This window comes from Rosa rugosa, chromosome 5 (assembly GCF_958449725.1).
Source record: "Rosa rugosa chromosome 5, drRosRugo1.1, whole genome shotgun sequence".
Lineage (NCBI taxonomy): Eukaryota > Viridiplantae > Streptophyta > Magnoliopsida > Rosales > Rosaceae > Rosa > Rosa rugosa.
In genome coordinates this window covers 27,502,328-27,574,416 of record NC_084824.1, presented here as the reverse complement: position 1 = coordinate 27,574,416, position 72,089 = coordinate 27,502,328, and the positions used below count along the sequence as shown (strand labels likewise).

Below are 72,089 nucleotides of genomic sequence, written 5' to 3'. Positions count from 1 at the left end.
AGGGCTATTTTTGTATATTACGTTACCCAACAGATTAAAAATTGTTTTAAATTTTGGATATCAAAAATCAACATATTTACGAAAATGTCACTAGAGTAAAAAGTCATCGAGCATTCTCTCTTTTCTCCTCTCAGGCGAGGACTCTGACGACATCCGGCCAGGTCTCAAAAGCTACTCTCACCACCATAAAAAACTACTCTCACCAACACCAAAAGCTACTACTATCACCAACACCAGAAAGTTACTCTCACCAACAACAACAGCAACTTTCACCAACACCAGAAAGCTACTCTCACCAACGTCATCATTTTTCATAATGGTGGACAAGGTCTCTGCCTGATCCACGGCGTCGCTCGCCATTTCTGAGAATGGGAAAATCATCTTTGGGGGCGGTTGCAATGCTACAATTTCCCAGCATCATTGCGTAATTGGGCGTCTGATTTCGGCTAAGAAGAAAATTGATGCAAAGGCTCTGATGGGAACGATGTCATCCATTTGGGATTTGAAGAATCGCCTCTCGGTAGGAGAGGGATCGCATTGTTAATGGGGGTCCGTGGTTTTATAGAAAGTCCCTGCTTTCTTTGGCCCCTTACAATGGCCTCTTCAACATGAAGTCAGCCTCAATCACTTCTATTTTGGTGTAGGTGGAAGTTTTTGGTCTTCCGCCAGCATTGGTTGTAGAGGCAGCTTTAATGGTTGGCTCCACTTTAGGGTTTGTGCTACAGCTTGACAAGCCCGAGATCTAGCAAGGTACTTGTAAGTATCTGGTTGCGTCATGAAATCGAGGCGCCAATGAGACAAGCATATCCCCCTTTTATGTTTGAATTCTTTCCGGGAGTCTCAGTTGTGCTCCGTTGTAAATAGGAGAAGTTTGTAGGTTTTTGCTGGGTTTGTGGCCTTTTGAAGCGCCCATCTTCAGGCTGCGCTAGTCCTCCCTTCCAGTAGAAGAAGGGCGGATTATTTTCTGCTTCTTCTGGTATGCGTCCCAACCTTAACCCAAAATCTAGGATGTAGGGAAGCAGTTGATAGCTGCAGTGGCAGATGTTGCTGATCCCTAACCCCTTTTCTAGTGGTTTGGTTGCTCTCTCGGTGTTTCTGCCTTTGCACTGGCAGCTCAGGTAGCATACTTTCGTGTTCTGACTCTTGCTGCTGCTGACAGTGATGATTGTCAAACCATGACTGTGTGCGATCCTACTCTGATCATGGGTGTTAACCCGACTCCGGCACCTTTGGGCACCTATATATATATGCCAAGAAATCGAAATAGTTGGTTCCCTTCTCACCTGTTCAACTCGATTTTGAACCTTCCTTGGCTTTAGCTTCAAAGACCGGGGCCATAGTAGTTTCTTTTGCAAAGAAATGGAAATTAGGTCGGCCAATTGGCAGCAAGAATAAGGAATAGAATGATAAGCTGCAGCCAAAAAAGATGAAACTTCTGAAGGAGTCCAAGTTTCCCAAAAAGCAAAGGAAGAAGCTGTTGATAAAGAGTAGGTTATTGATCAAGTTAGAGTTTGTAGCTGCATTTGATATTCCTGGGGAAGCCCTCTCTGCGTATGGTGGTTCAAGGTTTAAGAATAAATTAAGTGGAGTTTGAATTGCTCGGCGCCAACCTTAGTAGTGTCAGACTACTGTCAGGTTACTGATTTCAGAGCTTTCTATCTAGGGTAGATTTAGGGTTACCTAAACAATGATACAATTCTATCGTGCCATCCCAAGAGTAGTCATTATGTATTGTTATCCACATTTGGCACCCAATTCCCTTAAAAGGAAAAAAAAGAATTCCAGTTACATGACTCATTTTGACTACGACTTAATTGTATTAGAGATTTAACCCTTGTGGATAAAAAAGCTTAAAAACAAAGGGAGTGAAATCCACACTCTCCATTTTATAATATACACTCATTCTTTCCATTTTTGGTTGTAATTTTTAGAAGATACAAAATTTAAGTTTTTAAAGACAAATATTTAAATGGGATTTTGACCATTTACCCTAATACTAGGGACTTTTTTTTTCTCCCTTTATACCACTTACTTATTTTTTTTCCCACTTACCCATAATGACTCTTAAAAATTGTTCCCTAATACCCAATTAAGTTTTTTTTTTTAATTTTTTTTTAGACTATTTTGCTCTCACCCCTTTGTCACATAGAGAAAGAAAATGGAAGAGAGAGAAGCCATATGAGACTTTCCGGATTCCGGTCGCCGGTCACAGATCGCCGGCCACCGAACTTCTTTAAAAATCTTGCTAGAGGTCCCCAAAGAAATCATCAGAGATCTCATAGGTCACCGGAGAGGTTTATTGCCCCCTAATAAACATTTATTACCCCCCCAATAAACATTTATTGGGGGCAATAAAAGTTTATGAAACCTCGCCAGAGGTCCTCAAAGAGGTCATTGGAGATCTCATAGGTCGCCGGAGAGGTTTATTGCCCCCAATAAAGGTTTATTGGGGGATAAACCTTTATTGTCCCTCAATAAATGTTTATTGTGAGGCAATAAAAGTTTATTAGGGGAAGGGGAACTAATCTCTCTAAAATTAGACAAATAAAATTTTGATTGAGGAAGAAGATGAGGAGATTACATCAATTCAAAACCTTTTATTAAGGGGCAATAAGCGTTTATTGGGGGGCAATAACCAACTTTTTATTTAAAATTCTGTATTCTGGCAGCATGTATCCACATCTAAACAACATTATATATGTTGGTTATATATGTTGGTATGCATATACCTCCCAAGCACAAGTATCGGAAGCACAAGTACCGGAAGCACAAGACTCGTATAGCCAATGTAGAAGTAAAGAAAGCTCCCAGCTAAGGGTCTCGATACCCCTCAGGGGCGATATCGGGAACCCCAAACGTCCCACACCGAAAGAAACGAGACCAAGCTCCCACAAATCTGCTATATTAAGAACATATTCAACGACCTAAAGAGGTAACTGTTTACTATCGCTTTCCATTATCATGATCTTATAACGATACTGACTTAGGCATCAGAGCGTTGAAGGCCGGCACACCCGGTCTTCCCTCTGACCTTCCTTTGTTTTACAGATAAGCGAGACCGATAGCGATAGTAGCAAACCAAGACATCTCGTGGTTTAGCTGGATCGGTCCCCTCTTGAGACAGCTGAAACAATACACACACACACACACACACACACATGCGCGCGCGCACACACACACATACTTACATAGGCATTTGCCTAAGCATAATTAGCTAATATGGGTCATGCCCATGATGCCACCAGTGGCACTAACACCGCCATGGGTGATGCCTTCGGGAACACCACCAGGCGGACTATCACTGGAGCTTAGGCTCAGACCAAGATCACCGTTGACGTGCTCCAAAACCACCTCGCTGAAGCATCAGAAACTGAGACCTGATGTACATCAGTCCCACATCGAAAGCAAGTAAAAAATCAGTCTCCTCTCCATCTATAAAAGGTCCATCTCTCTCCTCATTAAACACACAATAATTATCTTACCTAACTTTACTCTGTTAATACAAATGCATAAACTGACTGAGGTATTGGAGTTGAAAAGGTCGCCAATTGCAGTCTCCCCCTCTGACGGCCTGTGTATCTTACTTGACAGGTGCCGCTAACACCACATTCATCTCAGTTAGCTGTCTGAGCTAGGACCAGCGTTAAACTGGATTCGGCTGCAGCTAAATCACGAGCATTAACATTGACGCCATCTGTGGAAATTTTTGAGAAAAAAGTCTTTCCCTTATAATCTACCATGACTAACGGTAGCGGGGAGGGCGCCGATGATCAAGTGGATCAATCCGCCAACCCCCAACCCACCAATTCTGCGGTCACCGTTAACTGTGTATTGCTCACCACCCCAGCTAACATCGGTGGTGAACCCCAAACTACCCCTCCGATTCCCCACACCCAGTCAGCGGTGGAAAACCAAACTGGCACAAGCCGCCAGATGCCAACATAGGACCTGGCAGCTAAGTTAGAGCTGGCACTCACAGACCTGCACAAAGCAAACAGGGAGCGGAAACAGAAGCAAAAGTGTAATAACCCAGAAATTCGTAATTATTTTTCAAGGATTTTCTAAAAGTAATTCAGTGGTTGTTGGTACGAGTACGTGTTTTTTTTGGACAAATAATTATTCAGGAAGCGTCATTTTAGGGGGGCACGAAGGTTAACTTTTTATACATTGGGTTTCTTTGAAAACTTCCTTCAGAAGAGTCATAGAGTGCGTCGATACAAGTTCGTGGACATGTGGAACGCGAAAATCGGAGTTCGTATGAGAAAGTTATGGTCAGCGGAAAAACCTACTATTTTCTAAAATTTACTATAAATAAAGGATTTCCGGAAATGGAAATCACAATGGAAAGTGATTTCCATTTCCGTCACTTTTCCAGAAATTTCCAGAACCTATTCTTTCTCTGTAATCTGGCCGACCCGACCTGACCCTGCGGTCTGACCCGACTGCATCTTTCTACTCCGGCCACCTCCGGCGATAAGGCTGACCCTATTCGACTCAGATAGAAGTCGCCATCGTCCCTGTGCCCTTCTTTTGCTCCAGAAACCACCCCAGACGGCGGATCGAAGCCGAGAAAGCTTGGAGCTTCGGGATCCGACCCAAATTTTCAACTCCGGCGATGGCAGGGCTTCAAATTGGGCTTATTCTTCTCGTAGGAGCTTCCTCCTTCGACTATTGGTGGTGATTTTGGACGATTAACACCTGATCAGAGTCAACTCAAGGTGAACAATATTTTCCTAGCTTGTGACTGCTATTGGCGGTGATCTAGACCGAGTTGGATTGAACCCCAGGTATTAAAGTTGCTCTACTTAGTATTCTTGACATTTTGGACCGTTGGATTGTTGTGGTTTTGAGTTTGGCAGGCGGCGGTGTTTGGCGGCAATTTCCGGCCATGTCAGGGATAGATTCTGGTTTTATTTGTTATCTACTCGTCGATACGAGCATTTTGATATATAATACGTAATTTTTGGAGATCGTATGATTTTGTTAAAGTTTTTACCGTTTTCGATTCTCTCAATTTTCGATCTGTGAGGATCCGACTGTGCAATCGACTTGTACCTTTGACATAATGATCGTAGTAGTATTCCAGAGACTATGGGTGGTCTCGGATGAAGTTCCGCCTCGATTGGCGTTACTTTCAGGGTTTTAGTTCAAATAGGGGTTTCAAACTTTAATCACTTTGTGATTCGTGGATTGAATCGAGACCGTATGTGTTTAGGTATTTGTCAGACTTGTGTTGAGCATATTGCGGTATTTGTGCTTGTCTTGGTTAGCATGTGAAGATGCAGCAGGATTCAGAGGTGAGTAAATCTCACAATATTCGTTATGAATAAGTTACCATATTGTCTTGGAGTTATTGTTTAACTGTGACTATAGTTGGTATTAGTGGCATTTCTGAGTGGATGACTACATATATATATATTTACGTGAAATATATATGTATTGGTGCAATTGTTGTGATATGGGCAACATATGACGTATTGAGTTCATTATCGTTTGGAAATAGTGAAATTGAGTATTGAGTTGTGATCATAGAATTTCATTTGTTGAGATACCATGGGTCTAGTATGACTATCTTAACTTGTGATTTAAGATATGGTAGCTTGTGTAGGAATATCTGTGTAATGATCGGTGAGATCAATGTGATGAATCCTTGTGATGATTGTTGTGTAAAGCTTGTGTAGGAATATCTGTGTAATGATCGGTGAAATCAGTGTGATGAATCATTGTGATGATTGTTGTGTAAAGCTTATGTAGGAATATCTGTGTAATGATAGGTGAAATCAATGTGATGAATTCCTTCTGATGATTTTTTGTGTAAAGCTTGTGTAGGAATATCTGTGTAATGATTTGGTGAAATCAGTGTGATGATCTTTGTGATGATTTCTATGTGATCGAAGAATGTGAAAATATCTGAGTGATGACCCGTGAAATCTGTGTGATGATCAATGTGATGATTTCTATGATTTGAATTGTTTGTTTTAATGTAACCTCTGAACTAAAACTATACGCAGGGGTTACTATGAATTGATTTACCTTTGTTTGAATTAGGATTGCCTTGCTTTCTTCTTGTTTTACCATTGAGGGTTTGAATGATTTGAGGGACCATAGTGGTGACGAGTGTTCCCTGTGGGGAGGATAAGAAAGTGATTTCATTGTTTTCACCTTTGATGTCACGTTGATGACAAAAGCTTCCGGTAAGGAGGAAAGGAGTGTGATTTTGTAATTCGCCGTAGTGCAATAAAATGGTTCCAAACATTACTTGAGGAGATTTTGTTTGACAGGAAATTGTGTAATTGGAAGCTAGGTTGAGAATCTGAGCATGTGGTTTTAGTCACGAGTTGACTTACATAAGCATGATATGGAAGGTTATGAAATTGAGGGTTGTAGTTGTGAGCTGTGCTTATTGTTGTTTAGGTTGAGGTGACTTAAGAATGTGTTTCTGCTTTGTGGTCTTTGAGTTTACTCATACAAGCTTTCGTAAGCTTACCCGGTTTGTTGTGCAGCAAACCGGTACATTATTCGATGGTGTATGGGTTAATCCTGCAGGTCAGGGAAATCGTGGCTGAAGTTGAGAAGTTGGATTGACAGTTTTACGGTAGGAGGCCAATTTTGTGACTTTACCGTTGTTAAGACTTCCGCTTTGTAGTAAGCTCTGAGGAGCGTTTACTTATTATTTTGTTGTGGCAATTTAATTCGTAAACTTGTGTAATATATGACTCTGCGGAGTGAGTATATTTTGACATAGTGGGTTCAGGGCATCAATATGTACTTGGTTTAAAAGGGAAAAGTTTTTTAGGTATTTTGTATTGATGGTTGAATCATCACACATGTATAATTATGAGATTATATATTGATTTTTAATGTTATATAAAAAATGGGGCGTGACAGGTTCATTAATCATTGTAATTGGGGCTTTGAAAAGTTTTATGTTGTTTTGTGTTTATTAAAGTGCAATAATCTGTGAATGATAGAAAGTGGAGTGTTTTTTTGATGGTCTATTAGGGGGAAATAGACAGATTACTGCCCCCCCCCCCCAATAATGTCTTGACTATGGTTCATTAATAATTGTAATTGGGGCTTTGAAAAGTTTTCTGTTGTTTTGTGTTTATTAAAGTGCAATAATCTATCAATGATAGAAAGTAGTGATTTTTTTGGTGGTCTATTAGGGGGAAATAGACAAATTATTGCCCTCCAATAATGTCTTTATTGGGGGTCAGTAATGTTAGGATGTTTGATTATAAAATGATAATTTTGGTTTTGTTTTGCGCGGAGAACAAAAGATCAGCAGCAATTGTGGACCTTTTATGCTTCATTTCATGGAGAGCATAATAAAGGGGGAGGAACCATGCAAGGAAGCTGGGGACAGCATGAGGAAAAGAATGCTAGAGAGAATCATGACCCTTGATGGAGCTTGGAGAAAGTGAAGATTGAAGTCATGAACATGATATCTAATGTACTGTAAAGTAGGATCTTCATTTTGAAAGTAGGAATTTAACCTAGGGATTCCAAAAATAGGGATTGTAAATTCTCGTATTAGACTTATTTTCAAATTATGGTGAAATGACATGATTTAGATTATATGAAATACTTCTGTTGCCTTCAAACACTATGCCAAAAAGGCCTTCAGACGACAGAACTGTTCTGTCGTCTGAACGAACCAAAATGTGTCGTCTAGTACGGTGTCGTGTCTTGGGGGTATCAGATGACAGAAGTGTTCTGTCGTCTGATTTTTCAGACGACTAAAAGTCATGTGTTGTCTGATGAGTTTTGCATTTTGGGAACATTGTGATTTGTCATACAACAACAATTAAATGTTGTGCCAATTGACTTTAAACGACAATTATCTGTGGTCGTAAAGCGCATCAGAGGACAATTAAGTGCCGTTCTAGGGTAGGTTTATATGACATTTAAGTGTTGTGTGAAAGCTTTTGAAATTATACGTATGTGATGTTGGGAAATGGTTTAGACAATAGATATCATATTTTTTCTGTTATGTCAGTCTCATTACAACGACAATTTACTGTTGTTTGAGGTTATTTAAGACGACAAATATTTGTGATCTGAATATAAAAAAGACCACTAATAGTACATGTTTTATATTGTCTGTGATCAAGGCAAACCACACTTATTTGTTGTTATTATATGCTTCAGCCAACAATTCCATCTAACTTATGTTATTGTTTTGCCATTTAGACTACAATTTTTTGTCGTCCCAAAGCCGAAAAGACAATAGATTTCTAATTGGTTTTTGTGTTGCTTTTGTGCAGCTGCAACCACACATTAGTGTGCTTTTGTTGTAGCTTGCAATTTGAGATAACACATAGTAGTAGTCCTTTGTTACAATTGGTATGCATGCATTTTGGAAATTAAAATTGCCCATTCATGAAACCATAAAATCCACATCCAAAATCATTCATTGCAATTCCCATTAATCCACCATTGTCTCATGTACACAAACCTAATCATCAGCATCAGTTCTAAATGGCCCATATCTACTAATCTGGGCAGCCAGCAAAATATATGCATGCAATACTGCAAGCTAATAAACCAGAAGCAATACACAATCTGAGCAACCAACTAAACAACATAGCAAAATAGCTAGCAGTACTGCAATCAAAATCTGGCCTATATATCAACTATGCATGTCCAAAAGCTGATGCTACATATCTCCAACTACTAGTTAACCTACACACTAGTTATCTTTGAACTTAAGAACATACTTTGCCCACTCTGCCCAGACAACATCAGCATTCTCCATTGTGTAATAGTGATTTATATTTCTTTCCCACTGCAATGACAACGATCAGAATGAGGTATCAGGAGCAATCAAAAGTTTGACCTTAGGGTTCAGGAGATGCCAAGCCAGTTTATATATATATATATATATATATATATATATATATATATATATATATATATATATATATATATAAACTGAGAATATACCTGCTTAAGTTGTAAAAAACCTCTGCTTTCCCTAGCTTCCTTGATCGATTAATGAATCCTCCTTTACAGCAAAAAAGAATCCATCACTGCAATAGAATAAATGGAGAGTGAGAGAAATAGAGTGAAAACATACAAGAAAAACATTGTTTAATCCATTCCCATACTCGTTTTATCCCTTGTTTTCTTTTAACTTTACATGTTTTGGCTAATAAATCTTAAAGCTTTGAGCCAACAGGAGCCAAGCTGATTTCAGCTCCAGAATCCATAGCCAAAAAAAGCAAACTTGAACAAAAGCAATCCCACTATGAGACAAACTTGACCCAAAGCTAAAAAAAAAAAAAAAAAAAAACTTGTAGCTATAATATTTCTGTTTAAGGAATGACTAAACAATAATCTAAATTTTGCAATCTAATCATGAAATCTAGCAGCAAACCCAAAGAAAAGAACAGGGAAGGGAGAGAAGATCGAAGTGAAGGGTACACTGATGGTCTAAAACTTTACAAAACTAAGTCATGCTTATTCATCAATGTCTCTGTACAGTTTAGTAATTAATTCTAATTACCAAGGCTTGCTTTATTCCCTCAAAACATAATTTACTGCTCCATGAATTACCAACACCATCACCATTACAGTAAATTAAGTTATGTATAACAGAGATCTAAGATATGCCAAAGTTATGATTAGTTCATGCTTTAGGTCTTTTGTTGACATGAAAGGCATGTTCTAGATTTAAGAGAGTAATAATATCATTAGGAGAACATATATGAAATTGAGAAAGAATTTGGCATCAGTGAACACTCCCAAATCCACCAGGCTGAGATTACCTGCAATCTACATGTTCTACTTCCCATAGAGCTCCGTATTGCCTCGCCACAATCTCAATCAAAAACAAAATCCCTCAATGCACATTCACAAGCAGATAAACACAAAAATTCTACCAAACTTTTATAAGCAAAACAATGCCTTGCCTCAACTCGAAACACCATACAAAAGGATACGATGTGCACAGAAAAAAGGGAAATGGGTCAAAAGAAACAAAAAAAAAAAAAAGATTGCAACTTTATACTTATTTCTACATTCTAATAAGACATAAGTATTGAATTTTTCATACAGCCATGATGAAATCAATCGTTAGACCGAAACAAAACCTAAAATTCTATTAAATAAGACATAAGAAATGGTCTGCCAGTAGTGTTCACAGGAAGAGTTCAATACATGCCTGAATACGTTCTGTGGTTCTGCTATTTTCCAATCTCTTGGCATAGTCACACAACCTCCACACTCCGTCATTAGTTGAATCCTAGAGGTGTCAGAAGGCCAGAACAATTAGAATGAAACTCTATCTTTCCTCAAAGATAATGCATCATGAAGTATATAAATCATTTGTCAAAAGTACATGTATCATGTGGTCAGTAGTACTATAATACCTGCTTGCCTTCTATTATGTTAATCTTAGTTTCCTGAGACAAAAAGAAAAAAAAATTCAGATTTCGAATTCATATATGTGAATCTACTTGTAGGAGAACAAGAAAGATATATAAATAAATAAGATAAAACAAAATAAAATCAGTTACCAGAGTCAGCACTGCATGTTGAACTTTTCTAAAATCTGTGCTGATGGAATCTGTTTTTCCTTGTAGTTCAATAACCTGCAAATGTCTTGAAAAAGTTAAACTTAACAAAACCAGAACAATAAGAAGAAGAAGAAGAAGAAGAAGAAGAAGAAGAAGAAGAAGAAAAATTTAAGTAGCTCATTAGTATCTGACAGGGCCCACCTCCTGTTGTGTCCTAACAGTAGTTTCAATACTCTCAGCTAAATTACAGTCCACACCATCCAAGTTTGAAGATAATTGTCGCCTGGTGATCTGAAAACAAGCAAAATATCAACAGAGTAGAAACTTGTTTATGCACTTATATTTGAGGTAAATGTGTCTATCAATTTGAAGGAATTTACCAAATTTCCTCAAGGACAACAGACACTGAAATTGCATTATTTTATTGACAAACAAAATTAAACTGCATCAATTAGAATCAATGACCAAAGTTAACAGAATATCAAGCACCATATATACGGTGCTCTTTAATGGTAGTTGATTAAGCCATCATCTAATCCAACATGATCTAATAAAGAAGTTTCAGTTGTCCCCATTTCCAAAGTACACATAAGATGAGAAAAGGAAAACTTACTGAAATCGATGAAAAGACACCGTCAATCTGTTTAGAAAAAGACTTGCCAGCATCAGCTAAGCTACGTCTTGTTGCAAACATCATATCAGGAAGTTTCCACCCCTGAAAACACACATGTAGAGTAAGAAATTTTGACAGTACAGAAGAGAAGGAAAAAATATTATAAATATTTAGTCATCCAATCCTTTATTGTCCTGAATCATAATGAATTAATGAGTTTATCAAGCCAAGGTGGTTATTATTTGCTGAAACCAATCATAAGTACAGAATTGACAAGCTATAAATACATAATTTTAGGCAAGAAGCCCTAGGTACAGAGATAATGACCAAGCCAACACTTTAAATTGCATTTCTTAATCATTGACATGCTCCTCAAATTAGAAATAATTCATGTACTCTAAACCTATATATATATATATATATATATATATATATATATATATATATAATAAACTTCCAATGTATGAATAAGATGGAATGCTTTGTAACGTGGCCAGGAAACATAAAACATCACATGAGACTTCTTGTTCTATTTTTTTGATATGAACAAAAAAGAAAAGAGAAAGAAACTAATGTAAAAGTTTCAAAGACCCTAATAAGGGCAGAAGGGTAACTTGGACTATGGAAATTACAATATCAATATTACAATGTGAACGTATATTTGTCTCTTTATTTCCCCAACAATAAACCACAGAAATCATGCATGTCTGTACTGTTTATCATATCGCACAAAACAAACCTCTTACCTTCCACCAAAAGTAGCCATATCCTGCCACTACTGCAACAATAATTATACCATATCTGCTAGCACCTGCACTAACAAAAAATAAAGAGTCAAAGAGTACCCATAAACTACTAGACATTTAAACCATGAAACACAAATCATATAATCAATAGCCCAGAAATCTTAGAAAGGCAAGAGAAGAAAACTAAAACCTGTTTGACTCCCAGTCACAATTGTAATTGGTCCATTTGACAAATATGACTGCAGCTCCTGCCGTATTTTGTTCATCTGTACAATTTGAAATGTCCAGTCTCATTACACCATCCTCAAGAATGTTAATGTCCATGAACTTTCAAATGAATTCACATTGATTCTGACTAAGAACAATTGATTTAGAATTCCTCCATGTGCGTAGAAAGAAAACCTTATTCTAATACTCAACTACATCTCAAACAAATTTTCAAAATAAGTATTACATAAACCGCAAAAGTAACCTGAGCCATCAAAGCATCCAAGAGTAAGAGAGTAAGAACGGTACCAGGAACAACATGGCACAGATTATCCAAGGCATACGATAGATTAGAGCTGTGAAACACTTCCCTGCTGCCGATTTTGAACGGTCCAAATGTATAGGATTCCAAAGCCATCTGGTTCATTTTGCACCAAAAAAACCCAAATCAAAATAGATTAAATTTAGAAACAACAACAATGAGAACAAGGAAAAGTTGGAATAGGAACTACCTTGGTGGAGGCCTGGAGAAGATAAGGCCTGGAGAATCCCTCCTTGACTTGACGATAACGTCGTTTGGACCGCGACGCAAAGCTTGGAAGCACGTCAATGGCGGCTTTGAGTTCTTTGCTGAGATTGAAAACGGCTGACAAGTGATGGGAGACGATCTTTTCCTTACTGCAACAGTCACCCAGCAGATTGAAAACACTAGAAAGGAGAGAGATCCAAAATTAAAAGGAGGGGAGAAAATCAGTTAATCAGTAACATTACCTTTGTTAAAAACTTAAAATTACCATCAAGATCAAAATATCAAATGAAAATCGTCAAATCAAACCCATTTCAACTTTACCCATTCAAAAACTAATTTCCCATCATAATTTCCCAACAAGATCAAATGGAAATCAAAGTAGCGAACCCAATTTTACAGATTAGAAATTTAGAATTCAGAAACTCAGAAGAGAAGAAGAGGAGGAGCAGAGCTCGGAGAGGGAGAGAGAGATAGTGAGATACCTGGAGCCTGGAGGCGAAACTCAGAGACTGCAGAGGCGGACTGGCGGAGACTGGTTGTTGGTTGTAGCCTTGCAGGTTGCTGTGTTCTGTGTTCCATCTTCCGTGTTCGGGTCGGGACTCGGGAGTGCTCCAATTCTCCAACCGAGTTCGGCGATGGGGCTTGAATCCTACCCAGTCAGGGCTGAATCCGCCCCTGCTCTGTGATTTAGTTCTTGGGAAGTGAAAGACTTGTGCTGATGGACAGGTCCCTATCCCTAAATAGAAGAAAAACCTAATCGAAATCAAACCCTAAAATCAAAACTAAGAAGAAGAGGGAGAGATTAAGAAGAAGAATCGAGAGAGCAAGAAGACGAAGGAGAGGGTGAGAATCGAGATATGAGAGAGCTGAGTGAGGATGAGAGAGGCTGGTTTTTAAGGTTTTCAGTTTCGCGAGGTCTAGGTCGAGCTGAGAGAGCAGATCGAGTGAGAAGGACAGAAAATGACTTAATTGCGAGGCACAAGTCAAAATAACCTAGAATATTTTAAAACAAGCTCTACACTCGAACGACATTTAAATGTTGTCTGAATGTCACAACATTTTCTAGTCAACTAGAGCTTGGCTATTAGAGAGGGAAAAGTACTTGATCAAATTTTGGATATCCCTCCAAATTTGAGATAGGAAATCATCATCTTTTACAACAACAAAAATGTGTTGTCTGAATGCTGGTCATTTTTCCAAATTGAACTCGTATGGTTTTAGCCTATATTCAGACAACATAAAAAAAAATTATGTCGTCTGAAAAACTCAGACGACACAAAACAATACTTGTGTCGTCTGAAGTGTGTCGTCTGAAGGCCTTTTTGGCATAGTGAAATCATTACAAGTCCTTTCAACAAATTGCTGATAGATTCAATCCACAAAATAATTAGGTTTACTGGGGGTTCATAAAAAGTTTATTGCCCCCCAATAATCTTTATAAAGATGGTTAGAAGTAACTCAGTTGGGTTTTAAATTAGTTTGCAAAAGTATAGTTTGGTTTCAAGTCACAAGATGAACTAATGTCCCCAAATAATCAGGTTTATTGGGGGACAATAGACAGATTATTGCCCCCCAATAAACCACCTGTAAGCAGTCATTGCAAACTCAAACCTGTTCAAAATTTAATCCATTTCTCTAAAAGCAACAAAAATCAAATTAAAAGTTAATATCAATCATCCTAAAAAGAAAAATGGTTCAATTAGCTTGAATATAAACAATTATTGCCTCCCAATAAACCTATTACTGCCCCCCAATAGAAACTGTAAAACCTAACAATCCTTTACATAAACATGTACTACTACTGAACAAGAGGTTCTGTGCAGCTCAACTTGTTATGACTGCCAATTTTGCCTCAACGGCCACAACAAATTAGCTTCTTTTCAACCTCTCCATTAGACTTGAATCGCTTCACCCTAGGCCTCCCAAGTGGCCTCTTTGCAAGGGGAGGTAATATAAAGTCAATAGCAGACTCAAAAGAAGACATCAACATTGGTTATCAGCCGAATAGGAAAACTGTAGCTCTTCTTATACATATCAACACGAAAGTACTTCACAACCAGGAACTGAATACTGAAGCTCAATAACATCACTTGGTAAAAACTGGAACGTACGAAAAATGTCTTCACACAAGTCAGAATAGCGCATACATTGATTCAAAGGAATCATATAACCTTTTCCAGAATAAATGTACCTAGCAACCAAAGGATCAACCATATTCCTGCAAAATAACAAAACAAAACTATTATTGCCCCCCAATAATATAATCAGAACTACCAAAACACATCAGAAGCAGTACCAAATTACTATGAACACAAAGGAAAAGATCACTGGACAACAATTATAGAGACTTCATAACACTTGACAGATTACTAACCCCCAATAAACATATTATTGCCCCCCAATAATGTAGTCAGAACTACCAAAACACTTCAGAAACTGTAACAAATTGCTCTGAACATAAAGGAAAAGATCACTAACCAACAATTATAGAGACTAGATAACAATTAAAACACATTATTGCCCCCCAATAGACAGATTATTGCCCTCAATAATATAGTCAAAACTACAAAAACACTTCACAACCAGCTCAAAGTTAACACGAAGCTGAGATTCACCAAAATTAGTTCAAAGTTAACACAATAATTCAAAAGTAACACAATGTACACAAAAAGACTTAGAAATTCAAATCAAAACTACAAAAACACTTCACAACCAGTTCAAAGTTAACACGGAGCTCAGATTCTCCAAAATAAGTTCGAAATTAACATAGCAATTCATACACAAAAAGACCTAGAAATTCAAATCAAACAGATTAAACCAAGCTAAAATCAAACAATTAGAGATCGATGAAGAAAAGAATCGAACCGCGATGGAGGAACACAAACAAGAGCTCGATCTGGCTCCATGTGATAATCGCAGCAAAACTTCTCTCACTAGAAATAGCAGAGCTCCGATCCTCTCTCTAGAAATCGCACAGCTCCTCTCTTTCTCTAAAATGGTAGAGCTTCTCTTTCAAAAACCGGGGAGCTTCTCTCTCTAGAAATCGCGTCGACCCTCTCTCTCTCTAAAATCAGGGAGCTTCTCTATCTAAATCTCATTCTATTACGATTTTGAAAGCTTGACAGTTATAAAAGGGCAAAACGGTCAGAAATTTTGAAGAAAATAGGCCTGGTTTGATAGAGTTGGGCAATTGGGTTTTAAAAATGTAACTAGTTATTTAAGTGGTCAAACTCTTAGAGTGTTTGGGTAAGTGGGGTTAACCAACCCTAAATTTGGGTAAATGATCATTTCCCCTTATTGCATTGCTTATATCTTCTTCTAATGCAGTGGATAAACACAGGCCAAATTCCTTGCTTTGAAGATGGAGGTCATCATCGACCAAACCGGCATGCTGAGATTTCCAGGGTCATATTTCGAGAACTGGAAAGAATTTCCTGCAGGAAAGATACTTCACCCCAGGTCGGTTTTATTTTTGTTTTTTGTTTTTTTGTTTTGTTTTGTTTTGTTTGACATGAGTTGGGAACTGTCATTGGTTTTTATGGTTTTCTCCTCAATGAAAATTACTTAGAGGATCCAGCTTTCATAGTTTTGATTACTAAATCTGTTTCTTTTCAAAAAGAAAATAGTAATAAGAAGGACTAAATACTGTTTAGTCATTGAGCTTTTGACCATAAAACACTTCAGTCCCTGACCTTCTAATTTCACACGTTTAGTCCCTGTACTTCAAAATTTCAGACCAATAGGTCCTTGCCGTCTAAAAGTCGTGGCGAAATATCTATTATGCCCTCAGTTTTTTTTTTTAATTAATTAATTATTTTATTTTTTTTGGAAAAGGAATTTTTTTTTCCTTTCTTTCTTTCTGTTTATTTTTTTCTGTTTTTTTTTCCTTTCTTTCTTTCTTTAAAAAAAAAAAAGAATAAATAAAATAAAGAAAAAAGAATAAATAAATAAATAAAAAAGAGAAAGGAATAAATTTATTAAAAAAAAAAACAGAGGGCATAATAGACATTTCGCTGCGACTTTTAGACGGCAATGACCTATTGGTCTGAAATTTTAAAGTACAAGGACTAAATGTGTGAAATTAGAAGGTCAGGGACTGAAGTGTTTTATGGTCAAAAGCTAAAGGACTAAACAGTATTTAGTCCTAATAAGAACTAACACCCCAAACGACTTGAAGCACAGCTGCCCCTGTATATAGTCCAACTCAAGAACAAATGATGGAGTATTTCTTTATTTAAAGTGCTCACCAATGCCGAAAACCCCCACTCTATTCCACTTGAATTCACTTCCACCCTCTTGCTGTTAAAAATCCTACTTTGCTTTCCAACTAAAATTTCCTGGATATTTCAGCACACAACAAAACTTGGTTCGTATATCTTTGTTTGTGAATGTGTTTTTGAAACTATATGAACAGTTCTGTTTTTTCTTCAACTTTAAAGTTCTTCATTTAATTTTTATCTTTGTTTTTTTTTTTCCTGAGTTCAAAAATTTATGTTTGTTGTTCAGGAAATAATTGTTATTCGGAAAATTCATCCCTGTCTGCCATCTTTCAAGGCAGAGTTTACTGCATCTGTCCCCTTAACACGAATCAGGGACATTGCTCATCGGAATGATATCCCTCATGACCTTAAGGTATACTTTGCATTGCATTTATTGCATTATTTTAATGCAATAACATACTATGATAAATCCCACAGTCAGTATCATTTTGTGCCATGTAATTTGATAGAAAGAAAAAAAGGATGGGATAGTATCATTTTTCTTATTTCTAATCTAACTAATGATGTTTTAACTATTGAACAAATGTATAAATTCCAGCAAGAAATTAAGAATACAATACAAAACAAACTTCACCGCAATGCTGGTCCTGAAGATCTAGTTGCTACAGAAGCTATGCTTGCAAGAATAACCATGAACCCTGGACAATATAATGAAGCATTTGTGGAGCAGTTCAAGATATTCCATCATGAACTCAAAAGACTTTCAATGCTGGAAGGTTTGGACAATAAAGGCATTCTAAAGTTATACTTGCTATGTTTTTTTTTTCCCTTGTAGAAGTTAAGTTTTAAATGACATCTTAGTGTGTTACATTGACATAAATTTTTCTACAAGATATATGATGAGAAAATGATATTTCACTGCTGTTTATATTTAGTTTCTTGCCTTTTCTTTTAGGTAAATTCATTGTTAATTCTTTCTAAAGTGACATCAAATATATAATATTTTGGATTTGGAATTCCTACTCGGTTAATTGAAAATGTTAATGTATAGGAAAGTTGTTTAGACTTTAGAGCCTTGCCCTGAGTTTACAGGAAATGACCCTCTTAACAGATCAGTAATATCCATTTGGATAAACGGTAGTGGCAAGCATAATTGTTGTAGGATAGGAGTGAATAATGATCTCCAGAGTACATAATTGCTAGGAGTAAGTTTAATGGGAACCAAAGAGGCAATTTGTTGAGGTGTGACATTGGGATTGAAAAGATGGGCAGTGACCTCTGGGGAAAGTTGAAAAATTGGTGATGGGTTGTTTGGTGGGTGTGGTGGTGTATTTGGTGGTGGTTGGGGTGGCGGGTGCGGTGGTGTGTGAGGATTGCTAGGAGTAAGTTTAATGGGAACCAAAAGAGGCAATTTGTTGAGGTGTGACATTGGGATTGAAAAGATGGGCAGTGACCTCTGGGGAAAGTTGAAAAATTGGTGATGGGTTGTTTGGTGGGTGTGGTGGTGTATTTGGTGGTGGTTGGGGTGGCGGGTGCGGTGGTGTGTGAGGTGGTGGATTGGGTTGTGAATATGATGGTGTATCAGCCATAATATTCAAGAAGAATGAAACGAGAAGTGTGCTGGAGTGAAAATTAATAGAAGAGGGTATTTGAAAGCAGGGCAGAGATATAATTTGCAAGGAAAAGGAAGATGATTTTGAAATAGATTGAAAGATGAAATTTAAGCTTGAAACATAAGGAATTTGATAGGTGAATAGACTGAAATAACTAGATATAGCTGGATATCAAAGAGCCGTTAGGCAAGTGGCTCTGATACCATGAAAGAAATCTATAACTTCCATAGTGAAGTATAGAAAGATAGAAGTTTTAATGTATAACTCTGTATATTCATTCATTATATCAGAATATGAGACTTTACAATGGTTTTTATAGTCGAATTCTAAAGCCCTAGTATGAATTGAGATGCTATACAAATCTGTAGTGCTTGATCTGTTAGTACATATCATGATTGAGTGTGTGGAGTGATTTACAACAGCACAGAGGACATTTGTCTTGGTGTAGAGGCTCCTTTTTGTCTTGGCTTGGTGTGTTCTGCTTTCTACTCAGAATTATGCTTTGTCTTGATAATGTTGTGAGCACACTTGATGGCAGGTGTTGCTTGTTGGCTTATGATAGGATTGTTGTTGTGTTCCACTCTAATATTAGGATTGGAATTACACTTCACTCCTATATCATTAACAGCCTCTACCATATAGAACCCAATCCTAGCTAGGAGACCAAAGATGGTGATTCACAGAGAAGAGGGTGAGGAAACACCTGAAAATAATCAAGGAAAGACCAACAACAATGCCCAGCATAGATATGTGACATTGTGACCATGAGCTGTAGAGTTTGTGGATCTGAGGAACACAACAAAAGAACATGCCCCATTAAACTTGAAAGGAAGGATAGAGAGCCTGGGGTGAGAATTTGAACATTTATTGTTATTTTTAACTTATTGAGACCTAGATAAAGATAGTGGCAAGAATTAATTATTGTCAATATATCCTTGCAGGGATAAAGCAATGGAAAGAATGGCAATGTAAATGACCCAACCAGAACACTAGAAGTGTCAATTCAAGTGTCGAGAACTGGGGCACCAACAAGGTGAATGTACAAGTGCAAACAAAAGCTACACCAAAGGCAAATCAGAAGGTTAATGCACAGTTTCTGGTTGCATATTATTAGGGAATGGTTATGCCTCTGAATAAATAAATAAAATAACAAGGGTGGTGTTTTGTCATTAGAATGAACTTTGGAATTGACAATTCATTATCAGTTGACATAGATAGGTTTGCGAATGGGATTTCATCTTTACTCTAAGAATGGGCGTACTCAAATGAATGTTCATTTCCTTCTGTTAAGATGTTGTGGTATGGGGCACCCAATTACAACTGAAGTAGAAACTATAAAAACGAGTGGAGCACAAGATGATAGGCAAATTGTAGATGGATTTTTAATATAGCAGAAGGACACAACAATTTCTCTTCTGCAATAAGGAGAGCACAATTGACAATACCCTCTCTCTTATAACAGGAGGAAATATACTCTAACAAAGGAAAGACAATGGTGTTTAAAGAGAAATCTCTAATTTCTCTCTAAACTCCTCTCTCTCTCTCTATGTTTTTACTCACAACATGTAATCCCCACTCTATAACATAGGTCCTCTATTTATACTAGATAGAGGTGGTTACAACTAGCTTCTTAAAGCCTAAGAATCTTAGCTATAGGTGAGCTGTAATTGCAGCATTACAACTATCATATGCTGAAAAACAGCCACCATTTTTAACTTCTCAAGAACTTAAGCAAGAAGTAAGCCACCATTTTTGACTTCTCGTCACCATTTTTGACTTCTCAAAAACTTAAGCAAGAAGTAAGAAGCAAAAGTGGCTTTACCACCACACCTTCTTAATAAGTGTGAAGTTTGGGGCTCATCGGTAACCTCCTAAAGGTCCTAAACTATACAACTATGTGATTTTGATGTATTTTTTGATTCTCCTTGCTGCTTTATTTAATTTGTACCAAACTATTAATTGACCAATGTAACTACTCCTGGGGAGGGCTTATGACTTGTGAGGGAAGACAGTAGTAGAAAGGGGAAATGCAGTTGATATGTCAACTAGCATTCTAGCAATTATTACGTCACTTAATTAACAACCTAGTCACCTCTCAAACTTTAGTGGTTAGTATTCCAAATCCCAAATCTGTTTCATATATATACCCTTGACTAGGGATGGCAAAAATACCCATCGGGTAGGGTACCCATAGGGTATTCGACCCTAACGGGGAGAAATTCGGGGGAAATCGGGTAACGGGGATGGGGATCCCCAGTATTCGAATTCTGAAATCGGGTACGGGGTGGGTATAGTATTTTGATCCCCATCCCCATACCCACCCAATAAGAATGATTTGAAATACATATATATATATTATATATATTTTTGATATTATTTATAAATAAATATTTATGTAAACTTCATCTTTTTGTCAATATTTAAATTCTATTAATAAATATGTTCAAAAAATGGAATATTTTTTTAATAAAAGATCTTTATCAACATGTTAATTTTCCTTGATTGAAACAAGAAATTTATTTTATTTTGATGTTTGATTTTAACTTCATATTTTACAATCCATAATTATCTATATAATTTTTTCTATAATAAATTAGTAATATTGTTAACGGGGATTTGGGCGGGTACGGGGACCTAATCCCCAATGGGGACGGGGACGGGGAATCCCCAGTATCTTATTATGGGAATTGGGGAGGGTACGGGGATGGAGAATGAAGTCGGATATGGGGATGGTAATTTAATCCCCTTACCCTACCCTCCCCATTGCCATCCCTACCCTTGACTAGCTTCCATTTGTTGCACAACCTCTTCATATCTTCCACACTCTAACATAAACCATAGTTCTCTTTCTCAATCTGTGAACCTCCGTCTCTTACCAACACAGATAGAAAACTAGTGAAGCATCCAAATCTTGCAAATAGCCTCTAAATTTAGTACAAGTTGGAAAAAGGCCACATAACCAACCTAGTCTTGCCTTCTTCATCTTTAGTTTCCTTCAACCCTCGTACATTTTCTTTCTCTTGGTGAATATATCAGCTACCGTAGAAGCTATGTCTGTAACCAAAGATGTTGGTTCCAGTTCTCAAGTGCAGGAAGTGGAGTTTAAGAATGATAAGAACAGCAACAAGGATGAAGGTGGTGAACCAAGCCTGCATCAACGTGACGAAAATGATAAGCTTAAAGATGAGTTTGATCCAGATGAAGAGGATGAGCTTGCCACATTCAAATGTACGTGACAAAGAATTGGTTCTTGGCCCTAAGTTTTCTCAGGAGCAGCTTGAGAAGGATAAAGTAAGTGGCCTTTTTACTTGATAAATTTTCAGTTTTCAATTTCATTTATTGATGTTGTTCACATGATCAATTTTTCCAAGGATGATGAGAGTTTGAGGAAATGGAAGCAGCAACTTCTTGGGAGTGTTGATCTCTCTGCACTAGATGTTGGAGGTAGATATACTTAATGTTTGACTTGTAATTAACTTCAAAATGTATTGAAATTTAACAGTGCTAGTTAGTGACCGCCATTGATGTTTGAAACTAATGAGCATGCAGAGAGTAAAGAAGCAGAAGTGAGGATTTTAAGTATGACATTGATGTTCCAGGAGCGGCCTGAACTTGTGCTGCCAATTCCATTCACCAACCAACCAAAGAGCAATCTTTTCACACTCAAAGGAGGAAGCAAGTTCCAAACCAAATTCACATTCACCGTCTCAAAAAACATTGTCTCAGGCCTCAGGTCCACCGCCTCAATCTGGAAGACTGGTGTCAAAGGTAAAATATTCAAACTGACATTCACTCATATAAGTATATTCTACTCAAACTAACATTCCTTCCCTGATATTTGGACAGTGCACAGCTCAAAAAGAATGCTTGGAACCTTTAATCCTCGACCAGATCCTTATTCGTATGAAACCGAAGAAGAAACTACCCCTTCAGGCATGTTTGCGAGGGGCAGGTATTTTGTGAAAACAAAAGTAAGGATATTTATTAGACCTACCTAATTAAAGAGTTTTTGTTAGTTACTTATACCCAAAAAACAAAAGGCTAGCTTGGCTTTTTTTCATTAACATTGGTTTTCTTCTTGTTTCAGTTTCTGGATGATGATGGAAAATGCCATTTGGATGCTAGTTACTACTTTGAAATCCAGAAGAACTAGGCAACACCCTCTTGAAATCTTTTTCATTTCCGCATTGTCAGAATTAATTGGCTTGGTGATGGTTTCAAATGACCATTTTAATTTAGTGAGTGATGGGAATAATATTTCTCTAGCATGTTGTATCTTAATTGTAACCATGTTTCTCTGGGAAAATTGCAATCCAAATTTCAATTCAATATGTGCAAGCACTGTGCTGATCATATGCAGTCTCATATTTTATTGTAATTTTCTGGTTTCTTCTCTCTTTAATCCTTGTTATAATTGCATAGAAACATCCTCCTCATGATTACGCTGCAGTCTTTGTGCTGTGTAACTCGGTGAAAGTGAGGTGATAATTGTTTTTTTTTATAATTTTCCTAATATTTGCATTAAGTAAATAACGTAAAGTAAACAACAACAAATAATTAGCATAAAAGAAAGTGCAGGCAAGGTAAAGAACAAGAACGTAAAAGTGCAGGAAATTAATAACAAGCGGAAAGATAAAAGCAATAAGATAAATTACAGAATTGTAAACAATGATACTTTAATGCTTTCCAGTCTATCCGAGTCCGTCATATTTACCGTGAAGCAAATGGTGTTGCAAATAGGCTTGCACATCTTGCTAGTAGTGGTTCTGTTGATGATGTTTGGTTAGGGGAGACACCTGCTATTATTCAGGATGTTCTCTATGAGGATTATTGTCATTGTTCATCTGTAGCTCGGGGTTTAGGTGATATGTCCCCCCCGATGCAAAATTTTACTATTAATATAATAAATGGAACCGGGCGTGGGGCTGAGCCTCCCAGCTAGGCTGGGTTCCAAACCCCTTTAAAAAAAAAAAAAAAAAAAGTGCAAGAAAGATAGATGAATACCAGTAAAGAAAAGCAATAAGATAAAACATGTAAAGACTGATAGTTGCGTTGAAATGTATTGAGAACAAAACTGTAGTAATCGCGCTGAGAGTTTGGTTGGGGATCGGACCACTAACAAAGATACCTATGGTCATCTTTAGAGTGAATGATACATTACTGAATAAAGGAAAAGATACAATCTTGGTTGTAAGTATCGATCGAGACCATATTAATTGCATGAATTCAAAGTTGAGAATCAATGCGCAGTTACATGCATTTGAATGCAATAATTGCTAACTTCAGACTTAAAACTCATAACTGCACATTTAATTTCCGCTGCTTTTAAATATCCTGAATCATTTTAACGCCCACATATAATGACCTTTGTGAAGTTGACTAACACCATTCAATTGCGGCCATTCATTACGTCGCAGGCATTCAATAGCTATCATTTGAGAATCAATGTGCTGTTACATGCATTTGAATGTCATAACTGCTAACTTGGGACTTAAAACTCATAACCGTGAATTTAATTTCTGTGGCTTTTAAATATCTTGAATCGTTTTAACGCCTGCATCTAATGGCCTTTATGAACGTCAACTAACACCATTTAATAGTGACTATTCATTACGCCGCGAGCATTCAATAACGGTCATCCATTATGTGTTGTGGCTATTCAACCACGATCATTTATTATGCCGCGGCCATTCAACCGCCGTCCCAAACGCGTTTCATTCATTGAATTCACATAAATAGCTATGGTATGCGCCACGTAAGTAAAAATACTTTGTGGGCCCGACTCACCTGTCTGACACTTGGGCCTTGCCAAACTTAGGTTCAAATAGAGCCCCTCCAGTCCCTTGAGCTTTGGTATAGATGTCGAGTGGTTAAAGAACTAAACGTCAATGTTACGGGCTTATTTAGCAAGGTACACTCTGTTTGCTTCTTGCCTAATGTTGTTGACGTCTCTCAATGTCTGGCATGTTTTCAAGCTCATTACTCCGTGGTCATTTAACTATGGTTCAATATACCTCTTCATACAACCATGGTCCTTTCTTATTCTACAACCATTTATCTGCGGTTATTCGCTAGCCGAGGTTATTCAACCGCGGTCCTAGGAAAAAATATCTTTTGAGCCCGAACCACCTGCTTGCCACGTTGGCCTTGAGAAATTTTGGTGCAAACAAATCCCTCCCCCCCTCTAATTTCTTGAGCCTCGGCTTAAGTTGAGTGGTTAAGGAACTAGTGAACAAGATCGGTCTCATTGTAGAGTGAATCGTTGATGAAGAGAACAAATTTATTCTCGGCCTGACATCAAAATATTTTGGGCCGTGATCATAGAAAAATCGCAACCTTGCAATAATAACCTCTCATGGCTGCCAAGCAATTAAATGGCTCCCAACAACACAACTTTCTATTATTTTCATTTTTGCTAAAACTAAAGCAAAAAAAAAAAAAAAACATAAAAGTCTTGTGGCCATTATGGAGGTGGCCAACGATGTTTTATTGCAAACTTGGAATTTTCTGAATTTGAGGCCTTTAGTTCAAGCTCTATAGTATGTCCTTGATCTTCGGCCACTATATAGGCCGAATTTTCACGCTTCCCAATTTTATTTAAATGGTTCAGCTGTTCTCTTGAATTTAGTTGATTTTGATTTTTCTACGTCGGCTTTATTTTCAATAATCATGTCAACGTGCATGACATCTTGAATTAGATAATCATTACTCTTGACCACATTATGCTCGGTTAGCCGACATTCCTAGGGTACAAGATTAAGATCACTAAGCCGTGGATTGTTGAAGTCGGATTTCTTTTCGAGAATCATATCAACCTGCATAGTTTTGTTAACTGAAAACTCAACCATGCGATGTTCGTTCTCCTCAACATTTTTTAAATTTTGGCCTACTATATTTTCTTCCACTTTTGATGATAGAGCAATAAGTGGCCTAGTTTCTGCTTGATCATCAATGCGCACGTCTTGTTAGAGATGATTTGGGTAGTGTTGCATATCATTCATTTGAGTGTTTTCAAAAAGCTCATCAAGATACTTGTGATGCCTTTGCCAGTCTTCCATCATCCTTAGACGTGACTCTATTTGTACTCTAGAAGTTGAATTGCGAGACTATGTCTACTAGCTCTTTTTGAATTATCTTGCCTATATCCATACATCGGTCATAAAACTTTGTCGAGTCAATCCCAATGTTTACTTGTTTCTCAACCATTAGATTATGGCAAACTTGTCAATCATATAACATTTCTAGCAAGTCTTGTTGAAAATTCCATGTTGGCTATCCAAGTTACCATCATTGTTGTACGGCCCATTAATTGTTTGGCCGTAATTGTTATACAACTTGTTGGTTTCATGCTCATAACCATATTGGCCAATAGAACAACTTTAGTTACCAAATTGACTGACACAGTTATTTTGGAGATCAAAGCCATGTTGAGATAGTACTGTGGGATTTTGTTGATCCCAAGATATATGGCTATTTAAATCAACGAAACTTTGATACGTGCCATAGCTATATCTGCCATCGTAACCATACAATTGATCTTGGCCATATTGGCCATTGTAATCATTTATTGAAACAGAGGCAAGTAAATTAGGCTCATAATAACTCATTAGTGAAAATACATAATATGTAATGTCTCACTAAATGGTCTAACATTCATCAAGTGTGGTCCCACTGGGTGTGCCAAAAGATGTTTGCTCAAAAAATCGTCTCGGCCACGTGTCACTGGGGCCGAGGACTTCTTTGGCTTACACATATCCTTCTTGTGTGGTGATGTGTGAGTGGGCGTGTCAACTTGCGACTGGGAGGCCAAGCGAGGTATTGTTCTGTTCATAGATCTTGCGCTGATCTGACTTCTGATCAATGAATTATGGATTGAGGAAGGATCGATCTCTATTGCGGGATTCTCTCTGCCTTGAATGCAAGGATTTTAGCACGGATCGGCCTTACCTAGCTGCAGTCTTCATGCTGTGTTACTTAATGATTGATGTGAAAGTGAGGTGATAATAGTTTTTTATGATTTTCCTAATATTTGCACAAAGTAAATAACGTAAAGTAAGCAACAACAAATAATTAGCATAAAAAAAAGTGCAGGCAAAGTAAATAACAAGAACGTAAAAGTGCAGGAAATAACAAGCAGAAAGATAAAACCAATAAAATAAATAACAAAATTGTAAACAACAATAATTTAAATAACAGAATCATTTTAACGCCCGCATATAATGGCCTTTGTGAACTTGGCTAATACCATTCAATCGTGGGCATTCAATAGCGGTCATCCGAGAATCAATACTGTTACATGCATTTAAATGCAGTAACAGCTAACTTGGGACTTAAAACTCATAACCGTGCACTTAATTTCCGTGGCTTTTAAATATCCTGAATCATTTTAACGCCTGCATCTAATGGCCTTTTATGAACTTGACTAATACCATTTAATCACGGCTATTCATTACGCTGCGGGCATTCAATAACAATCATCCATTATGTGTCGCGACTATTCAACTGTGATCATTCATTATGCTGCGGCCATTCAACTGCCATCCCAACACGCTTCATTCACTGAATTCACGTAAATAGCTATGATACGGGCCACATACGTAAACATACTTTGTGGGCCCGACTCACCTGTCTGCCACGTGGGCCTTACCAACTATAGGTTTAAACAAAATTTTGGTAACAGCATGAGTGCATGTGCATGGTTGGTGTTTTCTTTTTTGTTTATTTTTCAGTAGAGCATCAAAACTATAAGGCGGTCGCAAAGCTCTACATTCATGTATTAATCATCTCAAATCCCCATGCACTTGCGTTGTACACAATGGACTTCATATGTCCGGGGATCGTGAACATGCCGGTCTAGTACCCCGGAAATTTGTTATTATTTTCCGAGGATTTTCCGGAATTAATTTAGTGGTTGTTGGTACGATTATGTGGTTCATGGATGGAGCGGAAGTGTTTCGGATGAATTTTTTTCGAACAGTATGGTTTTAGGGAGGGGGGGGGGGGGGGCGCAAATGTTGACTTTTTATACGTTGCGTTTCTCTAAAAACTTCCTTCACAAATGTTGTAGAACGCGTCGATACGAGTTCATGGACATATGGCACCTGAAAATCGAAGTTTTTATGAGAAATTTTTGTGCGTTTGAAAATTTCGGAAATTTCTATAAATAGGAGAAAATTTCAGATTTTTTCATAAATCCCAGAATTTCCCCGTTTTCCATTTTCCTCCCCCATATTCTCTCCCTCCTCCGCGCAACCCAGACCCGCGCGCAAAACCGGTGACCCAACCTAACTCAATCTCTCTCCTCCGGCCACCTCCAGGGACTGGACAAGCCAAGGACCGACTCAGACCAGCCTTGCGTGTCGCCCTGTGGTGGTGGTTTGCACGGTGGTTCACTGGAAAGTGGAGATCGAAGCGCCTAAAGCCAAGCTGTTCGGGATCTGATTGGTTCTCTAAAAACTTCCTTCACAAATGTTGTAGAACGCGTCGATACGAGTTCATGGACATATGGCACCTGAAAATCGAAGTTTGTATGAGAAATTTTTGTGCGTTTGAAAATTTCGGAAATTTCTATAAATAGGAGAAAATTTCGGATTTTTCATAAATCCCAGAATTTCCCCGTTTTCCATTTTCCTCCCCCATATTCTCTCCATTCTCTCTCCTCCGCGCAACCCAGACCCGCACGCAAAACCGGTGACCCAACCTAACTCAATCTCTCTCCTCCGGCCACCTCCAGGGACTGGACAAGCCAAGGACCGACTCAGACCAGCCTCGCGTGTCGCCCTGTTGTGGTGGTTTGCACGGTGGTTCACTGGAAAGTGGAGATCGAAGCGCCTAAAGCCAAGCTGTTCGGGATCCGATTGGTTCTTCTAAATTCCGGCTACTCCTCAGCCGATCCTTCTCGGTTTTGGAATCTTCTCCTCCTCTTGATCATCCCCATACCCGCCTTGAAGGACGATTTTGTGTGTGGAGTGAAAGATCAAGTTTTGAAGATCTGCGGTGCACAACGAATCTGGAGCTCGATCAGACCGCAAAGATTGATCGATTTTGCAAGCTTGATCTAGGACGATCTAGACCGATCCAGACTTAGCTCCAGGTATGAAAGTTGCTCAACTCTTCATGATGATCATGTTTGATGGCCTTGATTTTTTGGTTGTCGAGTTTGATCCTGCAGTGGCACCACCGCCTGTGGCGTCGCTTTGGCGGTGTTCCTGCCATGTCAGGGGTAGTTTCTAGTTTTATATGTCATCTACTCATCGATACGAACGTTTCGATATATAATACGTAATTTTTGGAGGTCGTATGAACATGTTAGGGTTTTTGTGATTTCGAACCGTTTGGGTTTCGATCCGTGTGGATTCGATTGTCCGATGGACTTGTGGTTTTGATATAGCGATTGTAGAAGTGTTCTGGAGACTTTGGGGTGGTCTCGGATGAAGTTGCACCTCGATTGGCGTTACTTATGGGGCTTTTAGTTCAAAATGGGGGTTTCAGATTTTAATCGCTTGTGATTTCTGTATTAAGTTGAGACCGTATGTGATTAAGTACGTGACGAAATATTCTTGGTCGGATATTTTGTGGTTATGCTACTCTGTTCTATATAGAAGATGGAGCAGGATTCAGAGGTAAGTAATCTCACAATGTTCATTTACGAATGGGTTTACCTTATCGTGTTGAGAGTTATTTAGTTAACTACAAACTATAGTTGGTATTAGTAGCATTCCTGAGTGAATGTCAACATATATATATATATACCAGACGTTAAATGCTGACGTGGCAGTGACAAACTCAGCTAGTGGACCCAGATGAAGGGGTAAATTCGACATTTCACTTAATTTCCACATTAAAAAAAAATACACTCTTATTCTTCTCTTCCTCTAATCCTCCTTTCATCCAAATTTCCTTTTCAACTCAAATAACTAGTATAGTTACGGCAATCTGATAAAAGCAATAACCAGGGAGAACTCGATCTGAACTTAATCAACCACAATACATTCAACTTCCACAGTTTGATTCAAAGTTCGAGATATACCTTCGAAAATTGACTTCGATTAACCGAATTCAGCTCCCTTGACTCACTGCCGAAACTGGGTTGATGATGAACTGATGATGTTTGATGCTGCAATCCTGCAAGCTTCTCAATGTTTGATCCACAAGCGCTGTCAAGGCAGAACCAAGCCCAGAAGCGCCAGAAAAACTTGTCGGCGTCAAAGACAGCCACGAGGCCGAAGCAACCCCAATACCAAAATCAGTCAAAATTGATCAAATTGAAAAACTAAGTAGACTAAATCGGAGTGCATGACGAGGGGATCAATTTTCATACCACATGCAAGTCAAACAGTGGCCGGAGTCACCGGAAAATGCAGAAACATTAGAGATCGACAATCCCAAGCCATATAGAGAACCAGAGCCAGACGATGTCGTCTATGGAGATCGACAATCCCAAGCCGATGTCTTCTATGGGGATCGATAATCCCAAGCCAAACACCTCCAATCAGTTTGGCCATTCTCTGATCCATTCCTTGGGGGAGAGACCAAAACGGAAAAGCGAAACCGAAAAATCCCAGAAGACGAAGATGAAGATGCCAGAAGAGTACGATCTAGCCAGGTCGAATGACTACGCGGAGTACAAGAGGGAGACAAAGAAGAAGGCGATGGAGACTGAGGTGAGGAAAGAGCTCGATCGAAGAAGACAGGAGGAGGAGAGGAAAGAGAGGGAGTAGAGAAAGAGAGAAAGAGAGAGAAACCATCAGAGCTGAGAGAGAGGAGGAGAAAAGAAGAAAATGTATTTGAAATGACATTTTTAGCCCTTTAAGTGGGCCCCTTCGTCAAATTAAACGTTCAAATTGGACGGCACAGTAAAATTTGGACACGGCTAATTGAAATTGAAAGCACAGGGGTGTTGCTGATCAAATTGAAAAGGGAGGGACTGACATGATGTTGAGTGCAAACCACAGGGTAGTAAACTGAAATTTTTCCTATATATATTTACGTGAAATATATATGTGTTGGTGGCTTTGTTGTGATAAAACAATATTCATGGGTGCGTTCATTTTATTGTTTTGGGGTGTGGCTTTTCGGGAAACAATATATTGTGGAAAGGGTTGATTTCTATTGTTTTGAAAAGTGTTGTGTAATGTGGAACATTTTAAGGTCACAGCTGACTTATTTAAATGTGGGTCTTGTACCGGGAGTAATTGATAGGGATCAATTACGGGGAATCTTTTATTTTAGATTCATGTAACATTTTGGGTCCATTGTGACTTGCTTAATGTTTTGGTCTTTGTACCGAGAGGTGACAGATGGTGATCGGGATTGTGTAACATTTTGGGTCCAGTGCGACTTGCTTAATGTTTTGGTATTTATACCGTGGATCCAAATACTTGAGAGTTGAGGATCGTGGATCACGAAATGTGATCGAGGGTGGGAAATCGGGACTTCACACCTTTGGCCGGGTGAGTGGATACGATCAGTTAGAGCTCTAGTCTGTCCGTCGTGGTATCTCATAGGGGTAACAACGAGGTTACTTGTGACTCATGAGTACGAGTTTTTAAAAGAGAGTCTTGAGTATATTCTTTCTTTTACTGTCCATGATGGACGGGAGTTGTTTCTTTGATTGGAACGTGTGGGTTTTTCCTGTGATTTGCGTGAGTTGTTTCCTTCATTGGAACGTGTCGGTTTTTCCCGTGATTTGCATTAGTTGTTTGCTTAATTTGAACGTGTGGGTTTCCTTGTGATCGGTGTGAGTTGTTTCGGTTGTTGTATTTGATTTTACTCATACAAGCTTTCATAAGCTTACTGGGTTTGTTATGTGGCAACCCGGTGCACTATTCAAGGGTGTAGGGGTTAATGCTGCAGGTCAGGGTAATCGTGGCTGAAACTGAGATAGCGTGCTAGCAGCTTTACGGTAGGAAGCCAATTTTGTGACTTTACCGTGATTAAGACTTCCGCTTGTGGTAAAGCTCTGAGGAGCATTTACTTATTATATTGTTGTGGCAATTTAATTCGTAACTCGTGCAATATATATAACTCTGCGGAGCAGGTATATATTGACTTTGTGGGTTCAGGGCATCAGTATGTACTTGGTTTAAAAGGAAAAAGTTTTCCAGTTATTTTATATTGATTGCTGAATCATCACACATGTATAATTATGAGATTATATATATTGATTTTTAAGTGTGTTTAAAAATCAGGGTGTGACAGCCAGGCCGAGCCATCCGTAGAGGGCTTAGACCGGGCCGGGCCTTACAATATTTTTACACAATGACGGGCCAGGCCGAGCTTTATTATAAATTTCAAGATCTAAGCCCGTTCATATAAACCGGGCCTTGTGGGCTTTTTCGGGCCAGGCTGGGGGGCCTCGTCTATCCGGGTCTATATTCTCTAGTTTCAAATAATAAATAATTAATCTACTTATAACTTTTTACCTAAATAAGTTAATTAGGGTTCTTGAAGTATAGCTTGAAGTATTTTATTTCGGACAAGAACATGCACATGCATATATATGTGTGTGTGTGTGTGTACGTGTACGTGTATGTGTGTGTATGCACATATTGGCTAATATATTAGACAATACATGCATATACACACATGCATCAAATCCGTGAAATCAGTAACTTTATTTACCTGTTGGTTTGTCCTTTTTGTCTTTGTCTGTGCTCAAAGTTCCATCCTTTGAGTCTTTTAAAGAAAGACATTTGACGAGGAGTACTAGTAGTCTCATTCCTCCTTACTAGATTCATTGCTAGATAGGTTGTACAAAGCTCGCTATTTCCCGCGGTGTGACTTTTTGGATGCTGTAGTGACCAAAGGGGCCTCGTATGCATGGCGTAGTATCATGCATGGCAAAAATCTGTTACGTAGAGGGGTGAGATATAGGGTTGGCAATGGAGCACATATTTCTGCATGGCGGGACCCGTGGGTTCCACTACCTATACATTTCAAACCTTTTTCCTCTCCAACTTTGGGCTATGAAGAATTGAGAGTATGTGACTTAATGGTGGAGAACGATCATGAGTGGAATGTTCCACTTTTGGAAGCTTTATTTACACCACTGGAAGTTGGCATAATTGCAAGTATCCCTCTAAGCCTTAGAGGAGCAGATGACAGCTTGATATGGCACTATGATAAGAGAGGAAACTATGGAGTGAAAAGTGGATACCATGTGGCCCACCTTAATGATGGTAGATCTGATCGGGCTGCTAGTTCAAATGGGTCTTATGGAATTAATGCCACTTACTGGAAGATAATTTGGGGGGCCAACATCCCACCTAAAGTACGGGTGTTTATTTGGAGACTACTCAGAGGCATTTTACCTAAAAGAAGAGCTCTCTCCCATAAGGTTAGTCTTCTTGATAGTAATTGTCTTTTTTGTAATCATGCATTAGAAGATGGTTTACACCTGTTCAGAGATTGCGATGTCACCACCTGCTTTTGGGTGTGTACCAAATTGGGCCTTTTGGCCAAGACGGTGGCTGCTTCATGTGTGGAGGACTGGGTGTTGAACGTCATCAATAAATTGGATGGTAACCAACGTTGTGCTTTTTTCATGGCACTCTGGGTCATATGGTCTGAAAGAAATAATGTCTTGTGGAACGGGAATTTTTTCTGTACATCTAATGCTGCCCAATGGGCTAGTAGATTTCTTGAGGAATATCAGCAACTTCATGTGCATGGAAATGCGAAAGGTAGAAGGGAAAAGACCAAATGGCAGAACCCTCCTAGTGGGCGTCTGAAAGTGAATGTGGATGGGAGTTACCGGGCTGATTATGGTGATGGTGGAGTGGGAGTTGTGATACGTGATGAAAATGGGATGTGTTTGTCAGCTCTGGCTAGATATTTCCCACATGCTTCATCTGCTTTACATATGGAGGCTGAAGCATGTAGGGCTGGGCTTTTATTGGCGATCCATCAGAACATGACCGTTATTGATATTGAGAGTAATTGTTCCCTTGTTGTCACTGCTCTACAGTGTGAGGTGGAAGATAGATCTGACATTGGGCGTATTATCAATGATTGTAAGTCATATTTGACATCTTTTCACTCAAGTCAGGTTAGTCACATCTTCCATGAAGCAAACGGTGTAGCCAACAGATTAGCGCACCTTGCTAGTTTTAATTATATTTCTGATGTATGGTTAGATGAGACTCCTGTTATTATTCTGGATGTTCTCTATGAGGATGTTTGTAATCTTTCTAATGTAGCACGGGGTTCAGGTATTATGTCCCCCCCCCCTCCGTTGCAAAGTATTAATTCAATAAATGGAATCGGGTGTGGGGCTGAGCCTCCCAGCTAGGCTGAGTTCCAAACCCCTTTAAAAAAAATAGACAATAACAATTAACATACAAAATATCAACTTTTCTCCCTAGTACAATGGTACAATGGTTTTCAATTTACAAATCATTAACTAATTAAAAATTTATGCATGTATGGTCTTGCATATAAAGTGAATATATACCTTCTCATTGTGACTCTCATCGGAATAACAATCATTCGAAAGTCTGAATGAGACTTCAATTTGACCTGCAAGTATGGTTTTAATTCTTTTTCTTTTTCCTTCCTACAAGTAACGAAAAATAAATTAAAAGAAAAACTATGTAAGTTTTGCAACATTTCAGAGAAGGGGTTAAACTGTCACGCCCCTGATTTTTAACACAAATAAAAATCGATATATAATCTCATAATTATACACGCGTGATCGTTCAACCATCAATACCAAGTACCTGGAAACTTTTTCCCTTTAAACTACATACATATTGATGCCTTGAACCCACTATGTCAATATTGACCCGCCCACAGAGTCATATATTATATAAGCTTACGAATTAAATTATCAATAACAAAATAAAACACATTAAAATAAGGAGGTCCGAAAACAACTCTCTCTTCTGGAGCTCCAAAAAACCCGGGCATCCCTTGGTCTAGGATTTTGAGAAATCTGCTCGTCCGGTGGTGTTCGGAATCGGTATGGGCCTGCCTTGCCGCTGATGAGTCACTGCCGGACGGGTCTTGATAGCTACGTCGCTCGGTTTGTTCCAGAGAATGGCTTCTGCTCAAGGGGCAGATGGATGTCTGGTTGGTGAGCATCAGATGTAGGCTCTATGTATGGTGGTTGGGTTGTGCGCGGATGGCCTGGGTGGCGGCGTGGGTTCTGCAAATCTAGTGACAACGACGTGGGTCGAATGGACTGAGCGGCAGGAAGGTTCCCCGGGGCTTTGCGGCGGCGAGCTGTTTTGGCCGATCCGGCGTCGACATGATGGATGTAGGATTGCTCGGCGACGTAGGCAGGTGTGGCACGCGGGGTTTCCAGCCGGCGAGGACGTGGGTCGGCGCAGCTGGTTGCGGCGGAGGTGCTACACAATCACTGTGCGTGGGGACTAGGTTTTGGGCTTGCTGCAGCAACCTGCTGGACCTAGAGTTTGGGCTTTCTTTGGGAGCAGCTGGGCTTCGAATTTGGGCTAGGGTTTTGGCCTTGGCCCAACACTATGTTATTTAGTTTTTGTCTAAATTACAATAATGTTCTGCTTTCAGGGACAGTCTAGGTACTTTTGTGCATTTAGTTTTTGCATTTGGTCTGGTCTTGTCGGCTTAATTCTCAGTGGATCTAGGTGCACACCAATTGAGGTCTCTAGGCAGCTAGGTTTATTGGTTAAAGAGTTAGGTGGGGAGGGCCGGATCTTTCTAGCGCCTCCGGCGTAGTACCAAAGGGGGATTCCCGCTATGTCTACGTATTGATTGTACAATGAGTGGGTCTAGTTTCTATGCACCATTGTGGGTACTACCACTATCTTCTTGTCTGTCTATAGATGGCAGCGGAAGGGTATGTAATGGCCTATTCTGGCTTTTGATGAATATATATTCGCCCTACGGGCTCCTTTCAAAAAAATAACAAAATAAAACGTAAATGCTCCTCAGAGTTTACTACACAACAGAAGTCCTTATCAACGGTAAAGTCACAAAAATGGCTTCCTACCGTAAAGCTGCAAAGCCGCTACCTCAGCTTTAGCCACGATTATCCTACCCTGCAGGATTAACCCCTACACCGTTTGAATGGTGCACCGGGTTGCCACACAACAAACCCAGTAAGCTTTTGCAAGCCCGTATGAGTAACTCAAAACAATCAACATAACTCACACCGAAAATAAGGAAAACAACTCACACTTTGATTCCGTAAAAACACGCAACATAGAAAATAACTCACTCCTTGGTTTCTATCAAATATAACATAGAAAGCAACTCACACCTTGATTTCTATCAAATCGTTAATAAGGAAAACAACTTGCACCTTGTCCCCTTAAAAACCGTTAATAAGGAAGCAACTCACACCTTGTTCCCTAAAAACACGTAATCTCATGAGTTAGATATAACCAATTCCCATTACCCCATGAATCACAATTGTGGCAGACAGACTAGAGGTCTAACTGAATTCGTAACCACTTGTCCGGCCAAAGACGTGATCGCCTGATATTCTGCCCAAGGTCATAGACCTTCATTCCTCGAACTTTTCAGTCCCTTGGAATAAAACATTAAAGGAGTCGCACTAGACCCAAAATGTTACGCAAATCTCAACGCTTTTCAAAACAATCGAAATCAACATTTCCATAATCATTGTTTTCCGAAAAGCCATAACACAAAACAATAAATGAGCATAATCATGCATATTGTTTTCATACACAAATCTCAACGCTTTTCAAAACAAATCGAATTAACAATTCCATAATCATTTGTTTTCCGAAAAGCCACAACCCAAAACAATAAAAAACATCATTCATGCATATTGTTTCCATAAATCCACAAACCCACCAAAACATATATATTTCACGTAAATATATATATATATATATATATATATATATATATATATATATATATATATATATACGTAGTCATCTGCTCAGTAATGCCTACTAATACCAACTATAGTTTGCAGTTAATAAATAACCCTAAAAACAATAAGGGTATTCCGTTCGAAAATGAACCTTGTGAGATTACTCATCTCGAAACTCCCGCTGCTTCTTCAATATAGAACAAAGCAGTCAATCCACAAAATAACAGTCCAAAAATACTTCGTCAAGTACCTAAGGAAGTACAGCCTTGATTCAGTCAACGAATCACAATTAAATAAAGTTCGAATCTCCAAATCGAACTAAAATCTCAAAGTAACGCCAATTGAGGCGAAACCACTTCCGAGACCTCCCAAAGTTTTTGGAATACTTCCACGATCGATATGTCCAAACCACAAGTCCATCGGACGCTCGGATCCTCACGGATCGAATAATCAACCGGTATGAAACCGTAAAAATCATAACAAATCCATACGAACTCCAAAAATTGCATATTATATATCGAAACGCTCGTATCAACGAGTAGAAGACATATCATATCAGAAACAGTTCCTAATATGGCCGGAACGCCTCCAGAACGCCGCCACAGACGGTGGCGCACCGCCGGCGGCCAAAACTCAATATTTCACAAAACTCCGAACATCAAAGATGTTCATCTCAGCATGCTTAACCATTTTCATAACTAGCACGAAGTCAAAATCGAAGCGTAAAGGGTTGAAAACTACCTCGTAAGCGGTGGATTACTGTTCAATCCGAGTTGAACCAAGTTTCACGTGAATCGATCCAAACAACCACCACAGATCGATCCAGGAGGCTGCTACGAACTCACAACAGGAAGCATGAAGCCACGACGTCGCCGGAACTGTGTTTTCCGACCGGGTCCGAATACACCAATTTTCGCCGTCTTCCAGTGCCGTACACAGTGGGAATCTGATACGCCCAAAATAGGCGCGCAATTTAACCCTGCAAGATGTAGTCGTTTAGCAATATAGAGTAAGCAGGGATCGTTCAAGCCGGGGATTGAGGGTAACTTTATAATTCACACAAAAAAAAACTAAACTAAACTAAACTAACACATAAAAAAAAGAATAACAAAAATCTGAACTAAACTAAAGAAAACGTCAAACACTAGAAAAGAAGAAAGAAAGATGGAGGGTCAGAAAGGGATAGAAAGGGGCTCTGCAATCCTAAGCAAGAACAATATTTTGGGGTTTTTGGTTTTTAACGAAAATAAAATAGAAAACAAAAGGAAAACGAATTTGATTTTAGGGTTTGAGAAAATAAGATGGAGAACATGTTAGAGACTTGGAAATCCACCACCAATTACTTTCGAACAATGTTAAGTTAACCTAGTTTCAATTACTAAGGTGTGAACAGAAACCAACCAAGAAACAAGTCGGAGCAGATCATGTCCCTTATTAATGTTTCCCTAATTATTTAGTCTACGTGAACGCACAATAGCTAAGACTATCAAATATGCAATCAAGGTATAGAACGCTATCCTATCAACAACACATATAGTGTCAACATATTTGAAGCATTAAGATCTCATGGAAACGATTGATTATAGAGTTGCAGTCTAGTGTGGAACGCCTACCTAGCATGCTCTTCTAGTTGTTTAAAACATCAGCTTTTGTCCAAAGCCTTGCATACTTGTGGATTAGAAAACAAGACAATTAGGTGAATTATTTTCTAAACCTAGCTCCAATTACATGCATAAATCCTATGTTCGCGACCATAAAACAAACACATGCAAAAGTTTTCAATCAAGCAGAAATAAACAACCAATTCACACCAAAGATCAAGAAACTAGATTTAAACAAACATATGTTCTACATAATTGGGGCTTCAAACCTTGCCCCTAACAAAAAGAATGTTAGTTACACATTGTTTTGAAAACCAAAATAAAACAAATAGAGAAAAAGAAGAAAAAGATGATGGCGGATGAATAAGAAAGAGAGATAGAAGAGAAGGTGAAAGGTGTGGTCGTTCTTTGCAGCGTGTGCAGAAGCTCAATATATATAGGAGCTAGAAGTGCAGCCCTAGTTGCCTTCTTTAACATTGCTTTGAAAACCTTCCCTAGTTGCTTGAGGATTCCTTTAATTGGTGCTCAATTAAATGATTTTCAAACCTTGGTAATCTTGTCATAATCTTGTAGAATTATTCTAGGACTCTCCTTAATATTTGTAGCAGCAATAACCTTCCAAAAATGCCCCCAAAATCCGTCCAAAGAAGATTTCTGCCAAACTGTCCTGTTTTGACTAGGATTCAATTTCTGTCTCTGAAGCTTACTTCTTGGGCAAGGAACGACTTCATCTTGACACAATTCTGGATGGTTATTGGCTCTCACATGTTCTATGACATCATATCTTCTAGAATGATCAACAATATTATGGAAAAACTCCAAGAAAGTCGCCAGAAAAGATCTCCCAAAAAGCTTCGTGAAAAGCTGACAGTTTCTGCCTTATCGGGAAGCCTACTTTTACTTTGATTTCCGACTGCCTCGTTGACGATTCTGACCATCTCTTTGGCTCTTGTTAAAGTATAACATCATTTCTTGAAGGATCGCTGGACCTTTCTGCAAAGGTGAAGCTGGAAGAATGCAAGAATTGCTCCTCAAAACCGTTCCCAGAAAGCTGATTCTGAAACTGCATTTTTCTGCTGTGCAGCAACTGTTTTGCACAACGATTTCCGTGGACTTCCCTTGTAATTTCAAACTTAGTCCTCTGCATCAGTACTTCTGCTTTGTTGCTCCTTTTCAGCTCCTATTTCTCTTAAATCACTCCACGAACTACCTACAAAGAAAACCAACTTAAAACTGACTTTTTAAAGGAAATAGCTAGCTAAGAAAAGTGTAAAGGATCACACATTATATTTGTAGCATTTATGCTCCTATCAGAATCGCCACTAGAGGATGCCAGAGGGACGACCGGAGCAAGGAGGCAATCTGATCTGGAAGGTCTCGCCGCCGGAGTTCGCCTGAAATGCCGGGTCGGGTCAGCCGGATTTCTTTGATACCAAAGCTATCAGCCGAGAGAGAAGAGAGAGAGAAGGAAAGTTTCCGGAAAAGGAAAATGGAATTATGAAGATATTTTCGGATTTTCTCTATTTATACTAAAACGGAAACTTTTTCCGAAAGCCTTAACTTTCTCATACGAACTCTGATTGACGCGTACCGCATGTCCACGAACTCGTATCGACGCTCTCTACAACTTTCGTGAAGGAAGTGTTCAGAGAGTCCCAACGAACAAAAAGTCAACCTTTGCACCCCCTCCTAAAGTCATACTTTCCGAATAAAATTTCATCCAAAACACTTCCGCTCCATCCACGAGCCACGAACCCGTCCACTAACCATAAATTAGATTCCGGAAATTCCTCAGAAAATAAATACGAATTTCCGTGGCATCACATAAACCTAAGAATTACCTTTTATATTTAATATAAGACTCTCATGTGTTAAAATAGTCTTGAAAATAAGATATTTAAGGTTCAAACTCATACCATAACTAAGAATGAAAGTTGTTGATGAACGTAGAATAATTAAAGCATAAAACTAATGAAAATCAACTTGTTTAATCCAATCTATTGGTAATTAGAGCTTGAGTTAAATGGAATGTTTTGAAAATTCAATTAAAAAGAGGGTGAGGCTATTTCCACCCTATCAATTCCTTTTTACACCCTACATCCAATATTTTGATCTAAACTTCCAAATTTTCTCCCAGTTATATTTAACAGACAAAATAGAAATTGCAGCTAAAATGTAAAAAGATTTCAGTAAACAAAAAATTGAATCCAATCTCCACAAGACAAGCAGCGCCGTCTTCATCAGTTTCCAGTTGGCCTGCTTTCTTTCTCTCTTCTCTCATTTCTTTTTCTCCATCTTTGTGCTCTAAGTTTCAACTTCCACATATAATATAAGAAACCAAGAAACTACAACAGGAATTGAATGCCAAAACGGTAATTAATGGGTCTCCAGATTTGATCAGTCATAATATCATACCAATATTTCATTGAACTCCCAGAGCACCATGTATCTTTGATCGGTGTATTGCTATATTAATTAGCATATAGTGTATACTAGAAAAGATACCCACGCGATGCTGCGGGGAAAAAAGTTGTAGTGTTCAATGGTTTGATTAACAAAGAATAACCCATGACTAAATGAAATGAGAGATATGCGAAATGAAGTAGTTCAGAATTGTTTATAAGTTGAGTTGCATTATTGTATCAACCTTGTTCTAGGAGCTGCATTGTGTATTCAACATATATACAAACCATTATCCCATCAAAGAATGGTTGATGTGATTGCATTACAAAAGATTGCCATGTTGGGAACAAAAAATTTCTTCATGCCTTCATATTAGTCTTCCACTTATATTTTTCAGAAGTGTACAAACCATTGTTTAAATGGTTGATGTGATTCAACACACTGCCATGTAGGATGCAAAAAGATATCTTCATGGCTTGATCAGTCTTCTATTTACATTGTTGCAAAGATGATCCTTGGATTGTTAATCTTGCTTGGCATGGGATTGTTGTATTTTGAGGTGCCTTTGCTATCTTCATGTGCCTTTGCTATTTTCATGTGAACTGGTAGGAATAACATTGTTTAGTATACATAAAAAATATATATGTTGTTGTAAATGATAATGACTATTCATGCAATAGGTATTGCTTAATGTATGCGATTGACAGACTCGTAATGTGTGCGATTGACATACTTGTAATGTGCGATTAACAGACTCGTAATGTATGCGTTTGACATCCTTGTAATGTGTAATTGATTAGTATAGCTATTATATGTTGCCTTTTGTATACATGATGTAACCCTATATAAACCTCATGGTGAGATGAATACAATACAATACAATATTTCCAATTCTCTATAACACGTTATCAGCACGAGCCCTAACCACAAGGCAAAAAAAAAAAACCAAACCAGAAAATTCTTCAAAACCTGCCACTGCCACCTTCGAGCCTCACTGTCGCAGCTCCTAGCCCACGCTAGCCTCACCTGCGCACCTGCCCCTGCAGCACCAACGCACACCGACTGCATCCTTCTCCTTTCCTGTGCACGTCCGTCTGCTTGTAGGCTCCAAAACATCTAGTTCGAAACCTCAGATCAAAATCATTTCTTCATCAGAGTTGTTCGTCTTTGGCTCTTCCATCTAACCTCCTAATTTCAGCCTTATCGGAGTTATTTTGAGACCGGTACAACAATCAAAGTGAAAACTGTTCAGAAGAGAATCTGCTCCGAATTTCAACACGTAAATTTTGTAATTAGGGTTGCTGCTTTCTTGTATTTTAGATTCCTTTTATTTTTTGCACAATTTTGGAATATATGAACAGGATTTTGAGTATTTAATAAAGCGGAATTATGGGGATTCACGCTTAACGAACTAAGAGTGTTCGTATGAACTAAGAGCGTTCATAATGCTCGGACTAAGAGCGTCCGTAAGCATCAAATTGTGACCATATTAAAACATTATTGTTTGGTCTAATCCAAAAGAGATTCTTGAAAATTGTTTTCTTGGTAGCATAGCTCGGAAATCTTATTATTTTAGTTTTCGTGGAAGTTTAGCTCCGAAACTAATATATCTTCTCTTCTTATTTTCAGGATGTCGAATGAACCTAGACACGACTTTCCCATGCTTGACTCAACATGCTCGGATTACCACAGTTGGGTAACCGATGTTGAGAACCACCTCACTTCAAAGGGAATATTACCCATAATCCAGGCACCTAACCCGGATCGTGTGTTCGTGCGAACACCTACAAAGCATGCTCAAGTAGTTATCTTGATGAGACGCCATATGGACAAGGCACTCGGATTGGAGTATATGTCGATCAAGGATGCAAGAGAGCTATGGGTAGCGCTAGAAGAGCGTTTTGGCAATGTCCAAGATTCCCTCCTCCCTGACTTGAAGGTTCAATGGAACAATCTGCGCTTTGCTGATTTCAAGTCTGTTGCTGAATATAATTCAGAAGCTCTTCGCCTACAGTCCATGTTGAGGTTTTGTGTACAACCTGTCACAGAGCATGAGCTAATTGAGAAAACTCTCTCCACCTTCCCCGTTTCAGCCATTGTGGTATCAAAGCAATACCGCACTGAAGTCAATGCTGGACGGATCATGAGGTTTCATCAGCTTATCAATCTCATATCTGTAGCTGAGAAACATGATAACATACTCGTGAGGAATTATAATTCAAGGCCCATTGGAACTAAGAGCGTTCATAAGGCGAATTATAATGCACCCAAAAGAGGGTGCAAGGAGCGGAACCCTAAGAATAAGGGATATGAGAGACGTATGGGTCCATATAACCGCCCTAACCAGGAAGGAAACCGCAAGTTTGGTGTGGATACACGTGGTGGCAATGCCACATGTGGGAGAGGGGGTCGTGGCAACCCTGGCTGTGGTGGTGGCACCAACCCTCCTAGGGAACGCCCACAACGTGCACCTCAACTGAAGGGAGGCAACCACAATGACATGTGTCATCGATGTGGATCAAGTGAGTATTGGTTCAAGCAATGCAAGGCAAGAGAGCAACTAGCTTCAAGATACAGGGCATACAGGGACCTGAGGGAGCAAGAAGTGTACCTTGCAGAAGAAGAAGAAGATGGTAGAGATGTCAATCTCACCATAGAGGACTTCAAAGCTGAAAATGAAGTGCACAAGGATGTTGCAGACTTTGATTAGATTAGTCCTTTTATTTTCCAAGAATTTTGTAATGGCAATATGCCTTAGTCAATAAGTGACAATTGTATTAACTCTTTCTCATGTGGTGCACCCAATAAAATATGATGTCTAGGAAAGTCATTGAGATCATTGCTACTTAAGAGAGCCTCGCTCCACCAACATCTCTCTACTTTCCTGGTCATATTTGATTGGAGTTACCAAACGGATAGAGTGACTACAATGTGTCTCAGTTTGATTTTCTTTATTCTGGATTAGATTTTTTGGAAGCTTTGATGTAATCATTGGCTACTTTTATTAATAAAGTATCGTATTATTATTCAATGTCATGGACATGTTTTAATTCCGAACTTTATTATTTTTCAGTATGTTTCCTGGAGAGTTGGAATGCCTTGTTGATAGTAGCACCACACATACTATATTGCGACATAGGCAACTATTTTTATGGAAGACGCCTAGTCGATCTTCTGTGACTACGATGGCCAGACCATCACAATTGATTCATGGTCGAGGACCAGCTCAATTTATGTTGCCAAATGGCACAAGTATTAATGTCACCGAAGCTCTATATGCTCCTAGGGCTGGAAGAACCCTATTGAGCTTTAAAGATATAAGAGCCAATGGTTTTCATGTGGAAACACATTGTGAGAATGGACAAGAGTTCCTTTGTATCACCTTTAATGACTACGGACATAAACGAGTATTAGAGAAACTTATCTGTCGCTCTAGTGGGTTGTATGCTACCACTATTCGAGTCGTTGAATCTAACCATGTCATGAGAGATGACTTATGGGATTCTGACACATATAGGCTTTGGCACAATCGTCTGGGACACCCAGGTCGTGATATGATGATCCGTATACTAAAGACTTCACACAGACATCCATTTTTCAAAACGAAAAGAAGTCCAAGGTAGGGCCCGAGCCGCCTACCCCTTGCGGCCCAAAAGTGGTATTGACACCACTAATGCCTCCTTGGTTCCTTTTTCTACTTCTAAAGTCAATTATGACTTCGTGGTACAACCAAATTCTTCCTTGGTTGCTTCCAAAGCTCATCATTCGTTTTACAAAGCCTGCTCTTTAGCAAAGTTAGGATCTAAACCATCCTATATTGCAAAAGACACTAAAGAAAACATACCATTCTTACAAAGAATCCAAGGTGATATTTGTGGACCTATCCAACCAACTTGCGGATCATTTAGATATTTTATGGTGTTGGTTGATTCATCGACACGTTGATCACATGTCATGCTTTTGTTCACACGAAATGCTGCATTTGCTAAACTCCTAGCACAAATCATTAAGTTAAGGGCTCACCACCCTGATCATCCCATTAAGTCAATTTGTCTTGACAATGTTGGAGAGTTTACATCAAAAACTTTTGATGACTATTGCATGTCCATTGGGATTGAGGTTGAACACCCTGTTCCTCACGTTCACACCCAAAATGGTCTAGTAGAAGCTGCCATTAAAAGACTTCAAATGGTTGCTAGAGCATTGGTTATGCGCACCAATCTCCCTGTTTCTGCTTGGGGCTATGCAATATTGCATGCAGCTGTGCTTATTCGTCTGAGGCCTACTGCCACTCAACCCTTTTTTGCGTCCCAGCTGGTTACTGGATATGAGCATGACGTCTCACACTTACGCATATTTGGGTGTGCAGTTTATGTGCCAATTGCGCTGCCACAGCGCACCAAAATGGGTCCTCAAAGACGATTAGGCATTTATGTTGGATATGACTCTCCAACTATTATCCGCTATTTATAACCCTTAACAGGCGATCAATGTACCGCTAGATTTGCGGATTGTCACTTTGATGAGACAGTCTTCCCGTCGTTAGGGGGAGATAAGAACAATAATGTTCAACAAAAACGACAGGAATTGTCGTAGTCTGTCCCTACTTTGTCTCATCTTGATCCCCCAACCGCACAGTCCGAAATTGAGGTGCGGAGAATTCTCGATCTTCAGAACGTAGCAGACTCTATGCCTGATGCGTTTTCTGATATCGCTAAAGTGACAAGATCACATATACCTGCTGCAAACGTGCCTGCAAGGATTGATGTCCCTAAAAATCATCGACATGGCGCCACCCCTAGGGGTATTGGGCATGGCGCCGCCGCCACTAATGGTGATGGCAATGTGGCTCAAGCCGGGCTCCCAGCAAGGAAACGTGGGAGGCCCAAAGGTTCAATGGATTCTCGCCCAAGAAAGAAAGCGAGTTTGGCACAAAGAGATCCATTAATCATGAACATAAATAACCCGTCTCATGAAGATATTCTGGATTATGGTAGTGTCCAAGAGACATCATTGGGGGACGCTCCAATGTTAGAACCAATTCCAGGGAATAGGGAGATCTCCATGAATTACACTAGTGTACATGAGACATTGAATCAAGATTCTATTATCCTTGATGATGTGTTCGCATATTCTATTGCTCAAGGAATTATAGAACACGATGATATCGAACCTCGCTCCGTTGAAGAATGTCAACAAAGAGCAGACTGGCCTAAATGGAAAGATGCGATCCAGGTTGAATTAGATTCACTAACAAAGAGACAGGTATTTGGGCCTATAACGCTGACACCCCCAAGTATAAAGCCTGTTGGCCATAAATGGGTCTTTGTTAGAAAGCGTAATGAGAAAAATGAGGTTGTTAGATACAAAGCCCGCCTTGTGGCGCAAGGTTTCTCACAACGCCCTGGAATCGACTACGAGGAGACATATTCTCCCGTAATGGACGTTATAACGTTCCGCTACCTTGTCAGTTTGGTAGTTTCCGAAAAACTTGACATGCAGCTTATGGATGTGGTTACAACATATCTCTATGGGGATCTAGATTCAGAGAGAGACAGAGAGAGAGAAATATATATATGAAAGTTCCAGATGGACTTCAATTACCCAAGTCAAGTGGCGCTAAACCACGGAGTGCGTTTTCAATAAGATTGAGACGCTCACTATATGGATTGAAACAATACTGACGGATGTGGTCTAACCGTCTAAGTGCCTACTTGATTGGGAAGGGATATGAGAACAATGAAATATGCCCATGCGTGTTTATAAAAATGACAAGTTCCGGATTTGCAATTGTAGCAGTTTATGTCGATGACATGAACCTAATTGAAACTCTAGATGAGTTAAAGGAAACTGCTAAGTACTTGAAATCCGAATTTGAGATGAAAGATATTGGGAAAACACGGTTTTGTCTCGGACTAAAACTCGAGCACCGTAGCGATGGGATTATGATCCATCAGTCAGCATATACTCAAAAATTACTAAGGTGCTTTAATGAAGATAAAGCAAAGCCTGTCAGTACTCCCATGATCGGTCGTAGTCTTGAGCCTGTAAAGATCCGTTTCGTCCAAAGGATGAGGACGGAGACTTATTAAAGGCTGAAGTGCCCTATCTAAGTGCAATAGGGGCATTATTGTACTTAGCTCAATGCACAAGACCGGACATCTCATTCGCAGTAAACTTATTAGCTCGACACAATTCTGCTCCAACACGCCGCCATTGGATTGCTCAATCTTTCGATAATTGATATGGGCTTGTTCTATCCCTACAGAGAGAAAAGAAATAACGGAAGTGTGGGATCAGACTCCACAAGGCAAAACGCCACCTTCCGTGCTCCTCCTCCCCTCCATCAAAATAACAACGATGTCTTGATGGGTTTTGCTGATGCAGGGTATCTCTCTGACCCTCACAAAGGTCGCTCCTAAACGGGTTATGTCTTTACCATGGGAAGCACTGCAATATCTTGGAGGTCTACAAAGCAGACCCTTGTTGCTACTTCCTCAAATCAAGCAGAGATTATCGCTCTACATGAAGCCGTGCGAGAAAGCATATGGCTTATAAAGTCTGTAGTTAGACACATTCGAGGAACTTGTGGTTTGAAGTCTACCACAGATGAACCTACATGCATTTATGAAGATAATGCAGCTTGTAGTGAGCAAATGAAGTTAGGTTTCATCAAGGGCGACAACACCAAGCATATATCGTCTAAGTTCTTTTACAATCAGCAACAACAAACACTTCTAAATATTGAAGCGAATCAAATCCGTTCAGAGGATAATGTAGCGGACTTGTTTACCAAGTCGTTACCTAAATCCACTTTCGAGAAACATGTGAAGAGCATCAGATTAAGAAAGTTATCCGAACTCCCATAATTGTAGAAATCAGGGGGAGACCTTGACATCAGGGGAAGGTATGATGTCTACATGTTCGATCTCGAAGAGTGAAGGACGTGTTGTGCTCTTTTTCCCCTTCGACTAGGGTTATTTTTGTCCCACAAGGTTTTTGTTACCTGACAAGGTTTTTAGTGAGGCAAGGATCAAAGCATCATCACCGAGTTTGAGCGGTACAAGGGAGAGTGTTGAAGGATGTCGACTACTCCACATTCACGCGCGTTGTGCTCTTTTTCTCCTTCGACCAAGGTTGTTTTTTCTCACAGGGTTTTTATTACTTGGCAAGGTTTTTGACGAGGCAACTTAGAAGCGCATAGCAGAGGCAACACTATTGACATGGAATATCCAAGGGAAAGTGTTGTAAATGATAATGACTATTCATGCAATAGGTATTGCTTAATGTATGCTATTGACAGACTCGTAATGTGTGCGATTGACATACTTGTAATGTGCGATTAACAGACTCGTAATGTATGCGATTGACATACTTGTAATGTGCGATTAACAGACTCGTAATGTATGCGATTGACATACTTGTAATGTGCGATTGATTAGTATAGCTATTATGTATTGTCTTTTGTATACATGATGTAACCCTATATAAACCTCATGGTGAGATGAATACAATACAATACAATTTTTCCAATTCTCGTGCGATTGATTAGTATAGCTATTATGTATTGTCTTTTGTATACATGATGTAACCCTATATAAACCTCATGGTGAGATGAATACAATACAATACAATTTTTCCAATTCTCTACAACATATACGTACTTATTTTTAGTATGTTGCTTACCTCTTTTGTTTCTTGCTAGCTCAGCACTGATTTGAAAAGCTCCTCTTCATCATTAGAACAATAAATAAGAGTAAAGATGTTACATCAAAGGCATCGATTAGGTTTTATTCACATGCAATGTAAATTATGTGAAGTAGTATAGTGCCGTACCAAAGTTTGTAAACTCAAGCTCAATCCTATCACAATTTAAGAGGATATTGACAACTTTATCTCTGTTCATATACAACTGCAGACACCTTTCAATCAAATTCTGGACCTACAATGTTCATTATTGTACCAAAACCCCTACAATGTTCATTATTGTACCAAAACAGAAAGAATGATAATGAAAATCATATCTTTATTCTTGGCTTTCTTAAGAAGAATGATAATGATGTTTCTTCCATTTTGAAGGCTAACCTTTGTTTTGTTCTATTTCCTGTACAGTTAAGATTCCAAATTAAAACATTCGTGAAATTAAATGTTAATTAAGATTCTTAGGAAACAGGATTGATACCTTTCTCTAGTTGTCGATTATTGTGGTTGCTTTTTTGAGTTTTGAGCTCCTCGATGGACTTGAACAGAGGAGTTAGGTTTATGTTCTTATCCGAGATCTAGACTTCCAATTCCTTCATGTATTTTTGTCAATCAAGGATTAATTCGATAGTATAGAACTATATTCAGGTTGACTGAATGTAACCAACACATTTAATTATTTCAGTATTGCATGTAGTGGTTACCTGAAAGATAGTTATATGTAGCTCCACCACATAGGATGTATAATCAAAAGGCAAAAACTCTGCATCTGCTAGCCAAAGAGCTATCAAAACCCATAAACTTGCCGCTATTATCAACTTAAACACAATCAGTTGAGAAACTTGAATTTTGTCATTGAGAGTGTAACTTTATAGTGTTTGGAAATTTTATTTAGTGAATTATAAGAATTTCATTGGAGACTGAAGCAGAAAAGAATAAAGCATACCTGCAACATGTCTATGAAAGAAAGGACCATCAAATTTTTCCGTCTATACAACGTATACATGGAATGGTATACTGGGTATCCTATAGTTTGAAAATGATTTGTAAGTAACTTAAATCATAATGCTAAGTAGCTAGGTTATGTATGCCATTCTTCTAGTTTTTCAGTGGCAATCATAGTTGAGAATTGAGAGCTTTAGCCACATCAAATATAAAAATTGTTGTATATTTTTCAATGAAATGCAAGCAAGTGATCAATAATAATTAGTTCAATGTCTTCTCACCAAATTTTGATCTTTTAAACTACATGTACCTAACATCCACTGAATTGCTACATGATTTTGATATCAGGTAACTGTAATTTTTGTATCATTCCTCGTATGAACACTTTGATAGTCTCCAAACAGACAAAGCCCATACCTATCTCCAAAATGACTTCTATTCCTGATCAGTTTCACATCACCACTATCAAAACACCTAACACAATATTTTTGATCATGAATCAAGATTTTAATCATCTCCAAAACAGACAAAGCCCCATATATACCTATATGAATGTTAATGTCAGATTGATTCACATGCAAACTCTATCATACAATTGACATAATATTCAATCTAAAACCGTACCTTGGAATTTCGATTAGAGCGTATTTAATTGCTGAAGGCTCTCCCTCTTCATCTTCTTTTCCTTTCTCTCCTTTGCAACTTCTTTCCTCCTGTCAGCAGAACCCGGATCAAAACCTCTTCGATATCTCCATCTCCTCTCGTTTCCTCTTTCCCTTCTTCCCCCTTCTACAATATTTATGAGAGTTCAGATTCCAGTGTGCTTCAGTAGCTACCTGCCTACCACACGAAGCGGACAGGTGAGTGTTTACACGTCCAAGGTATATATATATATACACACACACACACACACACACACACACACACACACACACACACACACGTGACTACGTGAGGGACAATTCTATAAAAAAGTAGGCAGGAGAGGGGTAAAATGGTCAGCGCACTATTCATTTTGTTTGTCTTCATCGTGTTTGAATTTTAGTATAGTTAGAATATGTATATGTTCTCTTAAGCTTGATCCCCTCATGCATTCACCTTGGCTTAATAGCCATATAGAGAAGGGAGAGAGAGAAACATGAAAGGATAACAGTTGGGGAATGTTACAGGGACAGATTACACGATGGTGAAACCGTGTCCTTTGCAGTTTTTTTTCTTTCTATTTATTCTTTTTTATTTAAGGGGTGAAATTGGTAGTTTAGGCTAAATATATTGAATGTAGGGTGAGAAAAGAAATCAGTAGGGTGGTAATAGATGCACCCTTGAAAATCTAGTAGTTGAAATGTGTTTGAAACCAATCTAATCCAAAATGATTTTTGTAACATTTTCATTCCATGTGCGTATTTTCGTTCTATTTGGGTTGAGTTCATTTACTTTGACAAATTAGTACCTTAACACCACCGACCAATTAACAGTCTTAATTTGGACGAATTCCTCTTAGAGCTTGAATTAAATAGAATGTTCTGAAAATCCAATTAAAAAGATTGTAAATCTACGTAGTTGAAACTAGTCCAATCCAAAATGATTTTTTTTAACATTCTCGTGCATATATATATATATACACAGTCCGTCTCAGGAACGGACGTCTGTTCCTAAACTTAGGTACGGATTTTCAGTTTTTGGCCACTTTTCAATCACATATTCACATCTTAACCGTTCAGTTTTTAGGTCCTAATGTATAGATCATTTATGCAAAATTTCAGCCAAATTGATGATCGTTAAGGCATTCAAAACTGCAATTTAAAACAATGTACACGAACGGTTCCGGCTCGATAGATTTGGTTCGTTCTTATAAATTGCAGTTTTGGATGCCTTAACGACCATCAATTTGGCTGAAAATTTGTAGAAGTGATCTATATATTAGGACCTAAAAACTGAACGGTTAAGATGTGAATATGTCATTGAAAAATGGCTAAAAACTGGAAATCCGTTCCTTAGCTAAGGAATGGACCTCCGTTTCTGAGAAAAATCCTATATATATATATTGATTGGGAGTCGGGTAGCAATAGGCCTCGACAAAGAGCCGGGCTGGGCCTTACTACATTTTTAAATAATAACGGGTCGGGTTTCATTGTAAATCGCAGAATATATATATATATATATATATATATATATTGATTGGGAGTCGGGTAGCAATAGGACTCGACAACGAGCCGGGCTCGGCCTTACTACATTTTTAAATAATAACGGGCCGGGTTTCATTGTAAATCGCAAATCCAAGCCCGTCCATATAAAGTGGGTCTTGCGGGCTTTTTCAGGCCGGGTCGGGTAGCCCTTATTTTTTCCGGGCCAGGCTTTATTTACAAAGAAATCTTTAAAGGTACTATATTTTTTTTTAAAAGGTTTGGGGGCTCATCTCCACGTCCGGTTCAATTTATTGAAATAAAAAGACGGAAAATTCAAAGTATAGGGAATGGGAGACTATATCAAAAGTCCAAAATCATTCCTAATTACAACTTAGAAGTTAGAACAAAAGCATATTATTAATACAACTTCTATGAGTTTTGATACCAAGAAATATAGGCATATGGATACAGCAAGCACTTGGGTGATAAATACAACTTCTATCAGTTATATCTACTCGAACAATGACAATATTCACAAATTAAAAGCATTGGGGTTGCATGCTTCAGAAGTTCAGACTTGCCACTTGCAATGAGAAACCCAAAATTAAAAGCCAAGAACTAATTAAATACATAACTAATTCAAGAATACGACTGGAAACTGGAAAGGATCCAACATTGCTGAAGAAAAGACTAATCAGAGCAGCAAGGATCAAGTATATGAATTCTCTAATTCCAAAAACACATAATTTCACTATTTAACATACAAGTGATATGGGAAGTGAGGAACTGAGAATCGTCAACCATCTTTATTGAACTAAAATGGTAGAGGAACAGTTCACTCACAATGAACTTACGTCGAACACTTGGTGGGCATAAAACAATCTCTTTCAAAATTCACCGTCGCATCACTTTCTTTGCAACCAAATTTCCACACAGTTTTTTATACAAACAAAACCAAGATCATTCCTTTAATTTCAACGAATATTTGAGAAGAACATAGTCACCCACCAAAGTTGGTTTACAAGCAAATGGGCATCGTCGCGTCCATTTCTCCAAATTCTAAAACAAAGAGAGAAATATTAGTAAACCCAGTCAATTGAAATCAAACAAACGCCAATATCAGTGGTAATTAACACCTAGAAGATGGACAGTGAACAAAGAGCACTTACCCATAGAGCTAAATCTTTGCTAAGTTCTCAGATACGGGTTTGCGAGGCTACTGAGGGGAGCAATGTGAGTCGTGAGATGAGGAAGAGGAAGAAAAGAAAAATAGTGATGGAGGATTGGAGCACAAAGAGGAGTGATGTGAGAGGTAGAGTCAGAGGAGGCTGAGGAGCGATGGAGGTTTAGGTCGAGAGACGAGAGGAGCGGCTGAGAAAGTGAGAGTGAGAGACATTTTAGGTTTAGGTCTTTTAGTCTTTAGGTGGTAGACAGCTGGTATGCAGATTCAATGGTAGAAAACGGGTAGTTTTCTAGAAATATATATATACATACACACACACATACACACACATATAAATATATAATATATTAATTTACGGGCTTTTCAGGGCCGGGCCTCGCGGGCTTTTACTGGCCGGGCCTGGCATGCTTTTACAAGCTTTTGGCTAACCGGGCCGGGTTTTAAACCCTAAACCAAGCCAGGCCTTCTACCTACCGAGCACGAGCTGGGCCTGACTTTTACCCATCGGCCCAATTGATCCGCGGGCTAAATGATGAGGCCTAGGTAGCAAGCCACCTCAGTTACGTTAGCGAGTTAGTAACACACCCACCCAGTTAGTATTTGGACCGAGTCCACGAGAGTATCCCAGCAAAGCTAGACTAATCTCAAGCTGCAGGCGCACGAACCTGAAGGCCCCTCAAACTTGTTGGCCACAAACTAGTGGGAGTTGGGACTCAAACTCTAGACATGAGTGTTCCATACTAGGTAGCTTGACCAACCTTGCCACACCAGGTGGTTCCATGTGCGTATTTTCATTCTATTTGGGTTGAGTTCATTTACTTTGACAAATTAGTACCTAAACATGATCGACCAATTAACAGTCTTAATTTGGACGAATGTCTCAATATAATTTAAATCAGAACTGATGCAAACTTTTACTTCTCTAGGCCTAAAGTGACTATACCATTGAGAACCTTTGATGTTCTATATACTAATTAATTATATCAAACAATCGAGTATATTTGTCATGGTCTTAAGGTGAGTTTGAAACATACCAGACTTGTTGACTTCCTTCAATTGTTTGTGGTTTCATCCTCTAGTGGATATAAACATTCCAGAATTGATTTTGATTTTTGTAATAGCATAACAACTTTAACTTAGATTTTCAACCAATGTATTTCCAGTTAATATGTTACGATATTTAAATTCTAAATTTCAAATTTAAACAATTTAGAAGGACTAAGAGTCAATGACTTACCACCACCACTTTGGTTAACATCGATTTGAGATCTTCATGACCTGAAGTAGACATTCTAAGAGAGATCTGGAAAGAGAATGATGAAGAGAGCGGTTTTAAAGAGATCGATATATTGAGATAGAGGCAAAGTGCAAAAGGGACAGAGAGAGAGAGAGAGAGAGAGAGAGAGAGGAATGGAGAGGGATAGAGAGAGAAATAATTAGAGATAGAGACGGAGAGTGAAATTGTATGTGGGTATCTATATAAAAAGATAAAAGTCTGACTAAGAGTATCAAGACAACCTCTATATGGCATGTGTTAACATCTACTTCTCATGGAGACCCTTACTTGGAGCTTTGGAAGCATCTCTGGAAAGCTAAGGTTCCAGGCAAGGTACAAATTTGTGTCTGGGGGGCATGTAATGACATTCTGCCTACTAGAGAGCAACTTCTCAAGAAGGGGTATGAAGGAGCAGTGAGTTGCTTACTCTGTAATTACATAATTGAAAGTAGTGCACACCTCTTCTGTAAATGTCCTACAGCACAAACCATTCTCTCGGGTACTCCCTTCTCTTTGCATAACAGCTTACCACATCCAAACTTTAAAGAGTGGATGTTCGAACAATCTATGAGTCTTAAAGCTGATTTGTTTGAAAAACTACTCATGATTGTCTGGGATTATGGAAGAACTGCAATTTGAAGCTATGGGAGGATAAGGTACAGACCTCAGTTGACATTATGTTGGGCTGTTTTACATGGCTCACAGAGTTTCAACGTGCTAGAGACAGTCCTAATGGTCGGGTCCAGAAGGTTGTGCAGAGGTGGAAACCGACAAGCATCCCCAAGCTCAATGTTGATGGAGCTTTTGGGGGCACATGCTTCTCATGGGGGAGTTGGAGGAGTGCTTAGAGACTCACATGGTAGGTTTCTTGCTGCTTTTGCAGAACCTGTGCTTCATGCAAATTATGCACAGCAAGTTGAGCTATGTGCCATTATGGAAGGACTGAAATATGTTGAACATTTGCAACTGCAGCAGTTGGAAGTGGAAACAAACTGTCTCTTAGCAGTCCAATGTATTAACAATGATGTTGAAGATCTCTCTGAACTTAGTAATATGGTTCTAGACAGTAGAACCAAAATTTGTTCCATGCAAGGTGTGAAACTCATTTGCACCCAGGTCGTGCAATAGTAAATTGCATACAAAATAGCTAGTTATGCTTATGAAGCACCTCATCGTGAAACATGGGAGGTCTTACCTCCTACTTGTATTCATGATCTAGTCATGAAAGAACGTAACTCTATTTCATCTTAATGAAATTTATGTACCTTTTACCTAAAAAAAAACCCTCTATATATGTTAAGAATTAATGACCCATTGTCATGATTTGATAAATAAAATATTTAATTTATTTAGCGATTTTTACTAATAAGGTCAATCATGCGTTATTAAGATCAATGTGGTTGGTGAGCCGTGGCTTGTTGGTTAGCTAGCCTAACTAACACTATGGAGGTCACGGGTTAAAATCTCACTAACATCGGGGATGGGGTGGGGTGGGGAGTTACATTGTCGTCCAGAGTCAAAAAAAAAAAAAAGATCAATGTGATTCAAAATTACACGGACCCACGAGAAAATGTGGATTGACTCCTCACATTCAATCTGGTGGAGGAAGTATATTGTGACTTTTACAACTAGAAGAATCAATACCTCATACACAAATTATCCGCTCTTTTTTTTTTAGTAAAAACATAGTTTATAATTAAACATAAACAATTGTTAGAATCAAGGCATCCTGAAAATCCACAGGAGCAGAACTTGTTCACTTAATCTAAGAAGGTTGAACTAAAAAACTACAGAACAAACCATATTTTTTCGAAATGGTTGTTCGATTACAAAATTGAAGCTCACTTCTTGGAAATAGAAAAACAAACACGACTACAAAACCAACTGACGTAGGCTATCCTAGTCCATGAAAAATTGGTTATTTGCTTGCCAAGGCTCTCAATTAAGGTGCGCAAAGTACAGTAGCCCAAATGAGAGTCATTGAAGTCCTTGAGAATTCTCTTCTCCAATTTGCAGGAAAGATAACTAAACTAAAAACTAATGGAAAACTCGTCTGATCTGCGACACCAATTCCCAGGATAGTCAACTGCAGGACAACATCATTCTCCTTATTTAAAATACTAGCCAATAGGTAAGGCCTCCGGAAATCTAGGAAGCCCACACCCTAACCATTTCCACATGGGTCCCAAACCCAATAACTTGAGAAAAAAGAATGGGCCCATGACTGCAGCCAAAAGTCTACTTTGGGCCTCTCATCACTATGGGCACCCAAAGCCCACACCTTGTCATCTCTGCTGGACCACCACATGAGCACAGTGGTCGCTAACCAAGACTAGGATCCAATGCTTACGGTTGATGCGCCGCATCACCGCTATCCTTCTCAGCTATATATTGACAGTTCTCTATGGGTACCCCAACATGAGACACGTACCCATAGCTTGAACCAAGAGGTCTGACCAGCACCACCAGATCGCACATTCTCCATCGTTACCAGCATCAATTTGGTGAAAACAGCATCACCCATCACCACCACCACCACAAACAGAAGCAAAACGGTCCAAATTGGATCCATGAATGACCCAATTGAACCCTCACCGCCACACTCCTTTGCCGCTAGCATTGAAAAAAAAAAACAAAACAAAAGATCACAGACAACTACAAGTAGGCCACTTTTGAAAGCCTAGCCAGATCACCGCTGCAAAAAAAAATAATAATAATAAAAAAAATAAAAAATAAAAAATAAACATTTCCATAACCTTTATATCCATAAATCACATGTGCTCTTATACTTCTAATTTCATCACAATTACCATTATACTTCCAATTTCAATCAATTTGTCCGATCCTAATTTTTTTTTTTTGGACAAAACTGTTTACTCCCTATACTTATAGAGAGTCGATGTCTCAGTCCCTCACCTTTTAATTTCACCTAAAAACTCCCTAAACTCTCTAATTTCACCCAATTGGTCCTTGTCATTAATTCTCCGTCAGAATCTCCGTTAAATTGCTGACGTGGCATTCCGTACACACCGAAATGTCTATTATACCATCACTTACTTTTTTTTAATTTTTTTTTCTCACTCTTTTTTTTTTTTTTTTTGCTGTTTTCTCTTCTTCTTCCACCTCTGTCTCCTTATGTTGATCTCCATCTCAGTTCACCCACAAACATAACAGAAGCCAAAGGGAATGGAGACTTTGATCCCGTTCATGGCTGAAGGCTTGTGAAAAAGTCATTTTTACCCTTATTTTGTGCCTCACGTGCGGAAAACGTGGTCATAGTTAACGGTTCCGTGACGAAAATTGACCGTAGGTATGACCTTAATACAAAAAAATTAGTGCAGGTATCATATTGATAACTTTGAAAGTTCAGGTATCATTTTAAAAGTCCTCAAAGAGTTCAGACATTGTTGAACTAAAAACCCTTTTGAATATTACGTTACCCAGCAGGCCACTAACTTTATTTTTTCTTCATAAAGCCACCAAAATGTTTTAAATTTTGGATATCAAAAATCAACTTATTTATGAAAATGTCACTAGAGTAGACATCAATCATTCTCTCTTTTCTCCTCTCCAGCTAGGTCTCTGACGACATCCTGCAAGATCACAAAAGCTACTCACACCACTACAAAAAACTACTCTCACCAACACCAAAAGCTACTTTCACTAACACCAAAAGCTACTACTCTCACCAACACCAGAAAGCTACTCTCATCAACAAAAAAAGAAACTTTCACCAACCAGAAAGCTACTCTCACCAACGTCAACAGTTTCCATAATGGTGGACAAGGTCTCTGCTTGATTTGCGACGTCGCTCGCCATTTCTGAGAATGAGAAAATCATCTTTGGGGGCGGTTGCAATGCTACAATTTCCCAGCATCACTGCGCAATTGGATGTCTGATTTCGACAAAGAAGAAAATTGATGCAAAGGCTCTGATGGGAACGATGTCATCCATTTGGGATTTGAAGAATCGCCTCTCGGAAAGAGAGGGATCGCATTGTTAATGGGGGTCCCTGGTTTTATAGAAAGTCCTTGCTTGCTTTGGCCCCTTACAATGACCTCTTCAACATGAAGTCGGCCTTGATCACTTTTATTTCGGTGTAGGTGGAAGTTTTTGGTCTTCCTCCAACATTGGTTATAGAGGCGGCTTTAATGGTTCGCTCCACTTTAGGGTTTGTGGTATAGCTTGACATGCCTGAGATCTGGCATAGCAATTGTAAGTATCTGGTTGCATCATGAAATCAAGGCCCCAGTGAGACAGGCATATCCCCCTTTTAAGTTTGAATTCTTTCTGGGAGTCTCGATGGTGCTCCATTGTAAATACGAGAAGTTTGTAGGTTTTTGCAGAGTTTGTGGCCTTTTGGACCCCCCCCCCCCCCCAAAAAAAAAAAAAAAAAACTTCTGGCTGCACTAGTCCTCCCTTCTAGCGCAGATTATGTTCTGCTTCTTCTAGTATGCGTCCCAACCCTAACCCTAATTCTAACGCAGGGAAGCACTTGATAGCTGCAACGGCAGATGATGCCGATCCCTAATTATTAGCCAAACAGCCACCCTCAAGTATAAGGGCCAAGTTATAGTGTAGGAATTGTGAGTAGGGGAGATTTCGTACCCAAGGGATTGGAAAACCCACTCTAACTAGGGAAAACCTAAAAAGTGCTAGATGAATATGCAAATGTACAAATCAAAGACAGGGGTTCACAAGTGAACAAAAGTTCATGGTGAATATATGCAAGATCCCCAGTGGTTTGATTTTGGCTTTGGAGATGGTTTCAACTCAAATTAACACAAAATAAAAACTTGACATGTAAACTAAGCTATGCTAAACTAGATGTGATAGAATGGATGGAAGTTAGAGCTATAGGTTGTTCACCATAGCTTCCCTTACATGCATTGATGTTCAAACTATAAGTAAAGCAATCCCAAGTATCCAATTACCCTCTTAGCATCCGGATAAGACTACTAAGGCCTAAACTCCTTTGATTTTATCAATTTCACCGGATAAGTGCGAAACTAACTACCCAAAAACAAGTTATATTACCGGATAAGTATCAATTCCTTGCTTCTAGATGCATAAAAGTTTGAGTTTAGATAATCAAGCAAGCAAACCATTCCTAAATCTAGGTAATTTTAACTCACTCCCCTCACATACACACCTAGTGTGCTATCTTGCTTTTAATGTTCAAAGCTAGCTACTCTCTAAACATTGTTCATGTAATGACAAATGCAAAGTATACAAATAAGCTAGATTCAAATACAAGCATTCACTTCTTGATTTAGCATGTGAAGATGATTATGGAAATTGCATCAAATAAAATTCAAACATCAATTCATTACAAGTTTGGCTAGGGCTTTCAACCCTAGCCCCAACAATAGACTACTCACACATATCTACATAAACTGGCATCAACATAATAGAAAACATTAAGCTATCAATTAATAGAGTTTAGAAATGACTAGGGATGACACAAGTGAAGGATGATGAAGTGGTGGCTCCTTTTGTGTTCTAGCTTCTTCCTTGAACTCCTTCTTCAAGATTTGAGATCATGATGATGCTTGGTATATGTAAGATGTTATGGGTATGGATGTAGTTGAAAAATTGAGTGGTGAAGATGGAGGTTTTGTGGAGGAGATGGTAGTGGGTTGTGTAGAGAAAAGAGAGAGAAAAAGATGTAATGACTAAGTGTGGGTGATGGTTCAAGAGTGTAATGAATGGATGCTTATATAGGGAAGAGAGAGGTGTAAAATGATGAAGAAAGGCAAAGGAAGCAGCTATGTCTCTTGGAGGAAATGAAAAAGGCAAGGAGATGGAGTGTTAGAGTGGGTTTAGGTCACAAAGTCAAGGGGAAAAGCATAGGAGATAAGGTGTGTGATTGGAGTAGGGAAATGATGAAGAAACATGGTGATTGACCCCTACAAAAACATGGAAGATTTTTGTGTGTGATGGAGTGGACTTTTGGTGTAACATGGGGAGTAGAGATGGTGTGGGAAAAAAGGGAAACGTGATGTTTGATTTGTAACCAAAAAGTTGGGATTTGGTTATGAGAGATGATGGTGAATGGATATAATGAAATGATGACACGTTTACTTACTTGGAATGGAAAATAATCATGAATCGGAGACAACTAGAATGGGAGAAGAAAGGAATCGGTATTGATTCTAGAGTAGTTGATTCCTAAACCCATCTCCTCCCTTCGTAATCAAACTCCTGAGTATTCAGGAATCGATTCCTTATTAATAGGATTCTAGGTGGGACCTACACCCATTCCAATTCCTACATGTGTTAGTAAATGCATGAATATTTTTATCCGGAATCATTCTGATTCCTTTATGTGTTAGTAAACGTAGAAATAGTTTTACCCTGTAATTATTCCCTCCCATTCCAAATAACTAAACGTGCCCTAAGTGTAATGTTACTCCTCCTTCTTACTCCTCCATGAACATGGCCGGAAAATACATGGCACCATCATGAGTGATGGTTGGCCCCTACTTTTGCCGCCATTTTTGGTGGTTCGCGGAACTCGGAATTTTACTTTTTGCTCCACATTTTACCGTCATTTTTCCTAACTCCAATTCTCCACTTCAAAAACCCAAAATAGTTGTTTCCTTCACTCTTGCAATATTCTTAGATACATAAGAAAATGACTTAGGCCCCGTTTGGATGGCAGGAAATCATGGTATGGAATGGGAATTAATTTCATTTTCCATTCAGACGTGCCGTTTGGTTGTAATTAAAGATTGGAAAGGAAATAAAAAATAAGATTTGACTGGAAATTGACTCCCTCATAAAGCCTGAATAGAATTACCTAGTCAGGGGTGGTATTCTATTTCCATTTCCCACTGTCAAAGGCAAAATTACATTAAGTATCCCTCTAAAAATTTATATTCCCCACCAATATTCCTTATAAATTGATGTACTTTAATTAGTAAGAGGGCATTATTGAAAATTATAATTTCATATTTCATTCTTATGACTTACCAAACACTACAATAGAAATGAAAAACTAATTCCAAAATTTAAATTCTAGTAATATTCCAAACACTCACATGGAAATACCAAAACATATTCCATTCCATATCCGTCTGGAAAATTTCCTTTTCCAATTTTGACATTCCTGCGAACCAAACGGGGCCTTAGTGAAAGTTAAAACAGACATGAGAACAAGTTAAATTCAATATTTAAGGGAATGCATATATATGTAAATTATGGTCTAACACTAATCCCTTTTCTGGTGGTATGCTTGCTCTCTCAGTGTTTCTGCCTTTGCGCTGGCAGCTCAGGTAGCATACTTTCGTGTCCCGACACTTTCCTAGACCAGGGCCATAGCAGTTTCTCTTGAAAAGAAATGGAAATTAGGTTGACCAATTGGCAGCAAGAACAAGGTACAAAATGACAAGCTGCAGCCCAAAAAGTTGAAACTTCTAAAAAAGTCCAAGTTTCCCAAAAATTAAGCAAAGGAAGAAGCTGTTGATAAAGAGTAGGTTGTGGATCAAGTTGACTTTGTAGCTGCATTTGATATTCCTGGGGAAGCCCTCTCTACATATGGTGGTCCAAGGCTTAAGAATAAATTAGGTGGAGTTTGAATTGCTTGGCGCCAACCTTAGTACTGTGAGATTATTGATTTCAATGCTTTCTATCTAGGGTAGCTATAGGGTTACCTAAACAATGATATAATTTTGTCGTGCCCTTCAAGAGTGGTCATTGTGTATTGTTACCCGCATTTATGTTTAACATATTGACACCCAATTCCCTTAAAAAGAAAAAAAGAAAAATTCAGTTACATGACTCATTTGACTATGACTTGTGTTAGAGATTTGACACATATGGATAAAAACGCTTAAAAATAAGGAGAGTGAAATCCACACTCCCCATGCCATTTTATAATTCACATTCCCTCTTTCCATTTTTGGTTGTAATTACTAAAGACAAATCTTTTTTTTTTTTCTTTTTTTGAAAAAAAGGCTGGTGCGGCTACCTTCAAACCTTGATTAATGAAACTGTCGAATACAAGGGGAATACATGGAGCCTAAACCCCTGATTACAATAAGCATCTAGAGTATGTCTCGAAATAATATCAGGAATCTCTACAAAGTACATGTATTCTAACAAGGATCAACTAGCAAAAAGTGCTCTACTAGCTACTCCATTTGTCTTGACATAGCGGTGACATAACGAAAAAATAACTCACTATGTAACTCGATTACAACGTAGCATAATTACCAATTGCACAGCTTTCTTACTATGTTGCCGCTGGAGGATAAATCCGACGACACTTAATTTCATCCTACCACTAGGAGGCTGCAACTATTTTGTTGGCTTGAGTCACTCTCCATAATTGTAGGAATTGTAGTATAATTAGGATTGTATAGTTAAGGAGGATATCATATAGTTAAGGGGGAGAATATCACGGTGTAATTAATTTCCTATTAGGAATGTGTATACTTTGTATATGTACTCCATCTTTGGAGAATATCAATACAATAGAAAATTCTCAATCTCTTATTCCTTCGTTCTGTTTGACTTGGTATGAAAGCCGAGATCCATTCGGACTCGGTTTGTTCTTTCCGCTGCGAATATAGGGTTCTTTTGATTCGGTCCTTTTTTGATTCTCTTGCCTTGGTTCTTTTTGTTGAATTGGTTCTTTTGCTTCTACAAGTCGATTTCATCATTTGTCCATCAGTTCATCTTTTTTGTTCTTGTGTCCGTCCATATCCATCCTGGTTCTTTGGTATTCTTTTTGTTACAATTTGTAGGGTCTAAAAAAAAAAAAAAAAAAACAAAAAATAAAATGGTGGATTTGACTCTTACCGACGGGAATACTGGAGGATCTCAGGATGGAGGGGTGAACTCTGTGGCCCGTGAGGTTGTGATTGTTCAGAATGTGACAGATAATTCAAGTTTTGGTGTAAAGCTCGATGGCACCAATTATCAGTTATGGCAGAGGCTTATAAAGATCCATATTCAGGGGATTGGAAAGTGGAGTTATGTTACCGGTAGTGCAGCAAGACCTGCTGCAGGACCAAAAGCCGATGAATGGGATACGACAAATACTAATGTGATGGGAATTCTTCTCAAGGCTATGACTCCGGAGGTAATGAGATTATTTGCTAACTATGATTCTCCCAAAGCAATTTGGGATTCTGTTGCTGCTACATATTATGATGGGAGTGACTTTGCTCGTGTTCATGAATTGAATGTCAAAGCTTTCAAAATAACTCAGAGTGGACAGCCTGTTGCAACCTTTTATGCGAATTTGAAGACAATTTGGCAGGAGCTTGATCAGAGAAACCCTAGTCCTATGACTTGTGAAGTTGATATTAATTCCTATCGGACTGAGCAGGACAAGATGCGTGTCCATATTTTTCTTGCTGGCCTGGACCCTCACTTTGAAGGGGCAAAGAATGAGTTATTGCGTCTTGCAACCCCACCTACATTGGAACAAGCTTTTGCCTATATCCGAAGAGATGAAGGTAATAAGGCTGCTGCTCAGAACCTTCATACTGAAGTTTCTGGTTTAGCAATCCATGCTACACCTCCACCTCAACCTCAGATTGGGAACTCTACCCTAGTTCCATCTCAGGTTCAGTATCAGCCACGGAATCAGGGATATCAGCAGAACCAGAATTATAATCAAATGGCTTGCAACTATTGCAAGGAAGTTGGCCATTTCAAGAATCAATGTCCTAAGCTGCGAAGATTTAATTACAACAACTCTGGTTGGAGAGGAGGCAATAATACTGGAGGACGTGGAGGACGTGGTGGTGGTCAAAGAGGCAAAGCGGCAGTCCAATTGGTGCCAGAACCTGACTTCTACGACATTGCAGGGCAAGATCCCTCACAGGGTAATGTTTCCTTGACTAAGGGAACTCGAGGTAAAATTGGTGTTGCTTTACATGTTTCTGACTTTACTGGTAGTGATACATGGATAATTGATTCTGGTGCGTCTGACCATATGACCTATGATAAGTCCTTCTTTATGTCTATGTCATCCCCTTCTATATCCCATGTTTCTAATGCGAATGGTGCGTCTTTTCCAGTCTTAGGTATTGGGTTTGTTCAGGTTACACCATCCATTGTATTGCATGATGTGCTTTATGTACCCTCATTGTCTCATCATCTTTTGTCTGTATCCCAGTTGGGGTCACAAAATAAATGCTCTGTAACCTTTTATCCAATGTATGTTATTTTTCAGAATCTGTGCACCCGGGTGATCATGGGCAAGGGAGACCTGAGGGGGAGACTGTTTCACTTGGATTGCATGTACGCAGAGCCAACACAAGCACCGGAACAGCCTTTAGCCCTGACATTGAATTCTGACAGATTAAGTGAGCTTTGGTTGTGGCATAGGTGTTTGGGTCATCCATCTTTTGGAGTTATGAAGAAGTCCATGCCTTCATTGTTTCTGGGAGTTAGTGAGTCTAGCCTGCATTGTGAAACTTGTGCTTTGGCTAAGAGTCATAGGTCTAGTTATCCTTCGAGTTTTCATTCTAGTACTATGCCTTTTGAGTTAATTCATTCAGATGTATGGGGTCCTTCTAAACATTCTACCCTTTTTGGAATGCGATATTTTGTGTTATTCATTGATGACTTTACTCGATTATCCTGGGTGGTTTTACTTAAGTCCAAAGATTCTGTTTTCTCTGCTTTTACAGCATTCCATAAGCTTGTTCGTACTCAATATGATGCTCATGTTAAGGTCTTTCGTTCCGATAATGGGGGTGAGTTTGTCAATCATTCTTTTCATGAATATTTCCAACACCATGGCATCATACATCAAACTTCATGCCTACAGACACCTGAGCAAAATGGGGTGTCTGAACGGAAAAATCGTCACCTTCTGGACATGGCTCGGTCTCTTCTACTTAGTGCTAACATGCCTAAGTATCTTTGGGGAGAGGCCGTATTGTGTGCTTCGCATCTAATCAATCGTCTTCCGTCTGTCCCTCTTCAAGGTCGTGTCCCACTTGAGGTCCTGTCTAACTATGTTTCTATTCCATCTTCTAATACTCTTCCTGCTCGTGTCTTTGGTTGTATTGCTTATGTTCATCTATATAAGAATCAGAGGTCAAAGTTGGATGCTAGAGCCCTTAAGTGTGTGTTTGTGGGGTATGGTTCTCATCAGAAAGGTTACAAATGTTATCATCCTCAATCCCAGAAGTTTTATGTCACCATGGATGTTACGTTCAGTGAAGATGCATGTTATTTTTTGCCTCCTGTGACTCCTCGTCAGGGGGAGAAGTCTTGTTATTATGAAGATTTGTTTAGTGGGCAAGATGGGAGACTAGCATCCGAGTTCTCAAGGCTGGAATGTTTTGGAACGGAACTTGAAAAACAGGACAGTAGCCCACCGAATGGAGAAGAGAATTTGGGTAGTCAGCTACTGACCAGTCTACCGGATCAGTCTGACCGGTCGGTTGAAGAGGAAGTTTCTGATTCTGTTTCCGATGACATTCCCGATGTCACCAATGCCGTTTTGAGCAGTTCTTCTGTCTCTCCCTCTCCTTCAGTGGTCTCGCCTGCTCAATCATCACCCGAGGTATGTTCTAATCCTTCTTTATCTAATACCCATTCTGTGTCAACTAGTGTTCCTTCTTCTATGTCAGATATTGTTCCCACCAAAACTCTGCCTAGTCGTTCCACCCGTGGTCAACCCCCGAAACACTATGAACCTACTCTAAATGCCAAAGCTAAATACCCCGTTGCTAATTATGTGTCGACCCATAGGCTGTCTAAACCGTATGTAGCCTTTGTGAATCAATTATCTTCTGTGTCTCTTCCTAGTAAAGTGCAGGATGCAATGAGGGATGAGAAGTGGATGCAAGCAATGACAGTTGAAATGGATGCTCTTGAGAAGAATTGTACGTGGGAGCTAGTATCATTACCACCCGGGAAGAAGACAGTTGGTTGTCGGTGGGTGTATACTGTGAAACACAATTCAGATGGATCGGTGGACAGGTACAAGGCAAGACTAGTGGCTAAAGGCTATACTCAGAAGTATGGAGTGGATTATGATGAGACATTTGCTCCAGTGGCCAAAATTAACACAATTCGGGTACTTCTTTCGTTAGCTGCTAATCTTGATTGGCCTTTACAACAGTTTGATGTTAAGAATGCATTCTTGCATGGTGATTTGCATGAAGAGGTTTATATGGATTTGCCTCCTGGATATGGTACTTCTACTGGAGAGCAGGTGGTGTGCAGATTAAAAAAATCTCTTTATGGTTTGAAGCAGTCTCCCAGAGCTTGGTTTGGCAGGTTCACCAACTTCATGAAGAAAATTGGCTACCGGCAAAGCAATTCAGATCACACCTTGTTCCTTAAACATCGGTGTGGTAAAGTGACTGCCTTGATTATTTATGTTGATGACATGGTTGTGACAGGTGATGACTTTGAGGAGATTCAAAGGTTACAAGGTCAGTTATTTTTAGAATTTGAGATGAAAGATTTGGGTAATTTGAAATATTTCTTGGGAATTGAAGTTGCTCGTGGGAAGGATTGTATTGTGTTGAGTCAGAGGAAGTATGTTCTTGACTTGCTGGCAGAAACAGGTATGCTTGACTGTCAACCTGTTGATACTCCTATTGAGCAAAACCATCGGTTAGCAGAGTACTTGGATCAAGTACCTACGAATAAAGCAAGATACCAGAGGTTAGTTGGCCGGTTTATTTATTTATCCCACACTAGACCAGATTTAGCCTATGCTGTTAGTGTGGTGAGTCAGTTTATGCATAATCCCAGTAAGACTCATATGGATGCTGTATTTCGTATTTTGCGGTATTTAAAGTCTGCTCCAGGAAAGGGATTACTCTTTTCAAAACACAGTCACTTGGATGTTTCCGGGTACACAGATGCGGACTGGGCAGGTAATATTACAGATCGTAGGTCTACTTCAGGCTACTTCACATTTGTGGGTGGTAACTTGGTTACTTGGAAGAGCAAGAAACAAAAGGTGGTGGCTCGTTCTAGTGCAGAAGCAGAGTATAGAGGAATGGCCCGAGGACTTTGTGAGTTGTTGTGGTTGAGAAATCTGTTGAGGGATTTGGGGTTCAGGCAAGAAAAGGCTATGCCGCTTTATTGTGATAATAAGGCTGCAATTGAAATTGCTCACAATCCTGTTCAGCATGATCGCACGAAGCATGTGGAGGTAGATCGACACTTCATTAAAGAAAAGCTGGATGGACAGATCATTATGTTTCCCTTTGTTCCTACTGAGGAGCAGTTGGCGGACATTCTTACAAAGGCAGTTTCTCGCAAGGCGTTTTGTGACTCACTTGACAAGTTGGGCATCCATGATCTGTATGCTCCAACTTGAGGGGGAGTGTTGGCGTGAGTCACTCTCCATAATTGTAGGAATTGTAGTATAATTAGGATTGTATAGTTAAGGAGGATATCATATAGTTAAGGGGGAGAATATCACGGTGTAATTAGTTTCCTATTAGGAATGTGTATACTTTGTATATGTACTCCATCTTTGGAGAATATCAATACATTAGAAAATTCTCAATCTCTTATTCCTTCGTTCTGTTTGACTTATTTGACCAAACAAAGAACTCGCCACCTACCTAGAGAGCAGACAAGTTACTGCCACTAGAGGGGTGCGACTGATAGGAGCATTTTAATGCGACGTTTTACTTGCTTTTTCCTACATTTCTTGCGTCATTTCCTTAGTAAAACTCTGTTTAGGAAAGTTTCCATTCTTCGATTGGGAAAGTTCCTATTTTGTACAAAGTTTCTATTTTTGTAGTTTCTATTTATCATTTTTAGTAAGTTTCCATTTTCGGTAGTTTCTATTTTTCATTTTTAGAAAGTTTCCCATTTTCAGTTTAGGAAAGTTGCCATTTTTCATTTTAGGAAAGTTTCTATTTTTCTTATTAGTTTCTATTTTCAGGACCTCCGAGCTAAAAAGTGGAAATGAACTGATAAATGGAAAGAGGAGCTTGCGAACACCAAGGTGAGCAAAAATGAGAAACAATGGACCACAGAAATGAGCAGAAATGAAGAAAAGAAGTTCTCCTACTTCAACCAGGAAACCCTGCGAAAAGGAGGAAAGCTTACCAATGAAGTTTCCAACGTTACCATGAAAAAGAAATAGAAAAATGAAGTGTTATGACGTTGGAAGGTGACAAGGCTTGAATAAGAAGCAACAAGGCCCAAGAACTCTCAAGAATGAAGTGGATTTTCGGCAAAATGGATCAAGGCCCATGAAGGCCCAAGGAATTAGGGTTTGTGACGCAAGGAACAAACCCTAGAAGGAGTTTGCCGTCCAAAGCAAGAGAGAAACTAGGGTTTGCCGTGAGAAAAATCAGAAAATAAGAAGAGATTTCGATGGAGATTTCTTAGGGAGCTTTTAAAGGAAAGAGAATATGTGTTGAACACAAAAAGCTCTCAAAGGAGTCTAGATTCGTCCCCTATATTCTCTAAATATATTGTTGCCGAAATTGGTGAAGAAAATCAGAAAATATCTCTATATATTTCGACAAGATTATTTAGGGAATTAACGTTGGAATTTTGTGATTGGTTGGACTACTTCATAGGGCTTATGTGGCAAGCTACCATTGGAGGAAATTATGTGGAGTTATCAAGCAATTGCCGTGAGGATTCTTAGAGATGTGCACGGCTTGGAGAGCAAGGAATTCATTCCCTATATATACTCTCTCAATGAAGATGTCAAGGGTTCCCCTCTTTTGCGTTTAGACTTTAGAAAAATCAAAAAATACTTCTCTTTGCCGTGAGCTTTTGAAGTCCTTTCTCCATCCTCTAGTCATCTCCACGAGTTCAAGCGAGGCCAAAGAAGAAGAAGAGAAGCCGTGAGCATCACCATCCATATTCATCCTTGAAGCTTGCTTTCGAGTTTCAAGAAACCACAACGTGAATCATCCATCTCATCTTCATCCACGGTGTAATCCGATTCTCCTTTGTAACCTTTGCTTTGAATTTCGTTGGTTATGAACTAGTTGACATATATGTTTAAACAAAGTTATTATTTCTGGAATTTTTATGATTAAAGGAAATTTTCAGATTCTTATATTGCGATTCATTGTTGCTTTTGTGTGAGTGTTTGATTAAATTTGCATGATAGATATCTTTTGTATTTTAATCTTAAATGGTTCGAAACTTTTAGGGTTTTTATATGATTGGTGCTACGAATTTAAGAACATGAATCAACTTTTTGGTTTTGTGTTCTTAAATCGAAAAGTAGTAAAGGTTTTGTGCAAAAATCGGATTTAATCAAAGAGAATTGCAATTAGGTGGACTTTTTCATACTAAGTTGCACACTTGAGTTGATAGCCTTTCTAGGTGTTTATTGCGTTGAACATGTGATGATTGACTAGCTTTCTAGGGCTTGAATGCATGTTTGATAGGATTAGTCTTTGTGCTTTCACTTAGATTAATTAGCATTGAAAAGTAAAATATGGGAAATTGTTTGCTTTTAACGTTTCACATGATCAACTCCTCTTGCATGACTTTGATGAACAATGTTAGAAATTGAATCGATTTTAATCATAGTTTTGGTTTTAATCTTTGTTCTCTCATTCCATTCGTATTTTTATGTTTTTGCATTTTAATTATTTTCTTAACTTAGTTTATTTTTCGAAAACCAAAATCAAAAATATCCCCCCTTTTTCGTAAATAGTGTATATATGTGTGAATATTATACTTTGTTTTAATTTTAATTGTTTAATTGTTTGACAATGACAGGTGTACCCTCAATCCCCGGAATAGAACGATCCCTATTTGCTTATACTACTAACGATATTTTCAGGGTTAAATTATGCGCTTGCTCTTAGCGTATCAGCGACATTGACAAAGCAAGAAAATCGCTTCCTATCTAGAGGAGACAAGGCACACAAGGTGCATAGACTGGCACAAAGCTCTCCTCGTCGTACCGAACACTAATAGTGCCTTATTAATTGCATCAAGCCATATGCTACTAAAAAATAACAGCAAAATAAAACATAAATTGACAAAACAAAAAACATAGTCCACTATATCCAGGCCCAATACCCTAGATCTGAAGCAAAGAACATACACCAGCCCAAGAGGAAGGCCCAGCCTAGCCTCTACCTAATCGCCATCATCGACATGAACCAGGTGCTTCGCCGCCAACGCTTCCCGGTTGTCGTCACACCACCACCCTTATCCACAATTTTCGAACCCTATAACGACACAGTTGTCTCATCATTACCACGCAGGCAGATTGAATGCTCACAATCTTGCCCACCCAGGCTTGACCGAGGCCGCCCATCACCTGCAATCACACTAGCATGAGCAATCCGTGTAGCCATCTTCCTTCTATCATCAGCGATCAAATGTCACACAAGATCGATCCGACAAAATGACCACACAAAGCCCAACCAACCCACCTCATCCCAACACCAGATATTGGTTATCCCCAGGAATTGGTTTACCAAATCAGCTGTCATCCACAGCGAAGAGAGTATCCCGTCCGATGGCGCCGCCGGACGGAGTAAAAGGTTTTTTAAAGTTTTCCCTAGTAGAGAGAAAGAGCATTTAACAATCTGATTGGTTCTTTGCGCCTCAAGATTTTGTGTCGTAACAAGGCGTGGAGGTTTCGGCTGATTGGGTTGCATGGGCATGTCTGTCTTTTATGCCCCCCCCCCCCCCCCAAAGCCCGAACCGGACATGATCAAACTCATCCACCACGCCATCGACGCCGACGTCACCTTCCTTAATACCGCTGATGTCAGGTCTGCTTGTGAAGGAAGCTTGAAACGACTTGGTGTAGATTCTGTTGATCTCTATTATCAACATCGAATTAACCCCCGTGTCCCCATTGAAGTCACAGTTTGTTTTCTTCTTCAATTTGATCCCTCAATTTTTCAATTTCTTGTCGTTTGTATTTTTCCCAGTGGAAGTGAGTGCTTGACCACAAGTCAAGCTTTGCTTGAACTCAGTTTTGGAATTTAATTTGCCCTCACCACTGTTCTCTCATCTTGTTTGAGTTGTAAAAGTAGAATTTGAAATTGTACTATCACCTAATTTTAATAATGGACCACATTTAGAAACCAAGGATCACCAAGAATGTAAAGGATCTATATCTTTGTGAATCTTCTTACTGAATAACAAACAAGCCATTTCATCTTTGATTGACCCACATTTACTACAAAAGCTCCTCCACCCCTTACCCCATGAAAAGAGGTGTTAATTGCCTAGTACAAGGATGGAAGAAAAGAGAAAAGGGTAGGTGTTTGTGCTATCTTGGGGTACAAGGTCTGTGCTTGTGCTACCTTCCTAATTTTTATAAGTTTTATGTACCTTATATGTGGAGAAAAGTTGGTGCGGCAGAGTATGGTGACTAGTTTGCATCTATGAAGAGATTACAACTAAAGCCCTTATATTTTCAATTTTAGTTTGGGACCTTCCATTTATTTGTGTTTTTCTTATCATGGGCATTTGTCTATGTGCTTGTGTTATCTTCCTCATATGTATATGGAGACATTTACATTATGATATATGAGTGATATGCAATAGAAGCGCGGGTACGGTGGTCATTGTTATTGCATCCTTTGGTTGGGATTATGACTATAGTCCCGAAATTCTTAATCTTGAATCAAGTGTGCTTTGACATGTAAACTACTATTTGTTAAACACAATTGACTACTAGATTCTATCATTCTTTTCACTGCATATCATGTCCAAAGGGGAAATACAGTTTATATGTCAGCTAGGATTCTAGCAATTATTAACTCACTTAATTAACAAGCTAGTCACCTCTCAAACTTTAGCCGTTAGTATTCCAAATTCCAAATCTGTTTCATATATATACCCTTGACTGGCTTCCATTTGTTGCACAACCTCTTCATATCTTCCACACTCCAACATAAATAGTTCTCTTTCTCAATCTATTAACCTCCATCTCTTACCAACACAGATAGAAAACTAGTAAAGCATCCAAATCTTGCAAATAGCCTCTAAATTTAGTACAAGTTGGAAAAAGGCCACATAACCAACCTAGTCTTGCCTTCTTCATCTTTAGTTTCCTTCAACCATCGTACATTTTCTTTCTCTTGGTGAATATATCAGCTACCATAGAAGCTATGTCTATAACCAAAGATGTTGGTTCCAGTTCTCAAGTGCAGGAAGTGGAGTTTAAGAATGATAAGAACAGCAACAAGGATGCAGGTGGTGAACCAAGCCTACATCAACATGACGAAAATGATAAGCTTAAAGATGAGGTTGATCCAGATGAAGAGGATGAGCTTGCCACATTCAAATGTGACAAAGAATTGGTTCTTGGCCCTAAGTTTTCTCTCAAGGAGCAGCTTGAGAAGGATAAAGTAAGTGGCCTTTTTACTTGATAAATTTTCAGTTTTCAATTTCATTTATTGATGTTGTTCACATGATCAATTCTTCCAAGGATGATGAGAGTTTGAGGAAATGGAAGCAGCAACTTCTTGGGAGTGTTGATCTCTCTTCACTAGATGTTGGAGGTAGATATACTTAATGTTTGACTTGTAATTAACTTCAAAATGTATTGAAATTTAACAATGCTAGTTAGTGACCGCCATTGATGTTTGAAACTAATGAGCATGCAGAGAGTAAAGAAGCAGAAGTGAGGATTTT

The 72,089-nt window shown here is 38.9% G+C and overlaps 3 protein-coding genes and 2 pseudogenes across 3 annotated transcripts in view; 4 read left to right on the top strand and 1 right to left on the bottom strand.

The window, feature by feature from the left end:
* Positions 1 to 10,049: 10,049 nt before the first annotated feature.
* Positions 10,050 to 13,194, bottom strand: LOC133711473 (uncharacterized). Its single transcript, XM_062137590.1, has 10 exons — positions 13,098 to 13,194; positions 12,599 to 12,794; positions 12,396 to 12,504; positions 12,070 to 12,145; positions 11,880 to 11,944; positions 11,134 to 11,235; positions 10,722 to 10,811; positions 10,521 to 10,595; positions 10,374 to 10,406; positions 10,050 to 10,246 (listed from the first exon to the last, which is right to left on the bottom strand). Exons 1-10 carry the CDS (start codon positions 13,192 to 13,194, stop codon positions 10,142 to 10,144), a joined length of 948 nt encoding a protein of 315 aa, XP_061993574.1. The 3' UTR covers positions 10,050 to 10,141.
* A 2,290-nt stretch (positions 13,195 to 15,484) lies between these two features.
* LOC133711472 (phosphoglucan, water dikinase, chloroplastic-like) lies at positions 15,485 to 17,624 on the top strand (annotated as a pseudogene).
* A 3,422-nt stretch (positions 17,625 to 21,046) lies between these two features.
* On the top strand, positions 21,047 to 22,825 carry LOC133712998 (rho GDP-dissociation inhibitor 1-like; annotated as a pseudogene).
* Positions 22,826 to 32,441: 9,616 nt separating this feature from the next.
* Positions 32,442 to 35,143, top strand: LOC133711470 (uncharacterized). Its single transcript, XM_062137589.1, has 2 exons — positions 32,442 to 33,497; positions 34,976 to 35,143. Exons 1-2 carry the CDS (start codon positions 32,442 to 32,444, stop codon positions 35,141 to 35,143), a joined length of 1,224 nt encoding a protein of 407 aa, XP_061993573.1.
* A 36,104-nt stretch (positions 35,144 to 71,247) lies between these two features.
* Positions 71,248 to 72,089, top strand: part of LOC133710782 (rho GDP-dissociation inhibitor 1-like) — a 1,616-nt gene continuing 774 nt past the window's right edge. The window contains exons 1-3 of the mRNA XM_062136916.1: positions 71,248 to 71,803; positions 71,884 to 71,956; positions 72,062 to 72,089. The exon at positions 72,062 to 72,089 is cut by the window's right edge and continues 191 nt beyond it. Of these exons, the coding sequence (XP_061992900.1) occupies positions 71,564 to 71,803; positions 71,884 to 71,956; positions 72,062 to 72,089 (341 nt within the window). The 5' untranslated portion in view covers positions 71,248 to 71,563. The remainder of the gene's footprint in view (positions 71,804 to 71,883; positions 71,957 to 72,061) is intronic.

Coding starts and splice junctions, on each gene's coding strand:
- LOC133711470 (XM_062137589.1), top strand. CDS start 32,442: ATGGTGGAGAACGATCATGAGTGGAATGTTCCACTTTTGGAAGCTTTA. Junction 33,498..34,975: donor CATCTTTTCACTCAAGTCAG/GTTAGTCACATC, acceptor TTCTGCTTTCAG/GGACAGTCTAGGTACTTTTG.
- LOC133711473 (XM_062137590.1), bottom strand. CDS start 13,194: ATGGAACACAGAACACAGCAACCTGCAAGGCTACAACCAACAACCAGT. Junction 11,945..12,069: donor TGTGACTGGGAGTCAAACAG/GTTTTAGTTTTC, acceptor TTGTTAGTGCAG/GTGCTAGCAGATATGGTATA. Junction 10,407..10,520: donor AACATGCAGTGCTGACTCTG/GTAACTGATTTT, acceptor TTTTTGTCTCAG/GAAACTAAGATTAACATAAT.